This window comes from Cannabis sativa, chromosome 1 (assembly GCF_029168945.1).
Source record: "Cannabis sativa cultivar Pink pepper isolate KNU-18-1 chromosome 1, ASM2916894v1, whole genome shotgun sequence".
In the NCBI taxonomy this organism is placed as follows: Eukaryota; Viridiplantae; Streptophyta; class Magnoliopsida; order Rosales; family Cannabaceae; genus Cannabis; species Cannabis sativa.
In genome coordinates, this window is record NC_083601.1 from 50,317,224 (window position 1) to 50,389,312 (window position 72,089).

General features: G+C 36.1%; 6 protein-coding genes, 3 long non-coding RNA genes and 1 other non-coding gene across 11 annotated transcripts; 8 read left to right on the plus strand and 2 right to left on the minus strand.

The window, feature by feature from the left end:
• Nucleotides 1–13,669: 13,669 nt before the first annotated feature.
• Nucleotides 13,670–17,224, plus strand: LOC115705857 (ATP-dependent Clp protease proteolytic subunit 3, chloroplastic). The gene is made up of 5 exons (XM_030633302.2): nucleotides 13,670–14,152; nucleotides 14,589–14,703; nucleotides 15,462–15,637; nucleotides 16,622–16,717; nucleotides 16,792–17,224. The coding sequence occupies exons 1-5, from the start codon at nucleotides 13,805–13,807 to the stop codon at nucleotides 17,056–17,058; spliced, it is 1,002 nt and encodes a 333-aa protein (XP_030489162.1). The 5' UTR covers nucleotides 13,670–13,804; the 3' UTR covers nucleotides 17,059–17,224.
• A 1,393-nt stretch (nucleotides 17,225–18,617) lies between these two features.
• LOC133035000 (protein ALTERED XYLOGLUCAN 9-like) lies at nucleotides 18,618–22,989 on the minus strand. Its single transcript, XM_061110620.1, has 2 exons — nucleotides 22,608–22,989; nucleotides 18,618–18,815 (listed from the first exon to the last, which is right to left on the minus strand). Exons 1-2 carry the CDS (start codon nucleotides 22,899–22,901, stop codon nucleotides 18,618–18,620), a joined length of 492 nt encoding a protein of 163 aa, XP_060966603.1. The 5' UTR covers nucleotides 22,902–22,989.
• A 3,265-nt stretch (nucleotides 22,990–26,254) lies between these two features.
• On the plus strand, nucleotides 26,255–27,930 carry LOC115711206 (uncharacterized). The gene is made up of 5 exons (XR_009685723.1): nucleotides 26,255–26,425; nucleotides 26,506–26,550; nucleotides 26,653–26,715; nucleotides 26,815–26,891; nucleotides 27,557–27,930. It is a non-coding gene; the product is annotated as an uncharacterized LOC115711206 (long non-coding RNA).
• Nucleotides 27,931–28,880: 950 nt separating this feature from the next.
• LOC115703895 (uncharacterized) lies at nucleotides 28,881–30,359 on the plus strand. Its single transcript, XM_061110624.1, has 2 exons — nucleotides 28,881–29,907; nucleotides 29,985–30,359. Exons 1-2 carry the CDS (start codon nucleotides 29,440–29,442, stop codon nucleotides 30,357–30,359), a joined length of 843 nt encoding a protein of 280 aa, XP_060966607.1. The 5' UTR covers nucleotides 28,881–29,439.
• Nucleotides 30,360–31,352: 993 nt separating this feature from the next.
• Nucleotides 31,353–34,385, plus strand: LOC115703894 (uncharacterized). Its single transcript, XM_061108483.1, has 5 exons — nucleotides 31,353–31,442; nucleotides 32,304–32,399; nucleotides 32,486–32,638; nucleotides 32,766–32,960; nucleotides 33,065–34,385. The coding sequence occupies exons 1-5, from the start codon at nucleotides 31,425–31,427 to the stop codon at nucleotides 33,383–33,385; spliced, it is 783 nt and encodes a 260-aa protein (XP_060964466.1). The 5' UTR covers nucleotides 31,353–31,424; the 3' UTR covers nucleotides 33,386–34,385.
• A 7,468-nt stretch (nucleotides 34,386–41,853) lies between these two features.
• Nucleotides 41,854–41,960, plus strand: LOC133033804 (small nucleolar RNA R71). The gene has a single exon (XR_009685867.1). It is a non-coding gene; the product is annotated as a small nucleolar RNA R71 (small nucleolar RNA).
• A 2,400-nt stretch (nucleotides 41,961–44,360) lies between these two features.
• Nucleotides 44,361–45,016, minus strand: LOC133029308 (uncharacterized). Its single transcript, XR_009683453.1, has 2 exons — nucleotides 44,775–45,016; nucleotides 44,361–44,656 (listed from the first exon to the last, which is right to left on the minus strand). It is a non-coding gene; the product is annotated as an uncharacterized LOC133029308 (long non-coding RNA).
• A 5,897-nt stretch (nucleotides 45,017–50,913) lies between these two features.
• Nucleotides 50,914–53,218, plus strand: LOC133033581 (uncharacterized). Of its 2 annotated transcripts, XR_009685725.1 has the most exons (3): nucleotides 50,914–51,582; nucleotides 52,451–52,513; nucleotides 52,990–53,218. It is a non-coding gene; the product is annotated as an uncharacterized LOC133033581 (long non-coding RNA). The 2 variants fall into 2 exon arrangements; XR_009685724.1 differs by having other exon boundaries at nucleotides 50,914–52,513.
• Nucleotides 53,219–57,586: 4,368 nt separating this feature from the next.
• Nucleotides 57,587–59,176, plus strand: LOC133035003 (protein FAR1-RELATED SEQUENCE 5-like). The gene has a single exon (XM_061110630.1). It carries the CDS (start codon nucleotides 57,587–57,589, stop codon nucleotides 59,174–59,176), a length of 1,590 nt encoding a protein of 529 aa, XP_060966613.1.
• A 5,044-nt stretch (nucleotides 59,177–64,220) lies between these two features.
• Nucleotides 64,221–66,077, plus strand: LOC115708244 (allene oxide synthase 3). The gene has a single exon (XM_030636464.2). The coding sequence runs from the start codon at nucleotides 64,458–64,460 to the stop codon at nucleotides 65,907–65,909; it is 1,452 nt and encodes a 483-aa protein (XP_030492324.2). The 5' UTR covers nucleotides 64,221–64,457; the 3' UTR covers nucleotides 65,910–66,077.
• Nucleotides 66,078–72,089: the final 6,012 nt, after the last annotated feature.

The following is a 72,089-nucleotide window of genomic DNA, read 5'->3' on the forward strand; positions in this document are numbered from 1 at the left end:
CAATTTTTATATTTTTGTTAGTCATTTCTTTGTAAATGGTTATATTTCTTTGAAATTTATTTATTCTCTTATAATTTATTTTTCTTGGGAAATTATTATTGGGCTATATTGTAAAATGTGAAAAGTGGTGAGTGGGAATTATTTATTTGATTTTTTTTCCTAAAAAAAAAAAAGGAAATTTGAGGTATGAATACTGGGACTAAATTAATGAAGAAGATGACGTGTCAAGAATAAAGATTTCTCATTGAGGGGACAGTCACAACCAGAAGATGACGTCATTTTGACGACGATGACGTGTCAAGAATAATACCACGTGGCACAAAAATACTGGGACTAAATTAATGAAGAAGGAGCGAAGTCATGACTGTTGAGATGCCCCCTTAATATGGGTGTTTGTTTTTCTCCCCCCCAAAAGAAAACTTGCGTTTAAGGGGGGGACCCCCCCCAACTTGGGTTTAAGGGGGTACACCCCCCCCCCCAACTTAGATTTAAGGGGGGGGACTCCCCCCCCCCCCCCCCCAACTTGGATTTAAGGGGGGGACCCCCCTCTCTCTCTCAAGTTGGATCATGGGGGAGTCACCTAACTATGATAGTGGTCATCCCCCCTCAGCGAGAGTCTCGAGGGTGTTACCCCCAAGTATGGGCTTAATCCTCAAAGGTGGTTGACGACCATGTCAAACCCATAAGGGACCCTTGTCATCAGTGACTCCTTCAAATGTTCAAATCCCCCGAAAGGCTCAAAGACACTTGTCAACCCACGAAAATAGCGGGATATTTTCCTAAATATCAGACTCCAACCGCCTCCGAAAATCATGGAGACGGTTGAGATGGCTCCGCGTTGGTCGCGTCTCCTGAAGCGAGAAGCACCGACCCCCCTCCCCTATATAAGGGGTCACCCATGACCTGGGAAGGGGATCCGCAATCTGAAACACTTAGAAAATTAAAGATTTCTCATTCTTTGTAATCAAGAGCCTGTTCTTGACTATTGCAACTCAGATCAATAAAACTCAAGGGGAGTAGGCTATCACCGACATCCGGGGCCGAACCTCTTTAAATTCCGGTGTCTTTTATTTACATTTATTACGAATTCCGGCGTTATTAATTGCATTTATTATTGTGATTTTGGTTAAAATCTCATTTATTACGACTCCGCGTCGGTTGGCTAAAAATCCAGTCAACATTTTGGTGCTTTCATTGAGAGCTTTAGCCAAAATCTTCAAGTTTTTCCCCGGAAAAAATGGTGTGAACCCGAAGATCTCAAGAGCGACCTGACGAAGAGATGGAAAGTGCCCACCAAGTTCAATCAGCGAGCAACCTTGCCGGAAACAATGGAGAACGACCCCCACGTCCGGGAAACGGCGGCACTACCACCACCGCTCAAACCACAGGCCATGGAGCAACTGGTCGAACTACAGTCACTGGACAGACAACTGCTGGGTGTACCACCAATGCCACTGCCGCAGGAGGCGGCACTGTTGATGGCGCCACCGGAAGAGGTAATCCTAGAAATTTCGTCCCACCTACTGATGGGGCGGGCCAAGCTCAGACTGGCCGCGGCCCTGGCATCTTTACGCCGCAGAATGAACCCCATGTTGACATCGAGGGAATTGACCCCGAGATGGATCAAATGCGAGACGCGATAGGCCAGATGCAAGGCCAGTTTCAAACTGTGCACCAAGAGCAAAATCAAACTCGAGAGGCCCTGACTGAAAGTCTTGCTAATCAAAGGAGAGAATTCCAATCTTGGCTCGAAGATCATGCTCGTGAGATGAGGAGGCGCCAAGACGACCAAGATCGTCGCACCCAAGAGGCTGCTGACTTAATACGTAGCTACTTCAACCAAAACACTCAAGGGATGGGTACTGATGCCAACAATCAATAGGTACCTCAAACCTACCCTCGGGAGGTCCCTACCCCAAGGAACCATAGGGAGAGGGTGGTCTATGGACCCCTGAAGAGCGCCCAAGGAACCAAGAAAGGACTAGAAGTCACCCCTCCAACAGGGTTCCCCGCAATAATAATCGACCACCCCCGATTGATGAGCAAGTCTTACCCGGCCATCATATGGGACGCGATGACTCCCACAATGTCCGTCTAAGGCGGAGTGGTGGAGGAAACTCTAGAAACAATAATGGTGATCGTAGCAGAAATAGTGGAAGGACTCCCCAGCGTAGGGAATGGCAGCCCCGTGATCAACGTGGCCAACCACGAGATGGCGATGATCGCCCAAGAAATAGTAGGTCCAGAGGGAGAAGAGAAGACCCTGAGGTCAACAGTGACTACCATCCAGACTACCCTGATGGTCATGGAGATGATGAAGCTGAAAGTCGGGCTAACAACCAACCAAATCATGACATGGGGGGTTATCAAGCTAGAGGGTCGTATGCCCCTAATAGGCAACATCAACCTGAAAATCCACCCCAAAGGGGTAGGAATGACCAAGTACCACCCCCAGCTGATGGAAGGGCTGATAGTCAGAACGCTGGAGGAAGGCCAAGAACTGGGTCAGTTTTTGAACGGGTAGGCCCCCGAAGGGGTAGAGACCTGCGAGACGCCCTCAACAGAAATAGAGACAATCGCGGTTCCAACATAGTGAACCCACCTGAGCCAGACCGAGGGGACCAAGCAAATGTTGGTGCCAATATTGCTCAACCTCAACCAGCCACAGATCCGGTGATCCAGGCTCGGTTGGACGAGTTAACTCGATTGGTCAAGGACCTTACCGCACCAAAACCCACTGATTTGGACCTCGAAAGGAGGAGAGGGTCTGCCTTCTCCCAAATGATTACTGACCTCCCTATTCCAGCCAAGTTCAAGATGCCCACTTGCAAGTACACGGGCAGTGAAGACCCATTAACTCATGTGGAGAACTTCAAAATCCAAATGGACCTTCAAGGAATAAGGGATGACCTTAGGTGTCGAATTTTCCCTGCAACCCTCACGGACACGGCGCAACAATGGTTTACTAAACTACCCCCAGGAAGAATTACTTCTTGGGATGAGTTTGATGGGTTATTTTACACCCAATTCTCTTCAGCCCGACAGATACCAGCAGAGTTGGGTGACTTAGTCGCCATCAAGCAGAAGCCCGATGAGCCACTAAAAGACTACATTCAACGTTTTATGCAAGAGGCAACCAAAGTAAAAAATCTAAGCGATGATGGCAAGCGGGCCGCCATCATCGGAGGCATGCTGGTCAAGTCTAAGAAAGCCCAAGGGCACATCGAAGACTTAAAAGAATGCTTTGAGATCCTAAGACAATACCGAATGAAGCTCAATCCTCTTAAGTGTTCTTTCGGAGTAAGCTCGGGAAAGTTCCTTGGATTCATAGTGAACTCTAGGGGCATTGAGGCTAACGCAGAAAAGATAAAGGCATTGATTGACATGAAGTCCCCAACTAAAGTTAAAGACGTCCAAAGCTTAACAGGCCGAATCGCCGCCTTGAGTAGATTCGTCTCCAAGTCAACCGACAAATGTGTCCCTTTCTTCAACATCCTAAGGGGTAACAAAAAATTCGAATGGACTGAGGAATGCAAAAATGCCTTTCGAGCTTTAAAGCAACAATTATCCCAGCCTCCGGTTCTTTCAAAACCCCTAGATGGTGATGGGTTAAGCTTATGCCTAGCAGTAACAGAACATGCAGTTAGTGCAGTCTTGGTAAGGGGGGAAGATAGAGCACAACACCCAGTCTACTATGTGAGCAAAAGGCTGATTGGGGCAGAGTGTAGATACCCCCTCATAGAAAAGCTTGCTTACTGCCTTATCTTAGCATCCAAGAAGCTTCGACCCTACTTTCAGGCTCATCCCATTGTGGTACTCACTGACCAACCCTTACGCCAGGTGCTACAAAAACCCGATACGTCGGGGCGCCTCCTTAAGTGGGCAATAGAGTAAGGGCAATATGACATAACGTATCAGCCAAGATTGGCTATTAAAGGGCAGGCCCTGGCTGACTTTGTAGCCGAGTGTACCGGAACGCAAGAGGGCGACCAACCAACAATAACCAGTGACGTCCAAAGGCCTGACCTGAGCGATTCACCTGAACCACACGTCCATAACTCCGAGAAAAACCAAGACTACCCCGGTGAAACCTGGAAGCTACAAGTTGATGGTTCTTCTACCGACCAGTCATCAGGAGCGGGGATCACCCTAACAACACCGGAGGGACAACGAATTCACACGGCCATTCGCTTTGGTTTCCCTGCCTCAAACAATGAAGTCGAGTATGAAGCGTTAATTGTCGGTCTAAAACTAGCGAAAGAGGTGAAGGCCAGACACTTAGACATTTACAGCGACTCCTAGCTGGTTGTAAATCAAGTTTTGGGAGAGTACATGGCTAGAGGAGAAAAAATGATGGCCTACCTTAGCAAAATACAAGACTTGCTTGCCCAACTGGAAGGGTACACCATTCAACAAATACCACGAGAAGAGAATGCTACCGCTGATGCCTTGGCAAGGTTGGCAACAAGTGAAAAGATAGATAAAGCCAGCCTTGTGCCAATAGAATACTTACCCGAGCCAAGCATCCGCACTAAAGAAGAAGTACTCCTACTCGATACGACTCAATCGTGGATGACCCCCATAGCCGCTTACTTAGAACAAGGGACACTGCCCACCAACAAAAACGAAGCAAAGAAAATGAGAAGAAAGGCCACCCGGTACCTAATCATTGATGGTGTCATGTATCGGCGAGGGTACTCAATGCCCCTACTACGATGTGTACATCAAGACCAAGCCCAACATCTAATGGAAGAAGTCCATGAAGGTTTTTGCGGTAATCACGCTGGGGGGCAAAGCTTATCCAAGAAGGTACTGAGGCAAGGATTCTTCTGGCCAACCATGATAGAAGACTCCATGGAGTATGTTCGAAGGTGTGAAAAATGTCAAAAGTTTGCAAAAATACCAAGAGCTCCACCCAACGAGCTAACGCAAATGCAGAGTCCATGGCCCTTCGCTATTTGGGGTATAGACTTGATCGGTCAGTTGCCTAAGGGCAAAGGAGGAGTGCAATATGCGGTAGTAGCAGTCGATTACTTCACAAAGTGGACAGAAGTTGAACCCCTAGCAACTATAACATCCAAGAAGGTGCTTGACTTTGTGGTCAAGAACATTATATGTAGGTTTGGATTACCCCATAAATTGGTATCTGACAACGGTACCCAGTTTGACAGTGTCCTGTTCACAAATTTTTGCATTAAGCATGGCATAGTAAAGAGCTTCTCGGCGGTCTCGCACCCCCAGTCAAACGGGCAGGTAGAGGCGGTAAATAAGACCTTAAAAGACACCTTAAAGAAAAGACTCGAAGAAGCGAAAGGAAGCTGGCCAGAGCAATTACCCGAAGTTTTGTGGTCATATAGGACGACAGAAAGAACAGCTACTGGTGATACCCCCTTTGCCCTTGCTTATGGGTATGATGCGATGATACCGGTCGAGCTAGACCCACCCTCCCACCGACGAGTGACATACGACCAAGTCAGTAATCACCAGATGATGAATGAATCGTTGGACCTATTGGAAAATCGTAGGGAAGCCTCACAAATACGGTTAGCAGCATACCAACAAAAAGTAGCCAGATACTTTAATTCCAAAGTTAAGGAAAGAAGCTTCAAGGTAGGAGATCTAGTACTACGCAGAGTCTTGGCCAACACTAAAGACCCAACAGCAGGAGTATTGGGGCCAAATGGGAAGGTCCATGCGAGGTTACAGAAGTTGTACCCCCCGGCACGTACAGGCTCGGCCGGTATGACTCTAACATGAACCTTATACCAGTACCCCGATATTAGAACGAGCAACACCTCCGCAAATATTATCAATAACAATTGCTTTTCAGCAACAATTCATGCTAAGGGTGTGCCCGTAAGCAACTTAGAATCTTTATTAGTATTTAGTCTTTTCTTTTAGATTTGCTTTAGTTTTAATCACATACTACTACGTAGTGATGTAATAAGGCGTTGTCGCCAATTTCATTTATCAATAAAATTGCAAGTTATTTTCATATAATGACGCAGCTTGTATGATTGTTATTGAATCAAATTGCAAGCCTCACAATGGTCATAGATATATGGGTAATAGTGAGCAACCAAGACTTAAAGGTAACACCCCGGTCATAAGATAAGTGACCAAGAGGTAAACCTACATAGTCACTTGGGGGGCAACCACACCCATATATGGACTAGTAAGCAAAAATGCACCCTCGCTTAAGTAGATATTAAAATTTTTAGAGTGTCGGTGCAATACTCAATGTTTTGAGCAACTTGTGTGTGGTGAATGGTTGACTATAAATATATACCCACGCTACGTGGCTCACGCTAAACAAAAGTCAACATTTAAAACCATATATAAAGATAAAGGCCCCGATGGCCAAGTAAAAAGATTAAAGACACAAATGTCTCAAAAGTAAAGTTACGGGATTAAAGACTGCCCGAACAGTCATGAATCTCTGAAGAGTACTAGTGGGCATAAAATCTGTAAAAGTAAAAATACATCAATAGGAACCATCAAGTAAGTCATTGAGGGGACAGTCATCTGTTGCCTCAACCCCAAAGTTGAGGTATGAATCGGCCTGAATGCAAGCTGTCTGCGCCTTCTCCCTACTTTCTGCCTCCTCACGATTGCGACAATAACTTTACTTTACTTTCTGCCTACTCTTCAGAGATTTATAGTCAACCATTCACCACACACAAGTTGCTCAAAACATTGAGTATTGCACCGACACTCTAAAAATTTTAATATCTACTTAAGCGAGGGTGCATGTTTGCTTACTAGTCCATATATGGGTGTGGTTGCCCCCCAAGTGACTATGTAGGTTTACCTCTTGGTCACTTATCTTATGACCGGGGTGTTACCTTTAAGTCTTGGTTGCTCACTATTACCCATATATCTATGACCATTGTGAGGCTTGCAATTTGATTCAATAACAATCATAAAGCTGCGTCATTATATGAAAATAACTTGCAATTTTATTGATAAATGAAATTGGCGACAACGCCTTATTACATCACTACGTAGTAGTATGTGATTAAAACTAAAGCAAATCTAAAAGAAAAGACTAAATACTAATAAAGATTCTAAGTTGCTTACGGGCACACCCTTAGCATGAATTGTTGCTGAAAAGCAATTGTTATTGATAATATTTGCGGAGGTGTTGCTCGTTCTAATATCGGGGTACTGGTATAAGGTTCATGTTAGAGTCATACCGGCCGAGCCTGTACGTGCCGGGGGGTACAACTTCTGTAACCTCGCATGGACCTTCCCATTTGGCCCCAATACTCCTGCTGTTGGGTCTTTAGTGTTGGCCAAGACTCTGCGTAGTACTAGATCTCCTACCTTGAAGCTTCTTTCCTTAACTTTGGAATTAAAGTATCTGGCTACTTTTTGTTGGTATGCTGCTAACCGTATTTGTGAGGCTTCCCTACAATTTTCCAATAGGTCCAACGATTCATTCATCATCTGGTGATTACTGACTTGGTCGTATGTCACTCGTCGGTGGGAGGGTGGGTCTAGCTCGACCGGTATCATCGCATCATACCCATAAGCAAGGGCAAAGGGGGTATCACCAGTAACTGTTCTTTCTGTCGTCCTATATGACCACAAAACTTCGGGTAATTGCTTTGGCCAGCTTCCTTTCGCTTCTTCGAGTCTTTTCTTTAAGGTGTCTTTTAAGGTCTTATTTACCGCCTCTACCTGCCCGTTTGACTGGGGGTGCGAGACCGCCGAGAAGCTCTTTACTATGCCATGCTTAATGCGAAAATTTGTGAACAGGACACTGTCAAACTGGGTACCGTTGTCAGATACCAATTTATGGGGTAATCCAAACCTACATATAATGTTCTTGACCACAAAGTCAAGCACCTTCTTGGATGTTATAGTTGCTAGGGGTTCGGCTTCTGTCCACTTTGTGAAGTAATCGACTGCTACTACCGCATATTGCACTCCTCCTTTGCCCTTAGGCAACTGACCGATCAAGTCTATACCCCAAATAGCGAAGGGCCATGGACTCTGCATTTGCGTTAGCTCGTTGGGTGGAGCTCTTGGTATTTTTGCAAACTTTTGACATTTTTCACACCTTCGAACATACTCCATGGAGTCTTCTATCATGGTTGGCCAGAAGAATCCTTGCCTCAGTACCTTCTTGGATAAGCTTTGCCCCCCAGCGTGATTACCGCAAAAACCTTCATGGACTTCTTCCATTAGATGTTGGGCTTGGTCTTGATGTACACATCGTAGTAGGGGCATTGAGTACCCTCGCCGATACATGACACCATCAATGATTAGGTACCGGGTGGCCTTCCTTCTCATTTTCTTTGCTTCATTTTTGTTGGTGGGCAGTGTCCCTTGTTCTAAGTAAGCGGCTATGGGGGTCATCCACGATTGAGTCGTATCGAGTAGGAGTACTTCTTCTTTAGTGTGGATGCTTGGCTCGGGTAAGTATTCTATTGGCACAAGGCTGGCTTTATCTATCTTTTCACTTGTTGCCAACCAACACATCGTTACCCAGTTGATGTCGCAGAGACCGAGCGTACTTCTCTCGGGACTTTCCGGAGTTCCCCGCAAGGTGAGGTCCTCCAGATATAATGTCCAAACGGCCCGCAACGGGGGGAGGTAACAATTGTTGGTCATCTCCAACTGTTTGTTGTTGTTGTTGTCGTTGGGGCCGGTCATTGTCCCGTCGTACATATCTTTTCAAGTTGGGGTTGTTTTGTCTCATGAGAAACTCTATTTCCTCCTTCAGATTATTGCACTCATCGGTGTCATGACCGTAGTCATTGTGGAATCGACAAAACTTGTTCATGTCGCGTTTGCTAATGTCCTTTCTCATGGGATAAGGTTTGCGGTACGGTACCACTGAGTGAGTTGCATTGTAGATATTTTCTCTTGTGTCCAGGAGTAGGCTATAGGTGGTGAACCTTGGAATTGGATCTCGCCTGGCTGGCTCGGGGGTATTCTTTAGTCTTTTGTTATCATTGTTGTTACCGCCATTACTGTTATTCCCTCTCTTACCATTGTTGGAGCCATTCCTAGCGTTACCCCCTTGAGAGCTTTGACTATTTGAGCTTGTTCCGTTTTTTTTATTCTTAGTGTGGTTGAAGTTTTGAGCGTTTCGCTCGGCTTCTTCCAATTTAATAAACTCATCTGCTCTGTCAAGAAAGTCTCTCATAGTATGGGTTGGTTTCCGCCTTGTATCTTTCCATAGCCGACTTCCCACAAGGATGCCTCCCATGATGGCGGCCCGCTTGCCATCATCGCTTAGATTTTTTACTTTGGTTGCCTCTTGCATAAAACGTTGAATGTAGTCTTTTAGTGGCTCATCGGGCTTCTGCTTGATGGCGACTAAGTCACCCAACTCTGCTGGTATCTGTCGGGCTGAAGAGAATTGGGTGTAAAATAACCCATCAAACTCATCCCAAGAAGTAATTCTTCCTGGGGGTAGTTTAGTAAACCATTGTTGCGCCGTGTCCGTGAGGGTTGCAGGGAAAATTCGACACCTAAGGTCATCCCTGATTCCTTGAAGGTCCATTTGGATTTTGAAGTTCTCCACATGAGTTAATGGGTCTTCACTACCCGTGTACTTGCAAGTGGGCATCTTGAACTTGGCTGGAATAGGGAGGTCATTAATCATTTGGGAGAAGGCAGACCCTCTCCTCCTTTCGAGGTCCAAATCAGTGGGTTTTGGTGCGGTAAGGTCCTTGACCAATCGAGTTAACTCGTCCAACCGAGCCTGGATCACCGGATCTGTGGCTGGTTGAGGTTGAGCAATATTGGCACCAACATTCGCTTGGTCCCCTTGGTCTGGCTCAAGTGGGTTCACTATATTGGAACCGCGATTGTCTCTATTTCTGTTGAGGGCGTCTGGCAGGTCTCTACCCCTTCGGGGGCCTACCCGTTCAAAAACTGACCCAGTTCTTGGCCTCCCTCCAGCGTTCTGACTATCAGCCCTTCCATCAGCCGGGGGTGGTACTTGGTCATTCCTACCCCTTTGGGGTGGATTTTCAGGTTGATGTTGCCTATTAGGGGCATACGGCCCTCTAGCTTGATAACCCCCCATCTCATGATTTGGTTGGTTGTTAGCCCGACTTTCAGCTTCATCATCTCCATGACCATCAGGGTAGTCTGGATGGTAGTCACTGTTGACCTCAGGGTCTTCTCTTCTCCCTCTGGACCTACTATTTCTTGGGCGATCATTGCCATCTCGTGGTTGGCCACGTTGATCACGGGGTTGCCATTCCCTACGCTAGGGAGTCCTTCCACTATTTCTGCTACGATCACCATTATTGTTTCTAGAGTTTCCTCCACCACTCCGCCTTAGACGGACATTGTGGGAGTCATCGCGTCCCATATGATGGCCGGGTAAGACTTGCTCATCAACCGGGGGTGGTCGATTATTATTGCGGGGAACCCTGTTGGAGGGGTGACTTCTAGTCCTTTCTTGGTTCCTTGGGCGCTCTTCAGGTCCATAGACCACCCTCTCCCTATGGTTCCTTGGGGTAGGGACCTCCCGAGGGTAGGTTTGAGGTACCTGTTGATTGTTGGCATCAGTACCCATCCCTTGAGTGTTTTGGTTGAAGTAGCTACGTATTAAGTCAGCAGCCTCTTGGGTGCGACGATCTTGGTCGTCTTGGCGCCTCCTCATCTCACGAGCATGATCTTCGAGCCAAGATTGGAATTCTCTCCTTTGATTAGCAAGACTTTCAGTCAGGGCCTCTCGAGTTTGATTTTGCTCTTGGTGCACAGTTTGAAACTGGCCTTGCATCTGGCCTATCGCGTCTCGCATTTGATCCATCTCGGGGTCAATTCCCTCGATGTCAACATGGGGTTCATTCCGCGGCGTAAAGATGCCAGGGCCGCGGCCAGTCTGAGCTTGGCCCGCCCCGTCAGTAGGTGGGACAAAATTTCTAGGATTACCTCTTCTGGTGGCGCCATCAGCAGCGCCGCCTCCTGCGGCAGTGGCATTGGTGGTACGCCCAGCAGTTGTCTGTCCAGTGACTGTAGTTCGACCAGTTGCTCCATGGCCTGCGGTTTGAGCGGTGGTGGTAGTGCCGCCGTTTCCCGGACGTGGGGGTCGTTCTCCATTGTTTCCGGCAAGGTTGCTCGCTAATGGAATTTGGTGGGCACTTTCCATCTCTTCGTCAGGTCGCTCTTGAGATCTTCGGGTTAACACAATTTTTTCTGGGGAAAAACTTGAAGATTTTGGCTAAAGCTCTCAATGAAAGCACCAAAATGTTGACTAGATTTTTAGCCAACCGACGCGGAGTCGTAATAAATGAGATTTAAACTAAAATCACAATAATAAATGCAATTAATAATGCCGGAATTCGTAATAAATGTAAATAAAAGACAACGGAATTTAAAGAGGTTCGGCCCCAGATGTTGGTAATAGCCTACTCCCCTTGAGTTTTATTGATCTGAGTTGCAATAGTCAAGAACAGGCTCTTGATTGCAAGGAATGAGAAATCTTTAATTTTCTAAGTGTTTCAGATTGTGGATCCCCTTCCCAGGTCATGGGTGACCCCTTATATAAGGGAGGGGGGTCGGTGCTTCTCGCTTCAGGAGACGCGACCAACGCGGAGCCATCTCAAACGTCTCCATGATTTTCGGAGGCGGTTGGAGTCTGATATTTAGGAAAATATCCCGCTATTTTCGTGGGTTGACAACTGTCTTTGAGCCTTTCGCGGGATTTGAACATTTGAAGGAGTCACTGATGACAAGGGTCCCTTATGGGTGTGACATGGTCGTCAACCACCTTTGAGGATTAAGCCCATACTTGGGGGTAACACCCTCGAGACTCTCGCTGAGGGGGGATGACCACTATCATAGTTAGGTGACTCCCCCATGATCCAACTTGAGAGAGAGAGGGGGGGTCCCCCCCCTTAAACCCAAGTTGGGGGGGGGGGGGGTCCCCCCCTTAAACCCAAGTTGGGGGGGGGGTCCCCCCCTTAAACCCAAGTTTTCTTTTGGGGGGGGAGAAGAACAAACACCCATATTAAGGGGGCATCTCAACAGTCATGACTTGGCTCCTTCTTCATTAATTTAGTCCCAGTATTTTTGTGCCACGTGGTATTATTCTTGACACGTCATCGTCGTCAAAATTTGGGTAAACAATAAGTATATACGTATAAAAATGTATATATATAATATGAATGTATATACGAACCGAAAATGAATATATAATATATATATATGAACACCGTATATACGTATATATATATGAAACTCAAACAAAATCAAGGTAGAGATAAAAACCGCTCTGATATCAACGGTTAGACATTTATTTGTATAGACTAAAACATACATGATTATGAATAAAGTGCGGAATTAATAAATCATATATGCACTATAATTTAAGGATCGAAATACCTCCAGCCATTGAATCTTTGAGCTTTAGTCCCACATAAGCATGATCTGCAAAAGAAACTGATTGATGTGGGTAATCGGGCTTCCTCGCTCTCTCAACTCTCTTTAGATGGAATTTGCTGTTATGAATAGAATGAGTGAGAAGCTCGGGGACCGAGACCCTATATTTATAGGTGAGATACAACATCAGTATCTGCGCCACATTAATTGTCAGAATATTTTCACAATTAATTCAGGAAATCAAATCAGGTAATGAATATAGAAATCTGACGATATATAGAATATTACATAATTGATTTTGTCAAGATTCAATGAATATAAAATATTCATTTATCACAAAATCAATTATTTATTTATTTCCTTAAATAGAAATATATTTCCCAATATAGAAATATTCTTATAGGTAAGGGTTTTGGAGACGTTGGCCACGTCAACATCTTGCAAAATATCACTCTATAGACGGTTACACTTTTTTTCTGACACAAAATCAAATCTTGTCCCCTATGCCAGATCGTGGTATTGCGCGTACGCACCCTCGAGTATACTTTTTGCCTAACAACCTGGTTAGAGATTATTTTTGCAAAGGAGAGACCTTTGTGCAACATGTGTCCAGGGTCGTACAAAAGTCCTCACCAGCTGCTGTGCACCGCATGATGCAGAAGGTTCCTACCAGCTAATAGTCAGATCATCCTCTCGCAGTACATGCCTTAGTAGTGTGTAGAAGACGAAACCCTAGGTAGGTAAAATGTATGCCCTTTACCTCATGTGTGCCTATAAATAGTCTTATTTTTCTTGATGAATGGGAGAATAATTTTTTGCTTGCAGTCACTCTGCAAAAATTCCAAGAAAGCTTTCACACAAGAGAAACAAAGAGATCAATGTTGTAACACTTTTTAATCCAAAATGCTTACCCAAAGAGGTCAATAATATAGACTCGTGGACTAAGGATCGTTAACGCATGAACCACATAAACATCTTTGTGTCTCTCATAAATATACTTAACCTATAATTCATTCTCATCAATCTAGTGAGTGAGTGTGGCCCAAAGATCTGTGTCCAGATTTTTGCATCAATAGAGAGAGAGTAATTGGAACCCCTTAATTACCTTTAATCATTCAATTACAGTATAATTATAAACAAATATGCCAAATTGTATACTTACCTCTAATTACACTATAACTTTCTAGAAGCACTTTAATTTTTTTGTAAAATTACTAACTATTTTACTAAACAAAATACTAAAAATTCATAAATAATTGTCAACTATATTATTTTGTGTAATTACTAATTATTACTTTAAAGCACTTAAAAAAAAGGAGAGAAAAATGAAAACATTAAGGTGAAACGACATCATTTGGAGGAGTTTCAGCCTTTCTGAACCCAAAAGTGAACCTATTTTCCGTGCCATTTTCTCAGTCCAACAAGTCAGTTAATATCTCAAAAGCCTAAAAAAATGGAGATGAGCTTGGCCTACGCAGGCTCACCTTCGAGCTCTCTCTGCCCCAACCATGGCGTCTTGCGAACCCTTTTACCCATTTCAACCTTGGAAAAAAGCTTCGGCCCCAGTAGTAGCTGTAACCTCGGCAGTCTTACAAGTGGTCATACAGAAAGAAGAAGAGGCGCTCCGGCGATTAGGGCCTTGAAATCGGCGCCGTCTTCAAGACGAACTCTGTCGAGTAATTGGGATATTAGTCAAGATTGCTTTTCTGCAACTTCAGCTCCTTCGTGGATGCCTAGATTGGAAGAGCTCGACACCACTAACATGCTTCTTCGTCAGAGAATTATCTTCTTGGGTTCTCAGGTGATTAGCTGAATTATGACTTGAATTATTTTTGGTTTGTTTGTGCGGTGAAGAAATGAACTATGCGAGATGAGTTTTAGCCACTTGTTGTTAATTGTATAGGCCTCGGTATCAATTTTTTGATTTTAATGTATGACATGAAAAATTTTCAATCTTTATCAATGATTTGAGTAACTGCTATGGTTAGAAAATGAGTTCTTTTTTTCCCTAGTTATCAGATATTTAAGGTAATTTAGTGCAATTTTAATTTTTATTATTAGGCCTTGCTGAACTCTACATTCGATTTTGTATAATTTGAATGTTAAATTGACCCTTGGTCACGAGTACTCGACCTAAACTTTCATATGCAAATGCAAGTATAGTATATTAGTTGGAAATTGAGAATTATTATCTTCATAAAATTTTTAGCCATTTTGCTTATTAATATGATTTGCAGGTTGATGATGTGACAGCAGATTTTATCATAAGCCAACTTTTGTTTCTGGATGCTGAAGATTCTACCAAAGATATAACGTTGTTTATCAATTCTCCTGGTGGTTCTGTTACTGCTGGTATGTTTTATAACAAGTCAATTAACTTTGGATATGGTGATTTGTTTTCTTCACTTGTTGTGGTTATGCCATGTTGGTGTACTTGGAAATTACAATGCACTCAATGATTCTGTTTCAACAACACACTCAATGAATTGTGTGTTAAAAAAACGTAAATATGTGAAAAAGGGAAATACTTTCTCTTCTTTGTCTTCTTGTTTTGGCTGATTATTGATTAGTAAACACAGCCTAAAGCACTTGTTCAGACACCATAAGCTCATAAACTACATTGAGAACTCATCTTGATATGTTTGTAATTAGTCTACATTCAATTCATTTGGGTTAGGATTAAAGACGTGTTTCATGCAGAACTTATAATTGCTTAAATGCATTTCATGTTAGGAAGGAATTAAAGTCCAGCATTGTACATTGAAACCTTTCTGTGGTGAATAGTTATATTTTTGTCCAATAGTATTCCTTAAATTATCTTTGTTAAAGTCCCCTTCAATTTCAAATGGTTGGTAAGTACAGAACAAAAATCTACATGCATATATTTTTTCTGAAAATGGATTCGTGAAAGTGTGACTTAATTTAATAAGATTTTTGACCATGAATGGACTAATGGAGTTCCTTAGATGGTCCCTTGGGAATGAAATGATAAATGTGATATGCATGGGTAAAGTAATTGAGTGTATATCATTGTCAATCTATTAATCTTAAAAGTTTTCTTGATCCATTTTGTTTGTTATTCTTCATCCGTCATTTCTACTGATGTGTAGGAATGGGGATATATGATGCAATGAAACTGTGCAAAGCAGATGTTTCAACTGTTTGCCTAGGGCTTGCAGCATCAATGGGTGCATTTCTCCTTGCTTCTGGTACCAAAGGAAAGAGGTTTTGTATGCCCAATTCTAGAGTGATGATCCATCAACCACTTGGAACAGCTGGAGGCAAAGTAAGTAGTGGTTTTCTGCCTGTTCTTTAAGATTTCAGTTAAGGTTCTTTGCTTTGTGATTCCATTGTTAATTCCGATATAGTACGGAAACATTGGTGTGGAAGAACTGTGGAAGTTAGTATAACTTTGCATTCCATTTTTAATATGAGATATAATGCTACTTCAGTGCTAGGTCCTCAAAGAAAACAGAAAAAGATAAAGAATTGTCAGAGGTTGTAAACAATAAACTGCAATGCAAGAAGTGAAACTATTGAAAATATGCCAGCATAAATTTGGGCATCTATACATTTGCATTTGTCATGGTTAGACTTTTGAATTTTGATGGGTGTGAATTTCATTTGCATTTGTCATGTCGATCTCATTGCATTATTTCATGAACCGCTCTCATCCTGTCTGAGATTTTTACTCGGCTTTTAATTTTACATAGCTCAACGGTTTATTAGATTGTTTTTGTTACAATATGTGCTATGCATAAATTTATGTGTAGCTTGGTCACATACTTGATAATCAGCAGGACAGTTCCAAGCACATCCACTCAAGGAATTATTTTATTTTATTTTTTGGAAGCACACTCAAGGAATTATTATTATTATTACATTAATCGTTGAAAATAGTATATTTTATATTGTCGTGACTTTCTATTAATAATTTTTTTGCACAACGACATCGGTCTAGAATCCAGAAAGGATGTTGAGAATTTTCAACAAGTTGTCTAGAATTCTTAACAGGTGTCCGGGGTGTCTAAAAGGCCATTTTGCACAAAATAATCGAAACAAGACCATTGTGCAGGGTGTCTGGAAGGCCATTTTGCACAAAATTATCAAAACAAGACTATTGTGCGGAGTGACTATAACTTGAATGCTATTTTACTAAACACTATATCATATTTAAGCTGCTCTTATTATTTTCAGTTTGATACATGTGCTGGTGGGATTGAAGATTAAATTTTTTCTTAGTTTGACTTGCAACTACATATGCTTTCAGGCATCAGAAATGGGTATACGGATTAGGGAAATGGTGTATCACAAGATTAAGCTGAACAAAATATTTTCAAGAATCACAGGGAAGCCGGAATCACAGGTGGGACATAATCCTCCTCCTAACTCATTTACTTTATGATGCCCAATTAATTTTTTTTATTTTGTCATTTGTAGATTGAACAGGATACAGATCGTGACAATTTCATGAATGCCTGGGAAGCCAAGGAATATGGGTTAATCGATGAAGTTATTGATGATGGGAAACCAGGATTAGTTGCGCCACTTTCAGATGCTGCTCCTCCACCGAAAACCCGCGTTTGGGATATGTGGAAAGTTGAAGGAAGCAGAAAAGCTAAGAAGAATTTGCCATCAGAGGATAAAATGTTGCAGAATGGAAATAATGGCGGTCCATCCGAAAAGGAAACACCTGCTTCTGTATGATTAGTCATGTAATAACTCTTCATCCCCACTGTTAATGTACTTCTTAATGCTCATCTTTTAAAGATGTCTTATTATATGATATCTGAAGGCTTTATCAATTAAAAGATAGATTTTTCAAGGTTGTTTCCTCAAGTAGAAATAATAAAAAGAGTTTTACATGACTTAAGAATGGCGCCTACCTATGAGTGTTTGTATTTGGAATTAAGAACTTGTGTAGATTAAGTTCTTGTACCATTTTGACAGCGTATATGCCTTTCACCAAATTTCGGGATCACCCTACTAGTAATGTACTAGCCTTAATTATAGGCTGTTGAGAGCATCTTTAATGGTAGTATTTTTTAAAGGTGTTAAAAATTTGAAATTCTATACATAATAAACCCTAATATTATTTTCCTAAACTTAAATGTTTTACCATAGCCCATATATGACTACATTTCCTTTATCCCCATAATATCACTCACATTTGAACTGCTTCTCTCTCTCGCCCAAACGCACGGCATCAACCATTCTCTCTCTCTCTCTCTCTCTCTCTCTCTCTCTCTCTCTCTCTCTCTCTCTCTCTCTCGTCCAAATGCACGGCCTCAACACCTCCACGACCATCGAGGACCACCCACAACCTCCGACGAAGGACTCAGCCCCCCACGCACGGCGTTCACCACCCACGCCCATCCATCTACACCCATCTCGACCGAACCACGCACGACGAACCACGAAAACCGGCCGCACACCACTGGAGACCCACAGCTGCACCATCTCGATCCCGCACCATCTCGACCGAACCGACTTGCGAGTTGGGAAAAAAAATTGGGTTGGGGCCGACGGGTCCGATGGGGACCGATTGGGGGGTCCGACGGGGCCGATAGGTCCGATGGGGGGGTCTGACAGGTCCGACCGTCCGATGCTTGCAAGCTGGAGGTCCGACGGGTCCGATGGGGCCCGATTGGGGGGTCCGATGCATGTGCGGGTTGGGAAAAAATGGGGTTGAGTTATGTGGGTTATTTTTGGGTTTTTGATAAAAGTGTCATATATTTTTTAGTTTGAAATGTATTGGTTTAAGAATAAAATATTAGGGTTTTTAAAGTATAGTTTTTCAAATTTCCCATATTTATACATCATTCAAATATATAATATTATATTTTATCTGTCTTCTATATTATTTTTGTCACTTTTATTTTTTAAAAAAACTCTAATGGTATAACACCTTTTAAAAATGCTATAATTATGATCTTACAATGTTATTTTTTTTAAGAAAATGTTTATAGATAAAAATAAAAGGAATATTGGCGGCTAAACCACCTAAATTTTACGGTTTGTAACACTTAACCACAAAAACCGAAATTTTGGCGGCTAAATTATAGTTCCCGGTGGACTGTCCACGTGTACACACTTGTACACGTAGCAAGTTTTTAGTAGTCCACGTGATATTAATTTTTTAAAAAATAATTATAAATATTATAAAAAATTAAAAAAAATCAGAAAAAAAAAATTAATTTTTTTACTTTTTTTTTTCTTTTTCTTCTTCTTTCGTCTTTCTTCTTCTTTTTCCTTTTTAAAATTCCCTAGAAGATTGTGTTTTTCACGGACTCAACAGCTTGGGGTTTCAATACCAAACCCAGAAGCGATAGGGTGACGAATCGTGACTGTGAGTCACCGGTGACGGCGACCCACGACTCGTTTAGGAGATCTGAAGCATCAGATCGAGTGAGTTTCTGAAAGTCACAGGCCGAAACGTCATCGTGGGAGGACCAAGCCCAGGACTTTTGTGTTGGAAATTATTTTACCAGGATCTTAGATCTACTCACAAGTATGTTGATTAACACCCTAAATATGAACTTTCTAAAATGATGAAATAAACACATATAAAGTTTAGTAAACCTTACATTGGGAGCAGCGGAATAATATGACTCCTTCCGTTCAGATCTCTAACCCTTGTATCCTTTCTGTCGCAGAGTATTATCAAGATCTGAACCTGGATCTCTTTCTCTGATTCTTTAGTGCTGAAACTCCTTCTTGCTGAAAGTCTTTCTTCACGATCTTCCTCACTATGATTGAGGTATCACTTGCTGTGTGTGGGCACTACTCCAATCACTAGGTGTTTCGAAATCTTAAGGAAGAAGAGAGAGAGAGAGTGGTTGGCCAAGGTAGAGAGAGAGAGGCTCAGGTTTTTCTGAATGAAAAGTGTAATTTCCTGAAGCCTTCACTATCTATTTATAGCATGTTGTTGGAAATTATTTTACCAGGATCTTAGATCTACTCACAAGTATGTTTATTAACACCCTAAATATGAACTTTCTAAAACGATGAAATAAACACATATAAAGTTAAAGAAACCTTACATTGGGTGCAGCGGAATATAATGACTCCTTCCGTTCAGATATCTAGCCCTTGATTCCTTTCTGTAGCAGAGCATTATCAATATCTGAACCTGGATCTCTTTCTTTGAATCTTTGATGCTGAAACTCCTTCTTGCTGAAAGTCTTTCTTCACGATCTTCCTCACTATGATTGAGGTATCACTTGCTGTGTGTGGGCACTACTCATACACTAAGGATTTCGAAATTCAAGAGGAAGAGAGAGAGAGTGGGTTCGGCCAAAGATAGGGAGAGAGAAGGCTCAGGTTTTTCTGATTCAGAAAGTGTCAGAAAAAAGTGTGTAATGTTCCTGAAGCCTTCACTATCTATTTATAGCATTCCACTAGGGTTAGGTTTGAATTATTTGGCATTAAAATAATGAAAATATCAGAGGGAAAAACCCTACAAAAGTGGCCGGCCCTACATAGTGGATTTGGGCCTCACTTTTTGCAATTTTGCAGTTTTATCTTTTCTGCATCTGATTTTCTCAAAAACGCCAATTTTCTAATTCAACCATTTAAATGCCAATTCTAACTATTTAATAACTATAAATAATTATTAAATAATATTGTCATTTATCATATTTATTAATTGAACCATACAAAGTATCATAATTAACAAATATGCCCCTAAAACTCTTTCTTTACAATTTCGCCCTTACTTAGTGAAAAAATTCACAAATAGACATAGTCTAATTTGAGAATTATAATTGATTAATCAAAACCAATTACATGAGTCTTACAAGCAATATTATCTCAACTAGTGCGGGGACCATGGGTCTATATAACCGAGCTTCCAATAAGTAGATCAAGAATTTAGCACTAAAATTCACTAACTTATTAATTCTTCGTTGAATCCACGCATAGAACTTAGAATTGCACTCTCAGTTATATAGAATGCTCTATATGTTCCACCATATAGACACATCATTAGTTATCCATTGTTATAATCCTAATGTGATCAATGATCCTCTATATGAATGATCTACACTGTAAAGGGATTAGATTACCGTTACACCCTACAATGTATTTTATCCTTAAAACACTTGACCCCGTATAAATGATATTTCAGCTTATGTGAAATGAGTACTCAACCATTTATGTTCGTTTGGTCAAGCTCGAAGGAAATCATCCTTTGCTTACTATTCGCCAGATAGAAGCTATATATTCCATGTTTATGATAGCGCTCCCACTCAATTGCACTACCGTGTTCCCAAAATGTACGTATCACCCTGACCTAAAAGTAGGCTTAACTAACAAATCAAAGAACACGAATAGCCTTTCAAGATTGAGCCTAATCATAACAGGATTAAGAACATTTGATCTAGGATCAACTAGGCGATATTGACTTGAATAGATATTTCGGTAAGTTTAATAAATCTAAGTCAAAGTTCAATATCGGTCCCTTCCGATGCATACTCCATGCATCCAACCTGAGCTTTACTTTAACCAATGTTCTGGAAAGAACATAACACTTCTCCAAATGCAAGTAAACTCTGTTGTAAATTATCATATCAGTAAAACCCTATGTGTGATAAATCTAGGAAACTTTATTCACATAGTCATGTTTACTTTCCAATGTGTTGACGGCACAATAAACAGGATCAAATATGTGAAAAGGGTTTCAGATGAATTTATACATTATGTACATATAATCATGAAATAAGTCATGTGAACCATGCAACATTAAATGTTATTTCTGATCTATATTAATAAGTAAATCTGATTATATTGAAATGAGTTTTATTTAGGTCATAAAACCCAACATCCACTAGGGTTAGGTTTAAATTATTTGGCATTAAAATAATAAAAATATCATAGGATAATTCCTATAAAAGTGGCCGGCCATGGCAGTATGGATTTGGGCCTCACTTTTTGCAATTTTGAAGTTTTATCACTTTTGCATCTGATTTTCTCAAAAATGCCAATTTTCTAATTCAACCATTTAACTGTCAATTCTAACTATTTAATAACTATAAATAATTATTAAATAATATTGTCATTTATCATATTTATTAATTGAACCATACAAAGTATCATAATTAACAAATATGCCCCTAAAACTCTTTCTTTACAATTTCGCCCTTACTTAGTGAAAAATTCACAAATAGACATAGTCTAATTTGAGAATTATAATTGATTAATCAAAACCAATTATATGAGTCTTACAAGCAATATTATCTCAACTAGTAGGGGGACCATGGGTCTATATAACCGAGCTTCCAATAAGTAGATCAAGAATTTATTACTTAAATTCACTAACTTATTAATTCTTCGTTGAATCCACGCATAGAACTTAGAATTGCACTCTCAGTATATAGAATGCTCTATATGTTCCACTATATAGACACATCATTAGTTATCCATTGTTATAATCCTAATTTGATCAATGATCCTCTATATGAATGATCTACACTGTAAATGGATTAGATTACCTTTACAACCTACTATGTATTTTATCCTTAAAACACTTGACCCCGTATAAATGATATTTCAGCTTATGTGAAATGAGTACTCCACCATTTATTTTCGTTTGGTCAAGCTCGAAGGAGATCATCCTTTGCTTACTAATTGCCAGATAGAAGCTATAGATTCCATGTTTATGTTAGCGCTCCCACTCAATTGCACTACCGTGTTCCCAAAATGTACGTATCACCCTGACCTAAAAGTAGGCTTAACTAACAAATCAAAGAACACGAATAGCCTCCTGAGATTGAGCCTAATCATAACAGGATTAAGATCATTTGATCTAGGATCAACTAGGCGATATTGACTTGAATAGATTTTACGGTAAGTTTAATAAATCTAAGTCAAAGTTCAATATTGGTCCCTTCCGATGCATACTCCATGCATCCAACCTGAGCTTTACTTTAACCAATGTTCTGGAAAGAACATAGCATTTCTCCAAATGCAAGTAAACTCTTGTTAGAGATTATCATATCAGTAAAACCCTGTGTCTGATAAATCTAGGAAACTTTATTCACATAGTCATGTTTACTTTGCAATGTGTTGACGGCACAATAAACAGGATCAAGTATGTGAAAAGGGTTTCAAATGAATTTATGAATCAAATAGACAAGCAATTGATAAGGTGAACCAAAGCATACACAAATGAATGAAAAATACTTCTGTTTCTTTATTGATGTTGAATAAAATAGATTACATTGAAATGGAGTTTTATTTAGGGCATAAAACCCAACATTTTGGTATTGGGAAGTGTTGGGATGAGTGTGGGTGATATTCCAAAGGACGTCGTGGAGAAGAGAGAGACATGAGTGTCGGGTGTCGAAGATGACGACGGAAGAGACGGAGGAGACGAAGTCGGTGACGGAAGGGAAGTAAGGAGTAAGGTGAACACCAATGGCGAGAGTTATGAAGAGGGCTCCACTGAAGAAGAGCATCTTGTTACGGCTGAGATGCCATCTGACCATGCCCATGGGAACCAGAACTACCACGAAGGCAGTCATGATATCCAATTGCAAAGCTCCCAACATTTTTGGTGAAATGGGAAGTGAATGAATGTATCAAAGAGATGAAATCAATCAGGATCTCTTCTTCCTTCCACCCAACAATCTTTTCCTTTGATTTTCTTATTTTTTATTTTTTGCAAAAAAATAAAATAAAGTTCACTCTAGATTTAGATTGTGTTTTTCACTTATTATTTTTTTTTTGGAAAATTTTTGGTAATATTTTAAAAGAAGAAGAAGAAAGAAGAAGAAAAAGAAAAAAAAAAGAGTAAAAATATATATATATTTTTTTTTTCAGATTTTTTTATTTTTTTTTAATATTTATAATTATTTTTTAAAAATTAATATTACTTGGACTACTAAAAACTTGTCATGTGTACAAGTGTGTACACGTGGACAGTCCACTGTGGCACTTAACTGTGATTTTTGGACGGAGGTGTGCAAAGCAAAACGGAACGAGGGTTTAGGTTGTTTAGCCGCCAAAATTTCAATTTTTGTGGTTAGCTGTTACAAACCGTAAAGTTAAGGTGGTTTAGCCGCCAATATCCCAAAATAAAATTAGACCTTATGGTCGTTACAAAATATGTTCTCTGGAATAATTGATAGGTCAATCGTGTCAGTTACATTTTTGGTGAAAGCCCACTTAGCCACATTATGGGCTGTAAAGTTACAAACTTTGGGAATGAACTAAAATTACAACTTAAAAATAATCTAGAGAGCTTATTACAATGGTGCACATAGTTACCAATACTCTAATTGGAACATGTTCCATTTAGCGCCTTGATAACTGTCCCCGAGTCACTCTCAATTAACACAAAAGGGTGTTTCAAAAGCACGACCTTCTCCATGGCTAACTGACAAGCCACAACTTCTCCAATAAGGGAATCAGAGAAGTTTAGCTTGTTAGTTGCCACCCACAAAATAGAACCCATGTCATCCTTAAAGTCACTCCGTACATGGATTTGCAACCAACTTTCATATCACAATTGATTTTGATCCAGTCTTCCGGAGGAGGGGACCAACCATGAGTTATAGCAGCTTTTAGCGAGGAGAACAAACAAGACCCATAATCTGCGTAACAAAAAGTGATAGAGTCAATATAATGCTTAATGTTACTCAGAGTATTGTTGTGTACCTTATCATTATGGGCCTTCCTATTCATATCCACCACAACCGAAGCATAAAGAAATAATTTTTCTACTTCAACCCCTCTCGACTTCAGACTGCCAAGAAATTTGACCCAATCTCAAATTCGCGCATTGGAGTCCATAAATGGCATAACCCCCCAAGGGGAGGATCGCCACAAGTGGAACACAAGTTACAATAAAGAAAAAGGTGTTCCATTATTTCCTCACCCTCCCCACAAAGAGGGCAAGAGACCTCTTTAATGAGAATTCTGTTCGCTAGGAGAGCATGGACAGGAAGAGCATTAGAAAGAATACTTCACAAAAGAATCTTGTGTCGCTCCAACACTTTATAGTTCCAAAGTCTATTCCATAAGGTGGGGGAAACAGATTACAAAGGAGCACGATCTAAAGCTTGAACAAGTAGTCAAACTTAATTGAGAATAATCCATTCGACTCTTTAGTCCAGACCCATCTATCCCTACCCTGACCATAGGGTTTATCTCCTTTTAAAATGTTACGAATTGTATCTTGGTCGAAAAGAGAATGAAGCATAGGGATATCCCAATCCCCATTGTCCAAGAGAAGGTCTGCAACCCTCTCCAACCCCACAGGTTGAGAAGTTATAAGAGTAGAAATCTTTGCCATGAATTACCTAAGGATCAACCCAGATGTTTGTCTCTTTCCCATCAGAAATCAGCTTGCAAGCACCCTTCTTAAGGATTTCTTTAAATTTCACCACGTTCTTCCAGAAACAAGAATTTGAGTTTTTAAAGGAGCAATTCAAGAAGGAACTGCCTCTCAAGTACTTTGCACTTTAGACCTTACAACACAATGATTGATTCTCATTAAGGAGGGACCAACCCCCATTTAGCCAATAATGTCTGGTTCATTTCCATAAACTTCCAAAAGCTAAGCCCACTATGGGATTTGAGAAGATGCAGATGATCCCATGCCTTTAAATATATACCCTGGTTGCCTTGTTCACAACCCCACCAATAATCTCTAGCCATACCATCAATTTTGGATGCGAGTTTCTCGGATAGCTTCGTAGTTTGCATGGTATAAACTAGTAAGAAAAGTCCAACTTATTTGATTAAAGTAGCCCGACTAGCCTTAGACAACATTTTTAACTTCCACCCATGGAATTTTGACACTAAATTATCCAAAATAAAGTTGAATCTACATCCTTTCTGCGAGACCTAACAAAGGGAGCCCCAAGTAATTAATGCTCCCAGTGACACTATTGATCCCAAGTTCTTGTTTAATGCCTCTTTTCATACCCTCACTAGTATTGCTGCTAAAGAAAATAGAGGTTTTAAGTTTATTAATCTGTTGGTCGAACCAGGCACATAATTTCTCCAGACACTGCCAAAGACCTCTAACTTTCGCTAAATTTGCTCTCCCCACAAGGATTAGGTCATCTGTAAAGAAGAGACGAGAAAGACAAGGCTCGATCTTACTCAACTTGATACCTTTAATGGTTCCCTTATCAAGAACGTCCTCCAGGATGCATAAAAAAATTTCCACAACCTAGATAAAAAGATAAGGGGAAAGGGGTCTCCTGTCTGATGCCACACTCAAGAACAATTTTACTAACAGTGCCTCCATTGAGGCAAATAGATAATAAAATTTTTTATATGTTAATTAATTTTGATAAGTAATGAACAAGATTCCTTATCATTTAAATGTCAGGGTTTATAATTTACAAAAAATTCTTCACTTTATTATGAAATAATAATATATCATCAAAACTTGAATTGTGTGATAGGTAAATAATACTTAATAAACTAGTAATAAAGTATATATATATAGGGGGTGTCTGTTGTCACACATGGGCTTTTTGAGTGACTAGTGTTGCACACCTTTAATAGCCATTAGATTGTATTGATTTTGATCTAAAGGCTGATATTACACACTTCATATATCATTTCTATATAATATTATATTTGATAAATAAAGGGGTATTTGACTTGAAAATGGGAAGTACAACCGGTTGTAACCAGTTGCAAACATCTTGGTTTTCGCGCCCATTTAGTAAAGTGAAGGAACCTTTTCAGCTGTAAACATCTTTACTTTCACAAACAAAAACTTAGTTTCAGCTAAAAAAACTCCTTCATTGTTTCATTGTTTGATTGTTTGAAGGTTCCAAACAGGCCACAAATCACTTTTCAGTTCTCTTTTATTGTTTGAAGATCATCACCAAGGTATTTTTAGTGCTTTTATTATCATTTTTCTTGTTCTTATTAGTTGTTTTTAGGATTCTTAAACTCCTTTGCTACATCACAGAGGGTATCGCCACCGGAGAAGCTCGCGAAGAAGATTTCACCTCTGTGACAAACCTCCTCGCCGACCCAAGATCAAGGGCTTGATTTTATATCAAAAGGACTAGATACACTGAAAAATTTGGCCCATGATATGAGCGAGGTTTGTCATGGTGCACAAGTATTTTGTTTCTTCAATTTGGAAGTATTTAGAGACTAAAAGATTTGTTTGAATGTGATTAGGAACTGGACAACCAAGTGCCATTAGTCGATGAAATAGATACAAAGGTAGAAGTTGATTTGTTTAGTCATGCACATACATATTCATTTCTGTCTGTAATCTCCCCAAAGAGAAATAATTTCTGTGCCTTTTATTTTCCGCTTTAATAGGTAGACAAGGCAACATCTGATATTAAAAATATCAATGTTAGGCTAAAGCAAACTCTTAATCAGGTACGTGATCATAGTTACTTAATCCCTACCAAAATTTAATGCCTGTTGACATGTGATTAGACTGGATGATTCAACTGAATAACTTGTGTGGTGTTTCAGGTGAGATCCAGTCATAATTTCTGTATTGACATCATTCTCCTATGTATAATTCTGGGAATCGTTTCTTACTTGTACAAGTAAGTCAATGTTCTTCTTCTCTCTCTCTCCCTCTCCATTAATATATATTTATTATGGTTGTGTGTGTGAGCTTATGTAGTGGTGTTAGTGCATGTATATATATTATTATTGCTGGCATTGATTTTATTTTCTATGTTATGCATCGTGGTATAAGGATTTGTTCAGAATTATTGCATGTAAGTTAAGTTCAACAGAAATTTAGGGGTCAGATATTCAATCTAGCTCTTAATATTACTAGTGTAAGACAAGGGATTTAAATGTCTTTTGGCACAACAGAAAAACAGAAGAATACAGTGTAACGAAACAGAGCGCATTGAATTCTGGTACACAATATTATAGAGGTCAAGGCAGAACAATGCCACTTAATGGTGCTAAGTATTTCTTTAAGGTGATAAAAGTGCATTGCACGAACTTCAGTTAAATTAAACTTAATTTAAAATACCTTTTCCAGGTTTTAGTCACAAATTTAGTGCAGTGTCTTAACTCTCTTGCTCTTTTTGGGCATCGATAGTTTTGTTTCAACATGTAGAAGCTTTGACTTAATCCCTTACCCTGACTTATTCACTGATTTATCATAATAGCATAGAAGGTTGGCAGTGTTTCCTTGAGATATTTACATATGTTCATACTTGAAATATACTGATCAAATGTTCCACTCTTGCAGTATACTGAGATGATTCTAATATGATCTTTCCTCAACTGCAAATAATCGTCATGTTCATGGTAATATTTTCCTTTATTGATTTAGGGCTTGCTTTCCTTATACCATTTTAAGATCTTCATATTAACATCTATAATCAATTGTCCTCTGGAGGGAAAACTAGATCAGCCATTTTAGGTTGGCTGTTGAATAACATCTCAAGTAATGTGTCTCTTTGTTATAAAGTATAATCTGGGGCTGCACAACTACTTCTGAAATATTCTTTGCAATATTAAGTTATTTGTCCTTTCATATTGGTACCAAAAAAAAATCTTGTATTTGTGACTTAAATAGTGTGTGGTGTACTATTTAATTAAGCTATTACTTATTGATGCTCTTTTCATTACTGTAATTCTTTTCTTGGTTTAGATGTCAATATGAAAATCTTTAATAGAAATTGGAGGGACTTGTAATTTCAGTTGAAAGAAAACTAATATTCTTTATGATAAACACCATCAAATATGTAATTGGACTACACATAATTCTTGTTTATACAATATTGCATTACGAAGGAAAACTATTATTATCTCAAACATGTTCTTTTTGTGGCCTATGTTGTACATGAGCCTCGAAAGCCTACCATGAGATTTACTTACAGGAAACTTGTAACAAATCTACAATCTTACAAGCAGGTAATGCTTTATATAGCAGTACATACATAATATCATCTCTACATTACGGGATAGGAAATTCAACCTTTGTTTTGCTAGACTTTTACTTCATTGCTGCTAGTATATACCAGTTAAGGCCAATTCATTAGCTAAGTTAACATTGTACATATCATCTTGAGACTGGTTCTGGATGTAACTCCAAATATCAGTCTCAGCCATTTTGTTAAGACTTAAATCAGGGTCTATTGTCTTGTTATCTACATATTCCCTGTCTTTTTCCTCAGAGGTTTCTCCATTTTGTATGTTGAAACTATTTTCCATAGATGAAACTGTAAGACCATTTACTCCATTGGAACCATTTTCAGAAAAGGGACTCAAGTTGTTTCCATCACTACTATTGTTGCTTCCTGTAAATCCAACTCTTGGAATGGTCTCCATGGGAGTTACAGATTGACCGGCGAGTATCCAAGCTAATAGTATGCAGTCTTTGTATATATAATCGGTGATCATCTGGTCACGGTTTGCAGTTGCACTTCCTACATGGTTTTAATTCAACCAAAAATTAAAGAAAAGGGTTCCTCCCAAATAGAAATAAATAATCCAACATATTTTCTTAAACAAAATAATAAACCAATACAGATCTACAACAATAAGAATGATGGGCTTGAAATCTTTGTTGATATTTAGTTTTATTGATTTAAATGTTTGTTGTAGATGTCATCGGGAAAGCGCAATGTCGATGAAGATGACAAGTCAGTTGCTAAGCGCACAAAGGCCTCCGACAAAGGGAAAAAAGTAGTTACCAATGAGGTAAATTTAACATGTATACGTAAATGTGTGTTGTCACATAATTATTATTATTGTATTGTATTGCTAGATATACTTGATCTATGTGTAAAAGGTATAAATAATTTGATCTTTTACATTATTGCAGGAACAAAGTATAAACAACTCACTTGAACGTGCACTGCAACGTCTACTAGAAAAAAAAAAGCATCAATAATTGCAGGGAAGATCACTGCAAAAGAAAAGATTAAGGAGCCAATAGTAGAGAGTGACAATGACGAAGATCGTTGTAGGGTCCAATGTAGATGCAGTCCAGAACGATTAAGAGAAATTGTGATCGGTTTGAACGAAGCACAAAAGAAAGTTATTTCAGATAAAGGCTTCGGGTCCCTCCTTAATCCTGAAATTCCGTCAGTGCGTAGTTCTCTCATATGGTACTTGTACAACCATATGGATCTTGAAAAATTTGAACTAGTCCAACATGGGGTAATTTATCCTTTCACTATTCAATCGTTTAAGGAAATTATGAAAATCGAAGATGGTGGTGAGGACATCAACTTTGAAGATTATGTTGACATTGACAACAAAGTTCGAAATGAAGTGTGCAACCTTGAAAAATCCATTAAGTGCACTGACTTGGTGGAGCTTATAACCAACTCTGAAGAAGCTGATGTTTTGTTCGTTGCACGTTTTATGTTGGTAGCATTGGGATCCTTCTTGGTTCCCACATCTGGAACGTACGTAAGAAAGGAGTACATAAATGCACTCTTAGATGTTGGGCGAATAAAGAAGTTGAACTGGGCTTCGTTCATCTTTAAGTTTTTACACGAGAATCTGAAAGCACATCAAAAACGACTCAATAATTCGAAAGATAAGGGCAAGGTTCATTATCTCCCGGGTTGTACTATTTACCTTCAAGTAAGGATTAAACCATCTTTTAATTAATTATGCATCCCTTTCACTGTAGTTTTAATTGCAAATAATTTTTTTTGCAGATATATTATTGGAGCCATATAAAAAGGAAGTTGTACACTTCTCCTCGCCTCGGCCTTCCCATGGCTTACTGGAATGAGGACCGAGTGAAAGGAATATCCTCGTTCATCTCCAAGAGTGGGGGATTTGTGAATGGGAAGGTACATTTTTGGTTTACAACTCTTCAAAGTTACTTGTTATTAGGAATAGGCCAATACAATTTTGTTAATTGCTACTTTTTTTTTTGTAAAGTGATCTTGAAATTTTTCTCATTTTGGGACAGATTATTCTACACCCGCCTATGTTCAGGAAGACATATGGCCATACAGAAGATACTTCCATTCCATTATCCAACCAGGGAGGAACCTCATCCTCTACATGCTGCAACTGCATCTTAAGAGATGAAATGAAGGAGAGGGATAAAAAGTTAGACACTACTTGTCAAGAACTACTAAGATTATTTGACTCTTTCAAAGCCGACATCTCTAAGGACATCGGAAAGGGCTTCGTCACTATGAAGCAATCTATCATTGACGAGGTTAAGGAATCTTTTATTCCAGAGCTTCGTGAAGCTATATTACCTGAGGTGAGAAAATCTGTGACAGCCGAGTTGCATCAAACAGTGATGAAAGAGTTGAGGCAGTCCGTGTTAATGGAGTTGAGGCAATCTCTACTAAAAGAACTGATGGAAGTTATTGATAAGGACGGGGAGAGAAATGATGAGGAGGCCGACAAAGAAATGATGGAAGTTAGTGATAAGGACGGGGAGAGAGATGATGAGGAGGCCGACAAAGAAACTAGCTCGATGAGCACTTCAAATGAGGATCAGTTTGAAAATGAAAACACGAGAAATTTGGAGTTTGACAACCCGCCTACCAACAATCAATATGAGGTTGGCCCTGTGGATTTGACAATGGTAGAAGACATCGGTCATGAAGGTCAATGCACCTCGGCCATCAAAGTTCTCCTTGCTTCAAACGCGTATCAAAAGACCGAAAAAAGATTCCACTCAAGCAAGGAATTGTATGTGGACACTTTCCAGTTGAAGGAGCCAGCAAGCGAGATTGAATTTAAGCTGGCAATGTTCGTTTTCGGAAAAAATTTTGATAAAGGGTAAGTCTTTAATTAGTAGATTGGTAGTTGAGTAAGACTGTGTATTAGTATTACCATATATTGTACCTAATTCCATTGTCTCATTGGCAGGTACCCTTTTGTGAAATTTCAAAAACTTGAACTTTTTCGGCAACAACTACTGTGCTTGAAGCCTGGAATGGAAATAACTGATTCAATAAATGTCTTCATTAATATTTATCTGTTCTAAGCATTATTAGAAGAAAAAAAATACTACGAAGAGATTATGCTTAGTGGCATGTTGATTTGTGCAGGTTATTAGTTGCTACGCACACTTATTGACGCTGAAAGAACGTGAAGCAGCCCCAGATGGAGTACCGAAATATTGGTTTATGCCTTGTCGGGTCTCTGTAAGTCTCATTAGTATTAATATGAGCACGTGTATTTATATTTTCTATTCAAACTGTGTGATTTGTTTTATAAACTTTATTTTATTTATTAGATAAATATTTTTCAAGTTTAACTGTCACATCTACATAGTTCCTTACTCTTTATCCCTTGAATAATATAATAGTAATGATAATAGAGCCAAAACCTTTTCTCCCAAGCTGGGGATCCAACACAACTAATCACTGTATATGCTTAACTTTTGCATCTTATTACATGGTTTTAATTCAACCAAAAATTAAAGAAAAGGGTTCCTCTCAAATAGAAATAAATAATCCAACATATTTTCTTAAACAGAATAATAAACCAATACAGATCTACAACAATAAGAATTATTTAATCTATAGAATCAAATGAATAATTAATTATTACATGTTTTCTCTGTTGATGGTTGTAGTTTTATTCCCAAATATTGGATTGGTTTCAGCTATTGATGCATGGAAAGAAGTTCAAACTTTCTAGAAATTAAATCCCATAATTTTTACCCTAGTTCCAAGTTTTAATAGAACTCTAGTATGAAACTAAGCTAAGGGGGTTTTGTGTTGTTGATCATTTATGTTTATACAATTCTACATTAGTTTTTATTTATACCTTTTACTTATTTATGTCTAAAACACTTAAGGAATGCTTTTTTCCTGCATTTGTTTTATATACCAAAGTGTTTTATTATTTTTTTACCAAAATATGTTATCTTTTGATATAGAATAAAACAAAAGAAATCTGCTTCTTCTCGGAGTTTTTCACTACTCTGCATTCTAAGCTCTTGAATATTCCATTACTTGATATCTGCATAACAATAATGGTTATGATTTTTGTTTAAATAGCATGAAAATCTTGGGTTGTCATGCTCTGTTAGCACTTGGGCAAGACAACAAAATTGGAGGGATCTATTTTACGGCAAGTTGGCAAAAACTGAACATGTAATGACCCTTTAGTTTTTTTTAATCATTTAGTTAATTATAATGATGTTATGGTAATAATAAATTTCTGTCCCTTTCATATGCAGATGTGTGTCCCGGTCATATGCAAAACTAAAACTCCCCACTGGTTCATGTGTGACATAGACATGTTGGCGAGTAAGGCATTCATTTGGGACAGCCTGAAAACACCACGCGGGAAGGATCTGAAAGATTTCCGTGTACGAGCTGCTTCTGAAATGGTACTTACTTTCGATTGTTTCATTTCACATTCTAGGTTCCAAGTTTTTTTTAGATGAAAACTAGAATCCAAGTTGAATAACGAAATTATTAAGTAATTTAAAGATCTTCATCTCTTATACCTTGCAGTTAAGAACACTTGATGATCTTCTCCAAGTGGATATGGCTCTGGAATTAGGAGAGAAATTTAACTTTGCATCACTTCCCCTAGATTACGCAAGACGAGTGCCGCAGCAAGATAATGGGGTAGATTGTGGAGTATATGTAATGAAATTCATGGAACATTTCTTCAATAGAGGCAATGTTGCTGAAATTGATGTTGAGGTATTTTTTCAAGTACAAGTGATTGAAATTAGACTTAAATTGAAAATTTCATATAGTGGATAAGCAATAATTAACTAATATTTGTTTTGTCTTCTAACTTTCAGCATGTAACCAGTCAAGACAGGTTTAATATCATGATGAATCTAATTCAGCATCCAAAAAATGAGTGTAGGGCTACTGTTTTGGCAGATGTTGCTGAGATGTATTCAGTTAACAATGTCTTAGATGTTCCCCCATCTACTCCTGTACATACTGACAAGGAATTGGTTATCAAGTCTCCTGAGAAATCCCCTGTTGATCCAAGGTTTAAAAGTAAGAAGTCGCGAGCGAAAAACATGGTGCCTTCGTCGTCAACTAAGTCCAGGAAGAGAATGTCCAGCGGCAGTAATCTGACTATGAGAGACTTGGTCGGAGACAATGAGTAGCATTTGAGTACTTTTTAATTGGAAGAATACTTGGTTATTTTGTCTGTAGATGTTTATTATGGAACTATTTGCATGAGATGTTTATGCCTTGATATGCCTTTTAGAATATGCATTGTTAAGCAATTATATAATTTGTATATGTAACTACCTTGTGGGTCTTGTATATGCAAGACATTAACCAAATGTAACCAAATATTGTGTTACAATATATGATATGCATGTTTAGTTATGATCTTAGATATTATCTTTATGAGTTAGAAATAATTTTTCTTATTGAAATAAATATTTATTGTGTGATTCTTACCTCAACTTAAGATGTTTATTATGGAACTATTTGCATTAGATGTTTATGCCTTGATATGCCTTTTAGAATATGCATTGTTAAGCAATTATATAATTTGTATATGTAACTACCTTATGGGTCTTGTATATGCAAGACTTTAACCAATTGTAACCAAATATTGTGTTACAATATATGATATGCATGTTTAGTTATGATCTTAAATATTATCTGTATAAGTTAGAAATAATTTTTCTTATTTAAATAAATATTTAGGGTTTAGTTCTTACCTCAACTTAAGATTTTTTACACAATACAACTTGCTATTTTGCAACTATACAAAAATTGTTTGCTTGTAATAATTTAATTTTATTCACATTTTCAAAAACTATATTATAAATATGCATAGTAAAAAATTTTATATTAATTAAAAAGAAAAAGTTTAACTCATTGTCCTTTCAACTCTTCATGATAAATATTACTAAAAAAGATAAAATAAACTTTTACAAGAAAACTAAAACCAACTTTGTTTAATATTTTGAAATAACAGCCATTAAGAAAAAAAGCCAACTAGATATAAAGAAATCACAACTAAATAACTATCAAATTTAAGTTCTTTTTTTTCTTCCCCTTCGAACATACTTCATCAAGTCGCATCTCCAAACGCTTTGTGTATTGGCTCACAGCTTCACGTTTGAGGGTGATAAACTTAACATCCAGTGCAGCAAGTTCTAGGGCTGAACATTTTGAGCGGGTTTGACCCGAACCCGAGCAACCCGCCCGAACCCGAACTAGTGAACCCGCAAAAAAAAAAATTTTAAAAAGTTTCGGGCGGGTTGGGTTCAACCCGGTACCCTTCGGGTGGGTTGGCGGGTTGAGATTTTAGGGGTACCGGGTTTCGGGTTGAACCCGCGAACCCGCCCGCCAACCCGGTTTATAAATATATTATATATATTTCTTTTATTACTCTTTTTATTTATATATATATATAATATGCACTTTAGATTTTTATGGACTATGGATATTGGATATGGATGTATTTTGAAATATTTTAGTTTTCACTTTTATCATGATTCATGAACATGAATATGAAGTTTGATTTGAATCTTTGATAAATAGGTTGTTTGTTTGTTGGTTGGATTGATTATGTATTTTTTTCTTCAATAATAGATACTATGAACAAATTGTTATATTATATATGCTTAATTTAATAAATAAAAAAATAAAAAAATAATTATTTGAATAAAAAATTAATTTTTTTTAAAGAGTTGACCGAGTTGACTGAGTTGACCGGGCCAACCCGCCAACCCGCCAAACCCGACCAACCGAAACCCGCCAACCCGTGACCCGCCAACCCGCCAACCCGCCAACCCATGCCCTATTCGGGTCCGGGTTCGGTTTCAATTTTTTGAACCCGAAACCCGTGAACCCGAAACCCGCCAACCCGAAACCCGGTAAACCCGCCCGATGTTCAGCCCTAGCAAGTTCCATGTCCCAAGCCTTCTCTTTTAGCAACCATTCTTCATTAATTTTGCAACATTTGGCTTCGGTATCCATAGCTCTTCTTTCCAGCTCAATGATTTTTTTCCTCAAAGTATCCATCTCTTCTTTAACTTCTCGGAGCTCACTTGATTTTCTCAACAGTTCTAAATCATTGTCAAAATACTTAACCTCAAGACCATTGAGATACTTTAGGGCATCTTCAGGAAGTCGGGAATGAACTTTGGGTGTATATACATCTCTAAGAATAATATCATCAATACTATTATTTTGTTTAAGCATGGGATTGAAAGTATCATTAGAGGATGAAGCTTCACTCACCATTTTTTTTTTTTTTTGTGTGTTGAAGGAGTTCTATTCAAGCTAGTGGATGAAGAAAAATGTGGCTTTCTTAAAGTAAAATACACCTATTTATATTAATCTCTTTCAAACTTTTTTACCATTAGATAAGACTATTATACATTAGTCATTGTCTTGGTATCAAAACCCAAAGTAAAGCAATTAACTCTTACATGCACGTCACTTTGCTTTTGTTGTGTTTAAAGTAAAACAAAATGATATATAGTACATAAAGTTGTAGGTTATATTTGCTAAAATTAGGATATAGTACCATTGATAAGACTACACACTAATTATTGTGTTGCTCAATGATAAACTTAACCAGGGTACACCAAATAGTAATAACTCATAGGCCCCCTAGCTCATAACTCATATATTATATCAGATTTGTAGTTTATTTCAGTTTTTTTTTTAAGTAATATTATATCAGATAATGTAATATTTGCTAAGATATAGACTATATTTGTCTAATAATATCTATATTACTTATTCATAATATATATTCACTCACTGACGTGAGTATATTAATTATGTATAAAAAGTATGTGATGCATGACCCAGTGTTTACTATGCATGACAAATTTTTAGTTTATTTTTTATTTATATTTTAATGTCATTCAAAGGCTATTCAATTCTTGCATGCATCACTTTGTTCTTATTGTGTTTAAAGTAAAACAAAAAATTATATAGTACATAAAGTTGTAGGTGTTGTGAAAATTATATACGCAAGTATACGCAGTCAAACAAGTAATAAAGTGATAAGTAAGATCGTCTCCACAGGGATTGCAAACAAAGTTTGATGTAAAATCAACTAATTACAACTTAAAATAAAAAGAAATAATATGTAAATGGTTGAGTAATGATTCAAAATTAAAATTGACAAGAATTAAACTTGCTAAAATTAAAACTACTGCTGCTAGAAAAATTGTTTGCAAGATAAAAAATATAATATGGCAAAAATGGCTTGAATAACTAATTCCTTCTAGTCAGGTTTTTTACAGTCAGTACAGCATTGGTTCAGCATTACTTTAGCATTCTGCACAGAGATAACAACAAATTCCTCTAGGCTTGTGAGAATTTTCCAACACTCACAACTTTAATCCTACCATTAAGCTCAATATATTCCTATATCAAACCAGCAAGCAGGACACCATTCAAGCATTCATTTGGTAAGTTATGCAAGGTAAATGAAATATTCCTATCCACTTACAAAGAAAAGCCTAAATCTAGGTTTTCACTTGCTTCATTCAAGTTGAACTACTAGATCTAGCCCTTCCAGTACAAGATCTAGCTTAGCAAATTGTTATTAATGGCCAAAAAACAACAATCAATTAAAATGAAACTCACTTGAATGAACAAAGGCAAACAAATACTAAAGTAAGCTTAAAATTTAATCATACCCAACTTAGAAGTTCATAGTCATTCAAGCCTCAAAAGCTTAGCTCATATTCAAATAAAAAGATAAAATCCAAGCTAAAAATACTTCATCCATGGCTGCTGCCCAAATTTACAATCTCAAGAAGTTTTGAATACTAAGTACAAACAACAATAACAAAGAGAAAAATAAAGAAGACTATCAAGAAAGGGTAAAAGAAAATTCAAACACTAGGCTTGGTCCCCTCTTCTTTCTTCTTTGTTGTACTTCCTGCTGCAATTAAAGCTCCTCCATAGAAAAAATGGCAGCTGCCCCGTACTGTACATACAAGATGATGAAGATGATGATGGTGTACTTCCCTTTCCTTCTCTTTTTGTTGTTGGGTTTTTAGGGTACCAACCTCCTCACCCAAAATAGAAGCCCAAACTTTTCCACTTTGGCCCACTAGGGTGAGACCCCTTTCTTCCATGTCAGCTAGCTGATGTAATTTGAGTGATTGGACCGAAGTTGCTGAGGTGGATAAGTGAAATTCGTGTTTCCACGTCACTGCCAGGATGCTGAATTCACTCAGCATTGCTTCAGCAATTAACCCAGTTCCAGCTTGTATTCATTTTCTTCCTTGCTTCTTTCTCTTTTACCTATAAATTTAATTCCTCCTTTTTCAACAAAATAAGCACCGTTAATTGGAAAACACACCCAACAATATCAATATTTACAAAACTTAAAGGTTAGATTACTAAATAGACAATAACACTAAAACTAATTAAAAATAAGCAAAATAAACACATTTTCATTACTCTCCTCACAATACTTTAGTTTAAAAGCATAAAAATTAACTCTATAACATAGAGTTATCACACCCCAAACTTAGAGTATTGCTCGTCCTCGAGTAATGAAAAACACAAAGAACTAAACAATAAGAACAGAAAATGACAGCGACACTAACACGCTTGCAGTAGAGAAAATCTTGCTCTTTCACACTTGGTCTAGGGACGAAATTTGCTCTCAGAATTAGATGAAATGGAAGTGTAATTGGCAGTAGTGAATATGCCTCGAACTTGTGTGTTTCAACAGAATTTTGCATACTATTTATGTCCTTAAAACTTATCAAGAGTAATTCGATCAAATAAGTGTGCAAATACTTCCCACCAACAACTTGAATTTCTATAACAACCACCTTTGATCCTCAAGTTTAAAGGTTTGCTTCCATAAGTTGAATTAGTGCAATCCTCTCCACTAATGTAGCTTAGCTTTACAACTTAGATCAAAAGGACTTGACTAGGCTTGAATGTTAGGCTTGGGTTATGGTATGGTATAGGATGTATTTAAGCTAGCTCAACACCTAACCACTTCACTTGTCAAAAACCGAGTCTCTTCCTTAAAAAATTTTTTTCTCTTGACCCTCTTCCCTAATTCAATACTCACAAGTACTTGATATTAAAATTGACTTCTCTTGCTATGTTTATTCTCTCCCTTTTTTTTTTTGAACTAAAATGGGTGGAACACCCCAAACTTAGTTGCAAGCATATGTATTTTTTTGTTTTGTTTTTTTTTTTCATTGCTGATTTTTTTTTTCATATATTAGAAAGACATTTATTACTATATTATACTTATATAATAAATAGCAAGAGAAGGTTAATTGAAAGTTCATACTCATATACTTTGTGAGCTAATTCCCCCACCCCAAACTTACAACCCAACATTGTCCCCAATGTGGCTAAAAGTATAACCTTGAATTAGCTCGCCACAAGTTACACTCACCGCACTCACCCCAAACTTAATGTGAAACTTGGCTCTTGACAAGTGAGTAATTAAGTTAGGACATATGTGGAAATGCAAATTAAGATTGGCGTTAGATGTAGGATTGGGTTGCACAACAATAATAGGCTAAATGGCTCAAACTTGGGTGACTAGGGAAAAATTGAATTCATAGGGAAGGTTAGAAAGGCTCAAACGTCCAAAGATGGCCTAAATCATTTCTAAGTTATAAAGCTCGCTAGGATTTCGCCTCAAGGATTACACTAGCTAATTCTAGATGCTTAAACTCTCTCAAAGCGTTGGCTATTCTAAAAACTCAAAGTATGGTGGGATAACACAAGCACACAATTGTTGAAAGCATTCCTCATAGGCTAGCATGTAGACAAAAATAACACTTAAAATTAGCATTTTCAACACACAAACCAAGGCACTCCACAAATGGAGGAAAATGGATATGTTTCATCATCGAGCGCTACCCTAAACCAAGCTGAAAACACAAGCAGTATTTTTCTCATTTGCAAGCTAAAACATAACATCACAAACATGACAAAACAACATGATTAATACACATCTAATCCACATAATATTTATTACTCACACAACTAAAGACGACAATAAAAGTAAACTAAGTAAACAATCAAACACAACCAGCAATAACAATTTAACTAAGGAGAAAAAGAAAACTCCCTCAAGATTTGAACTCTTCCCCACTAGAGTCTCTGCTTCAAAATGCTGAAGCGATGCTGATCCAATGCTGTACTGGGACCTACTGCTTCAACATACAAATTTGCTCACACCATATTGCAAGAAATTTCCTTTTTTCTGTCATTCCTTGCTTTGCACCAGCAATAAAGATCACCACACTACAGCGAAATCATTAGTAAATGTAGGAAATTAAAAGTTATATATATATGTAATTATATAAGTATGTATATACTAATTTTTTTTTCCTTTTTCTTCTTTTCCTCTTTTTTTTTTCTTTTTCTTTTTTTCTTTTTTTTGTCTTTCTTTTTTTTTCAAGGGGTGGCACACCCCAAACTTATTACATAGCATATATATAACTAAATATAATCCTGTTCCTCCGCTCTTGGGTTGCCCAAATGTGATTCACTAAAGCCATGACAACCCGAGACCCTTCTTCCTCAAGCCTCTTCCAATGTGATGGAGGTCTTTGCTCGATCAACCTCACCGCTCCCAAACTTCACTCCTTGGCCTTTCACCAAAAATTTTCTTCTTGAAAGTGCATCACGTAGTTCTACCACCCCATCGGGGTACACTCTCACCACCAAGAAAGATCCATCACACCTTGAATCTAGTCGTCCATGAGTAGCCTTCATTAAAGAGTTAGCAAAAATCACTTGTTGCCCAACTTCAAACATTTGAGACCAAAATTTTCTACTAAACTTCTTTTTCTTTCTCTTCTTTTTGGGTGGTTTTTTAGGGTCAAATGATGTTTTGTCTTTGCTTTCTTGCGGCTCGTGATCCTTAGAAATTTCTTTAAGGGGAATCTTCTTTCTCACCTTCTTACTATTTTTGAATTTGGACTCCTCAACCATGTTAGGATCCATATCTCCAATTGCTAAGCATTCTCCTATTGCATCCGGAGCACGCATAGGATGAAAGACCTTGAATGTGGCTTGCTCATCTTGAGCTCTCATGGTAAGCTCTCCCTTTTCAACATCTATCAAAGTTCTTCCCGTGGCAAGAAATGGCCTCCCTAAAATGATTGGAACTTCCCTATCTTCCTCATAGTCAAGAATAATGAAATCGGCCGGAAAAATGAACTTATCCACTTGTACCAACACATCTTCAATTTTCCCTTCCGGATGAGCCATGGAACGATCCGCTAATTGCAAAGTGACGGTGGTTGGCCTTGCTTCTCCAATTCCCAACTTCCTAAAAATAGACATAGGCATGAGATTAATACTAGCTCCCAAGTCACAAAGAGCTCTTCCAACATCTCGACCCCCTATAGAAATAGGAATTGTAAAGCTGCCCGGATCTTTCAATTTGGGTGGAATTTTACTTTTCAACATAGCACTACATCCCTCCGTCAAAGCGACCGTTTCAAACTCGCCAAGCCTCCTTTTCTTTGTCAAAATATCCTTCAAAAACTTCACATAAGTTGGCATTTGCTCCAAAGCTTCCACTAAAGGTATATTGATGTGGAGCTGCTTTAGAACATCAAGAAATCTCCGGAATTGACCATCGTCTTGTTGCTTCTTGAACCGTTGAGGAAATGGTAGCGGTGGCTTTTGCAAAGACTTTTCTGCAGTAGAATGCTGACTGGATGCTGTAACTACTGGGGGAATTTCAGCAGCTGAAGTTGCTGGTTTTTTCTTCATTTCCCCCTCTTTTTGGATTGAAGAGGGCTCTTTACTGCCTGCTGCAGCCACATTTGACTCAATTATTTTTCCACTTCTCAAGGTTACCGCTTTGCAATGTTCTTTGCAATCTCTTCTTGGGTTTTCGGTGTCACTAGGCAAAGTGCCTTGTGGTCTATTCTTCAAATCATTGGCCAATTGCCCCAATTGAACTTCAAGATTCCGAAGAGATGCTGCTTGGCTTTGAATTACAGCGTCATTCTTGGCCATATAATCTCTCATTAAGCTCTCCAAAGAACTAGTTTGAGAGCCTTGAGGTTGGTGAGGTTGTTGAGGTCTTGGTTGTTGAGAAAAACCCGGTGGAAATGATTGCTTTCCTTGTGCTTGTTGTGCTCCACTTGAACTTGCCCCTTGACCTCCCCATGAAAAGTTCGGATGATGCTTCCATGCCGGATTGTAGGAGTTTGAGTATGGATTGTTGTTGCGGTTGAAGTTTTGATTACCCACATAGCAAACCGAAGCTGGATTTGAAGGGCAATTTTCAAAAGTATGCCCATCACCACAATACACACAAGAGATTTCTGCCCTTTGAATGGCAGCGGCTGGTTGTACACTTCCTCCCATATTCATATTCTTCAAAATGTTGGTCATTGAGGCCATTTGAGCGGTTAGAGCGGTCAAAGCATCTACTTCAAGGACACCCGCTACTTTTCGACTTGTCGGAGCTCTATTAGTTGACCATTGATAGTTGTTGCTAGCTATCCTTTCCAAAATCTCAAAAGCTTCATTGTAAGACTTGGAAAGAATGGCTCCATTAGCCGAAGCGTCCAACACCATCCTAGAAGCCGCATTGAGACCATTGTAAAATGTCTCAAGTTGGATACAATGGGGAATACCATGGTGTGGGCACTTCCTCAACAACTCCTTGAACCTTTCCCATGCATCACTAGTAGTCTCATCTTCCAATTGTTGAAAGGACATGATCTCGCTTCGAAACTTTGCATTTCTTGTTGGAGGAAAGTACTTTCTCAAAAATTTTTCAGCCAAGTCATTCCAATTAGTCACCGAATCGGGAGGAAGAGTATTAAGCCATGCTCTAGCCCGATCCCTCAAAGAAAATGGGAACAACTTCAATCTTAAAGCCTCTTCACTTACTCCTTGTAGCTTGAAAGAATCACTCACCTCCAAAAATGAGCGAATATGGAGGTGAGGATCTTCCGTTGGCGACCCACCAAATTGACCAACCGTTTGGAGCATTTGAAACATCACGGGCTTGAGCTCAAAGTGAGGTGCTTGAATTTCGGGTCTCACAATACCCGGATTTAGCTCATTGAACATAGGGGCTGCATACTCTCTTATTGCTCGGGCTCTATCATCGGCCAAAGCAATAGGATTGGCTTCGTTATGAGCACCTCCAATTTCAAACCCATCGGCCATATTGCAACGTTTTCTAGCCTTTTGTTCCTTCCTCCTTTGTCTGAAAGTGCGTTCAATTTCGGGGTCAATAGGAGCAAGTTCAAGGTCTTCTTCTTGCTCGTTCATACACTAGTTTACACCTGAAAAATAAAAATTCAGCGCACCAAATAGGATTAAAACCTTAAACCAGAAAATAAATTGCAAAATAGTTGATAATACACAATTTTTAGTTTCAATCCCCGGCAACGGCGCCAAAAACTTGTTGTGAAAATTATATACGCAAGTATACGCAGTCAAACAAGTAATAAAGTGATAAGTAAGATCGTCTCCACAGGGATTGCAAACAAAGTTTGATGTAAAATCAACTAATTACAACTTAAAATAAAAAGAAATAATATGTAAATGGTTGAGTAATGATTCAAAATTAAAATTGACAAGAATTAAACTTGCTAAAATTAAAACTACTGCTGCTAGAAAAATTGTTTGCAAGATAAAAAATATAATATGGCAAAAATGGCTTGAATAACTAATTCCTTCTAGTCAGGTTTTTTACAGTCAGTACAGCATTGGTTCAGCATTACTTTAGCATTCTGCACAGAGATAACAACAAATTCCTCTAGGCTTGTGAGAATTTTCCAACACTCACAACTTTAATCCTACCATTAAGCTCAATATATTCCTATATCAAACCAGCAAGCAGGACACCATTCAAGCATTCATTTGGTAAGTTATGCAAGGTAAATGAAATATTCCTATCCACTTACAAAGAAAAGCCTAAATCTAGGTTTTCACTTGCTTCATTCAAGTTGAACTACTAGATCTAGCCCTTCCAGTACAAGATCTAGCTTAGCAAATTGTTATTAATGGCCAAAAAACAACAATCAATTAAAATGAAACTCACTTGAATGAACAAAGGCAAACAAATACTAAAGTAAGCTTAAAATTTAATCATACCCAACTTAGAATTTCATAGTCATTCAAGCCTCAAAAGCTTAGCTCATATTCAAATAAAAAGATAAAATCCAAGCTAAAAATACTTCATCCATGGCTGCTGCCCAAATTTACAATCTCAAGAAGTTTTGAATACTAAGTACAAACAACAATAACAAAGAGAAAAATAAAGAAGACTATCAAGAAAGGGTAAAAGAAAATTCAAACACTAGGCTTGGTCCCCTCTTCTTTCTTCTTTGTTGTACTTCCTGCTGCAATTAAAGCTCCTCCATAGAAAAAATGGCAGCTGCCCCGTACTGTACATACAAGATGATGAAGATGATGATGGTGTACTTCCCTTTCCTTCTCTTTTTGTTGTTGGGTTTTTAGGGTACCAACCTCCTCACCCAAAATAGAAGCCCAAACTTTTCCACTTTGGCCCACTAGGGTGAGACCCCTTTCTTCAATGTCAGCTAGCTGATGTAATTTGAGTGATTGGACCGAAGTTGCTGAGGTGGATAAGTGAAATTCGTGTTTCCACGTCACTGCCAGGATGCTGAATTCACTCAGCATTGCTTTAGCATTGCTTCAGCAATTAACCCAGTTCCAGCTTGTATTCATTTTCTTCCTTGCTTCTTTCTCTTTTACCTATAAATTTAATTCCTCCTTTTTCAACAAAATAAGCACCGTTAATTGGAAAACACACCCAACAATATCAATATTTACAAAACTTAAAGGTTAGATTACTAAATAGACAATAACACTAAAACTAATTAAAAATAAGCAAAATAAACACATTTTCATTACTCTCCTCACAATACTTTAGTTTAAAAGCATAAAAATTAACTCTATAACATAGAGTTATCAGTAGGTTATATTAACTAAAATGAGAATATATAGTACTCTTGATAAGACCACACACTAGTGATCCATTAGGTGAAACATACTAAACTAATATAATAATAATTATAATAAATATAATAATAATAAGGATAATAATAATAATAATTTATGACATTTTTTTTTTGTAACCAACAACATAACACATTAATATTATAATAAGAATCCATGATATTAATTATACATTACAACATATTAACTCAAACTACTGATTACATAAGTTTAATAAGAAAAACACTCATATCATGGATTAGTTATACATTTTCAATACAACAATAATTTTATTAGTTCAACACAAATTAGGAATAACACAAATTTCTTAAGTAACTTGATCTCTTTACTTTGGTCCTCAATTTTTCTTTCCAACCTCTGCAATACTACATTACTCCAACCAGAACATCTGGATCCACCCACTCGAAAAAATGACATACCTTACAAGAATCTCGATCCTAAAATAAAAAATTTAGAAAAACAAAAACATGATGATAACCCATAGCTTAAACTTGTCAAGAAAATCTATTTTATATATATATTTTTTTTAAAAAAATAAGTGTAAGGAAAACTTACATAGTTTCCACACCCCCAAAATCTTCTACCAGGGTTCTCTTCACTCCTTGAAGTTCGGCACACCGAATCTGTGCCACAATGGCACTTTGGACGAGTATTGATAGAAGTCACAAGAGAGGAAGACATAGTTAACTTAAAGAGTTTTTATATGCAAGTGCAATATAATAGTAAGTGGTATTCTAAGCATTCTCTATTTAGGGGTATTTATATAAGACATATCACTATACCAAATGTGTTTTAAAAATATATTATTATAAGTGTCCTTTTGACATTATGTGGTATATTATTTTATACAGTTAACTAGATGCTTTTTGATTTTTTTTATTATTATTTGTAAGGTTTTTTTCAAAGGCAAATAAATATTAAGAAATAATTGTTAATGTATATTAAAATAGATGACAACTCAAAATACATTAGACATAGAAATACGAAAATAATACATTCAAAACATGAATATGGTAGTAACTACTTAAATCAAACATTGTTCACACTACATAATTCAACATCACTAACACCTCATCATAGTAAATTAGAGTTGACTAGGGACCTGCTGTTTTTTCAGATCCACTGTCACCACCAATCATCATTTCAAGGTTTCTTTTGTATTGAGTACATGCTTCGTGCTTCATATGTGCCAAGGCCCTTTTTAGTCTATCAACATCATTCGCATCCCTGGAAGATATTTGTCGACGGATTTTTAAATCATGCTGTAGATCTGAGATTTTTGTTTTGTAATAAGAAACTTGTGATACCAAAAGCTTTTTCTGTTCATCGGCTAGCAATATTTTTTGCTCGGCATCCCATAGCCTCTTCTCAATGTGATTAAGATAGCGTAAAGGAGATGGAGGTAGTGACAAATGGTGCACGAATCCAGAATCGCTATTTTCATGAGAAGATTTATTAAGTGAACCCGTAGAGGGTATTGCTTCATGATTTTCCATTCGCAATAAGTATGCAAGTTATGGTGAACTAGTAGAGGGTATTGAAAAAATAAGGATTGAGTTAAAGTTAGGAGGTGAGATAAGTTTGGTAAATGGTAATCTTTGTTTATTGAGTAGTGAGATATATATATATATATATATATATATATATGGAGATGGATGATTATTATATACCTAACTCTTTTGTCTTTTTTTGTTTTGTCTTTATTTATTTATTTTTTTTTTCTTATTTGATTATTAATAAGGATGTAGTACCATTGATAAGACTACACACTTGTCATTGTGTTGCTCAATGACAAATGTTAGACTAAATATTAATATCTACGGGTGTACATCGATCAGTTTGGTCGGGATATAGTATATTTTTACCAACCCAATATAAATGTCGGGTTGCAAATATCTAATTGAAACCCGCCCAACGAAAAAAAAATAAAAAAGTGTAACCCGCCCAATGACTTTTTTCGGTTTGGTCGGGTTAACTCGTTTAAACCAATCTTAATTTTTTAATTTTTTATTGTTGTTAGTTTTGGGTTTTCAAATAAATAATTTTAAAAAATAAATGTATAGCATATGTCTTTCAAAGTTACTCGTTGCTTGCAAATCATCACTAGTAGTGAATCAATCATCATTGAAAGTCTGTTTCCATAATGACTGGGGGCGTTTTAGGAAGGCATGTACAATCCGTTATGCATTCCTCAATCATCCCGGCGTGACTACTAGTGGATTCACTATAGTTGACTAGAATCGATCTTGGTCAAAGTTACTCGTTGCTTGCAAATCATCACTAGTAGTGAATCAATCATCATTGAAAGTCTGTTTCCATAATGACTGGGGGCGTTTTAGGAAGGCATGTACAATCCGTTATGCATTCCTCAATCATCCCGGCGTGACTACTAGTGGATTCACTATAGTTGACTAGAACCGATCTTGGTCAAAGTTACTCGTTGCTTGCAAATCATCACTAGTAGTGAATAATTCATCATTGAAAGTATGTTTCCATAATGACTGGGGGCGTTTTAGGAAGTCATGTACAATCCGTTATGCATTCCTCAATCATCCCGGCGTGACTACTAGTGGATTCACTATAGTTGACTAGAACCGATCTTGGTCAAAGTTACTCGTTGCTTGCAAATCATCACTATTTGGTATCAATCGTCATTGAATCCGTTTCCATAATGACTAGGGGCGTTTTAGGAAGGCACATGCAATCCGTTATTAAACCCGGATCATCCCAGCAAGACTATTAGTGGATTCACTATAGTTAACTGGAAACGATCTTGGTCAAAGTTACTCGTTGCTTGCAAATCATCACTAGTAGTGAATCAATCATCATTGAACGTCCGTTTCAATAATGACTGCTAGCGTTTTAGGAAGGCATGTACGATCTGTTATGCATTCCTCGATCATCCCACCGTGACTACTAGTGGATTCACTATAGTTGACTAGAACCGATCTTGGTCAAAGTTACTCGTTGCTTGCAAATCATCACTATCAGGTATCAATCGTCATTGAAAGTCTGTTTCTATAATGACTGGGGGCGTTTTAGGAAGGCAAGTGCGATCCGTTATTAAACCCCGATCATCCCAGCAAGACTATTAGTGGATTCACTATAGTTAACTAGAAACGATCTTGGTCAAAGTTACTCGTTGCTTGCAAATCATCACTAGTAGTGAATCAATCGCCATTGAAAGTCTGTTTCCATAATGACTGGGGGCATTTTAGGAAGGCATGTACAATCCGTTATGCATTCCTCCATCATCCCAGCGTGACTACTAGTGGATTCACTATAGTTGACTAGAACCGATCTTGGTCAAAGTTACTCGTTGCTTGCAAATCATCACTATCAGGTATCAATCATCATTGAAAGTCCGTTTTCATAATGACTGCTGGCGTTTTAGGAAGGCATGTACGATCTGTTATGCATTCCCCGATCATCCCAGCGTGACTACTAGTGGATTCACTATAGTTGACTAGAACCGATCTTGGTCAAAGTTACTCGTTGCTTGCAAATCATCACTATCAGGTATCAATCATCATTGAAAGTGCGTTTCCATAATGACTGGGGGCATTTTAGGAAGGCATGTACAATCCGTTATGCATTCCTCGATCATCCCAGCGTGACTACTAGTGGGTTCACTATAGTTGACTAGAACCGATCTTGGTCAAAGTTACTCGTTGCTTGCAAATCATCACTATCAGGTATCAATCATCATTGAAAGTCCGTTTTCATAATGACTGGGGCCGTTTTAGGAAGGCATGTACAATCCGTTATGCATTCCTCAATCATCCCGGCGTGACTACTAGTGGATTCACTATAGTTGACTAGAACCGATCTTGGTCAAAGTTACTCGTTGCTTGCAAATCATCACTAGTAGTGAATCAATCATCATTGAAAGTCTGTTTCCATAATGACTGGGGGCGTTTTAGGAAGGCATGTACGATCCGTTATGCATTCCTCAATCATCCCAGCGTGACTACTAGTGGATTCACTATAGTTGACTAGAACCGATCTTGGTCAAAGTTACTCGTTGCTTGCAAATCATCACTATCAGGTATCAATCGTCATTGAAAGTCCATTTCCATAATGACAGGGGGCATTTTAGGAAGGCACGTGCGATCCGTTGTTAAACCCCGATCATCCCAACAAGACTATTAGTGGATTCACTATAGTTAACTAGAAACGATCTTGGTCAAAATTACTCGTTGCTTGCAAATCATCACTAGTAGTGAATCAATCGCCATTGAAAGTCTGTTTCCATAATGATTGGGGGCATTTTAGGAAGGCATGTACAATCCGTTATGCATTCCTCGATCATCCCAGCGTGACTACTAGTGGATTCACTATAGTTGACTAGAACCGATCTTGGTCAAAGTTACTCGTTGCTTGCAAATCATCACTATCAGGTATCAATCATCATTGAAAGTCCGTTTCCATAATGACTAGGGGCATTTTAGGAAGGCATGTACAATCCGTTATGCATTCCTCGATCATCCCAGCGTGACTACTAGTGGATTCACTGTAGTTGACTAGAACCGATCTTGGTCAAAGTTACTCGTTGCTTGCAAATCATCACTATCAGGTATCAATCATCATTGAAAGTCCGTTTTCATAATGACTGGGGGCGTTTTAGGAAGGCATGTACAATCCGTTATGCATTCCTCAATCATCCCGGCGTGACTACTAGTGGATTCACTATAGTTGACTAGAACCGATCTTGGTCAAAGTTACTCGTTGCTTGCAAATCATCACTAGTAGTGAATCAATCATCATTGAAAGTCTGTTTCCATAATGACTGGGGCGTTTTAGGAAGGCATGTACGATCTGTTATGCATTCCTCAATCATCCCAGCGTGACTACTAGTGGATTCACTATAGTTAACTAGAACCGATCTTGGTCAAAGTTACTCGTTGCTTGCAAATCATCACTATCAGGTATTAATCGTCATTGAAAGTCCATTTCCATAATGACTGGGGGCATTTTAGGAAGGCACGTGCGATCCGTTGTTAAACCCCGATCATCCCAACAAGACTATTAGTGGATTCACTATAGTTAACTAGAAACGATCTTGGTCAAAATTACTCGTTGCTTGCAAATCATCACTAGTAGTGAATCAATCGCCATTGAAAGTCTGTTTCCATAATGATTGGGGGCATTTTAGGAAGGCATGTACAATCCGTTATGCATTCCTCGATCATCCCAGCGTGACTACTAGTGGATTCACTATAGTTGACTAGAGCCGATCTTGGTCAAAGTTACTCGTTGCTTGCAAATCATCACTATCAGGTATCAAACGTCATTGAAAGTCCGTTTCCATAATGACTGGAGGCGTTTTAGGAAGGCACGTACGATCCGTTATTAAACTCCAATCATCCCAGCAAGACTATTAGTGGATTCACTATAGTTGACTAGAACCGATCTTGGACAAAGTGGGATTTAATATTAAATTAAACTAATAAAGATACTTCATAAGAGTACTAGGCAATAGAAGCAACGACAAAAAAGGACTTTAGGAATCATTTACCTGGCTCGCAATTTTCTATAAATTAAACTTTTATACATAAAATTTATACTTGTTTATTTATATCCTTACATATTTTTATTTCTATTCCTATAAATTTTATAATTTTCATATTATACCACGTAATAATTTTACTTATTTCTCTATATTTTTTTTTCATCATATTTTCAAATAATTTTATTTTATCACTATAAAAATATATATATTTCACTAATATTCTTTCAATTAAAAAAAAAAAATCCCCCACTAAAAATTGTGGCTTGCTCATTTCTAAAACAGTAATCACCTTTGTCATTTTCATAAATTTAAGACAAATCAAATTATTAAATTACTACTATTACTAATCAAAGCACTAAATTTACTTATTGGTTACAAATTAGTCATTGAATATATATATATGTATACTTTGAAATTTCTTGCTGTGATAGTATATAATTTCTAGAAAAATTATTGTAAAAGTAATTTTTTTTTTATCAAGTCTTATTGTGTTTGAGGCGTTGAGGGTTTTGTCATGTATTGCTTTGCATTTATTTATTTTGTTTTTCTTTTTTTTAGAATTCTCTTTGCATGCATTTACATTATTCATATTAATGATTATTATTTCTTATAAATGGTTTGAAGTACACCCATGGTATTTGGTGTAGCTTGGTAAACTTTCCAATTTTATGATAGTGACCATTTTTTTTTTTATTTTGTAATATATTTTAATTTCCTTCAAACCAAGAAATCAATTTTTGCATGCATATTATTGTTTATTTGTGTATAAAGTAAAAAAAGAGATATATTTATAATAACATTGTCTCCAACTAAGAGCCAACGTCCTCTTTTTTTTTATTATTTATATTTTAATTTTCTTATTGTGTTTAAAGTAATATTATATCAGATAATAGGGATCCATGATATTAATTATACATTACAACATATTAACTCATACTGATTACATAAGTTTAATAAAAAAATACTAATATCATGGATTAGTTATACATTTTAAATAGTACAATAATTTTATTAGTTCAACACAAATTAGGAATAACACAAATTTCTTAAGTAACTTGAGTCCATTTTTATATATATTATTTTTGTATTTTAATTTTTTTATTGTGTTTAAAGTAAAGCAAAGTACCTACTAATATGTAGTACTATTGATGAAGACTACACATTTATTGTTGTGATAAGACTACACATGTAATACCCGGAATTAAGAAATGGATTAGCAAAACCCTAACTAGATAATTATGTATAATTGAGGAAATTATATTATTATATAATTTAATATATGTGAAATTATATGAATTTTATTATGTTAAGACCCCGTTGGTGAGCCAGGGGCATTTTAGTAATTATGACCCGAGAAGGGTAAAATTATGAAATTAATTTGATTACGTGCTTAATGGAACTATATTATTATATAGTATACCTGTGTTGTCTTTTCAGGTGTGTTCTGACAGGTTAGCGCGGTATAGTCACAACCGGGAATTTCGGGCCGAACCGGGTTCGGGCCCGAAATGTAAATTGGATTGATAATTTGGCATTTTATTTGATGAATGATAATCTGAAATTTATTTGAAATTAATTGAGTATTGAAATGACTTATTTACCCTTGTGAGGGTGTAGGTGTGAATAATAAGCCATGAGGGCATTTTGGTCATTTCACCCCTAATTATTATGTTTGATTAAAATTGATTTTTGATGAAATGAAAAGCAATTTTCTGGTTTTGCTTTCACTCTTGGCCGACCCCCTCTCTCTCCCAAACCCTCTTATTATTTCAAAAGTTGAATTTGAAGAAAAGCTTGGTTCTTAGCTTGTTTTGGAGCTTTGAAGTTGTGAATTCTTGGTTTGAGTTTGAGGTAGTTTTCTATGACTTTAATCTTGATTTTTACTTCTGAATTTGAGTGTTGTAAAAGCATAAGTTTGTGCTAATGTTCTTGAGATTGCATGTGTAAAGGAATTGAAGTTAGTTTTGTTGAATTTGAGTATGTGATGCTTGAATCCTTGCTTGGGTGTTTGATTGAGCTCTAGATAAATTTTTAGGGTTATTTTCATGTCTTGAATTCAGATTTTTGAAAGTGTTTGCAGCTGGAAAATTGATTGAGTTGGTTGAGTTGAAGCTCAAGTTTAGAGCTTGAAGTTTTGGAGTTTGAACATAATTTTAAGTTGATTTTTACAATCTGAAATTATGGGATTTATTGTTGGATTTTGATGCATAAATATGTGTTTTAGACCCTATAATATTTCCTAGCTGCTCTAAGTGGATTAATTGTGATTTTGGTTGTGAAAAGCAAGCTTGAGTTCATGGAACTCAAGCTTTGTGCTTTAATGGCACTTTTTGATTTTTAGTGCAATTGTTGGGTTTAAGTTGTGGAATATGTTTATTATGACATATATTGATGCTCTGGAAAGTTTGGGAATGTTTGGGAATGATTTGAGTGAGTTTTGGGGGTTTAAAGATTGAGAAATTTCGTGTTCTCTGCCCAGACAACCGGAATTCCGGTTGGTTCATCCGGAATTCCGGTTGGAGTTCATCGGGAAATGCTGAAATTTGTTTTGGCCATAACTTTTGACTCGGGACTCCGTTTGGGACGTTCTTTATACCGTTGGAAAGCTCTTTTCGAGCTCTATGTGATTATCTGTATTTGAAATGCCATGAATTTATTTTATGAATGTGAAATCAGGGGTTAACCCTATTTGTGAAAATCCCGGATTGTGTGTGACTAGGATTACCGGCACCTGGTCAGGAGCACCCGGGGATTTGGAATCTCTACTATTGCGGGACAACAGGTAAGACAGTGATTAGCACGTAGAGTATGCGCAGTGGCGCTTATATTGAGAATGATATGCATGAATGTTTAGTAACCGAGATTAGGGTTATTACCCTAATAGGAACGGTCTAATAGCCTAGGGTTATTACCCTAGGGATATATGTGTATAAATGCCATGCCATGTTAATTGAAATGAGATTTAGGGATTATGCGCTCAAGGCATAATCAGGTTGGACTCGGTACTCATAACCGAGATGAACCACTTCTAAGGCCTTAATGTATTTAGACGTGTGAGAGTAACACGTGGGTCTACGTCATGTAGATTTAATTAGATGTGTGAGCGCAACACATAGGTCTACGCCACGTAGACATAAATGGGCATGATGAAATAATGATCAGGTCTGTGCTATACAGACATATGTGAATGAGCATAATATATTTGTTATGATTTATACTGTCTTGCTGGGCTTGGCTCACGGGTGCTCTACTGTGCAGGAAAGGGTAAGGCATTAGCTGATCAGCCATGAGTTTCAGGAGCAGGGCGAAGAATGTACATGTTCATGCCACTTCAGACCAAGCGGGTTATGGGTCTAACAGTGTTGACTTTTGTATTCTGTTTTGCCGCTTAGGTCGGCTAGTAAGAAAGAACTTGTAATAAGTTTGTAAATGTTTTTGGGATCCCAACTATTTTGAAAAGTTTAAATATATTACAAGTTTATTTTCAGTCTGTTTAATATAAAAGTTTAAATTCTGCGCTATTTTAATTAGTAATCCCGGTTAGGGGATTAGGGCTTCATAAGTATTTTGGGTAGCGTGCCTAATTATTTAGGGCGTTACAACACATTTGTTCTCTTCAATGACAAACTTAAAATTAATAATATATTAATTTTGTTTCTTCATTTGTTTTGTCTTTTATTACTTTTCATTTGTTTTGTCTTTTATTACTTTGCATGGTTTGAAGTACACGCATGGTTTTATTATTGTTTTCGTAAGCTTTCTTATTTTGTGTTAGTGATAAATACAAGCTTTTGTCCAGAGGTAACCTATACAATAACTATATAATATGACCTACTTTTTTTTTTTTGCTAGATCACCATTATTATATTATAATTTATTTGTATTTTAATCACTTCATGCATGTAATTTTATTTTTATTCCTTTTAAAATTAGGCAAAGGAAGAATAGTACATAAAGTTGTAGGTTGAATTTGCTAAATAAAGATATAAAACTATTGGGTATTAAGGGTTTTTCTTAAAATCACAATGGGTCTTCCATTGTCTATACAATTGTTTTGCTCGACAATTGAGAGTGACATTGTGTGTGTGTATATAAATATAGATATTTATCATTTGTAATTGCCTCACCACTAAATCAAATTTATAAGCCCATAACTACAGTATTTGTTTTATCACCAAAAAATGACTAAGACCAAATCCATTTCCAAAAAACCTATTCCCTACCACTAACTCTTGTTACGGCTCAGCTAAGAATTACAGCTCGGACGCCCATGTATGTCCAATGAACTTAGGGACTCCTTCATCAATTTGCAAGAAATCTCCTCCATCTTCCTCTCGGTCAAGGAGATACCGGTCTCAGGCGACAGAACCTTGCTCCAATTGTGTCATGTTGCAGAGCACTCTTAACTCAGTGAATGCTTCAAAAAACAAATGTGCTGACCTGTTAGATGAGGCTCGAAAGAGGATTATCGAGCTTGCTTCGACCATGTACCAACAAAACAAGCTCCAGGGTCAAGGAAGTGACCAAGTGAAGACGGTGGAAGCATTTTTGGAAGCTGCCAATGACTACCTCAGAGGTGAAGCGAGAGTCCCTGAGGTGATTCATCTCGATTGAGGTCTTGGGAACTCGCCTTTTGTGCACCATTCACTGGCCCCATCCTCTCCAAACCTATGAATGGTCTTACATTTCTCCAAATTATGTTATGATATTTTGTTGTGTTTTCTTATTATGGTATGCTTTATATTGTTTTTCTAAGAGTATCTTCTGTTTTAGTTTGTGTTCACGTGTTTATTAGTAACTTTAGTTAGTATTGAGTCATGTCCTCCACAGTACTCTTAAAAGCATGCATGCATGCATGTTGTAAAAGGGTATTCTCTATTAGGGGTGTTCACAAAGTATCCGATCCAATCCAATCCGCACGATCCAATCCAATCCAATCCGCAAAATGCGGATATCCGCACTTGTGCGGATTGGATTGGATTGAAAAATCTAAAATCCGCACTTGTGCGGATTGGATGTTGTTTGACCTTAAAAAGTAACCGATCCAATCCAATCCGCACTTAATTATATATTTTAAAAAAAATTATAATATGTAATACATATTAATTAAAAAAAGACACAAACTTTCAATTTCTTAATCTCTTATAGTAATATATTGAGTTAGTGCATTTTATTTATTTTGTAATAAAAAATACAAGAAAAATAATTCTTATTCACATAGACACGTACACATAAAGTTTAAATATATCTATACTAGCTTATTTATTTTAGTAATTAGATACATATATATTTTAGTGTAAATCTAAAGATAAGTATATATATATATATATATTGATATATATGTATATTGGTTTAATTTGTATATAAATAGAGATGGAAATAGATTATTATTAGAGATTAAGAAACAATAGTCTTTTTTTATTTTTTTTCTATGAAATATTAAATAATTTATTATTAAAAAAATAACCGATCCAAAATAACCGATCCAATCCGCACTATTGCGGATTGGATTGGATTGGATTTAAACTTTTATGCGGATCGGATTGGATCCAAAATATGAAATCCGCACTTAGTGCGGATTGGATGTTGTTTGACCAAAAAAGTGCGGATTGGATCGGATGAACACCCCTATTCTCTATCCCTAGTATCATGTAATCTCTTTTTTTATTAATATTATTAATGATGATCTTATATATATATCTAAGTGCAATTTAAAACTTTAGAGATTAATCTATCAATTATGTTGAAGAAATGTATTGTGCTCTTTCTTTTTTAAATCACTATGCTTTTGAACTACTGTATTATTATCTTTTCTTCAATATACTTTTTTTATTTTTTTTTAAAAAAAAAAGTAATATTACACATCAGATCATTTAATTTGGAGACTATATAGACTATATTTATCCAATAATATCTATATTACTTATTCATGGTGTATATTCACTCTCTAACGTGAGTATATTACTTTTGCATGAAAAATATGTGAGATTACACTATATACATTCATGGGTATGGAAAATGACATTATTTCTGATTCAAAAGGGAAAAGGGAAAATGACATTATTATTATTATTATTATTATAATTATTATTATTATTATTATTATTATTATTATTATTATTATTATTATTATTATTATTATTTTGGAAGGGAATTAATACAATGACGTACGGGACTAAATCATCTTTATCTGGAGATTTCTTATGTGGTAATAAAATCTGGGCGATCATAAAAAATATATGCTCTCAAAATGAAAAAAGAGAAGAAAATTAAACATTAATTATTCCTGTGATTAATTGTGTTGTTTCCAAAAAAAAAAAAACCTATAATACTAAAAAAAAATTGACAACATCACAAGATTAAAAAATTTACATTATTTATCTAATTACCATAACAATATTTATTTATCTAAAATCTTTATGACTAATAAGATATGATACTATGTTTGAGTTCACTAAATACTATTACAAAACTATGTTTGATTTATGGTAAACATAAATGTTGCTTTAAAAGAAAACAATAAATCTTGATATTGGGCCTAGATACATAGTTAGATTATGGCCCAAAATAGGCCAAGCAATTGACTAGCCTATATACATTTATATTTAACTACAGCCTATATATTAAATTAAATTCTTGTGTTAGTTTCATAAATAACTACACCAACCACACCACCTACAAGTGTACAAATATGAGGACCTCACAATGGCAAAATTAAACAACTAAAAGTAAGTACTTATAAAAAGTTATTGATCTCACTCTCATTCAACTTCTTTCTATAGTGTCATTTGGTAGAGTTTTGGTGGATGAATCAATCTCACTCTCACTCACTTGGATAGTCTTGTAAGTCTCCTATTACAATTATAAAGGTATGTCTTATTAACACAATATCTTATTTTGACAGCATGTGCTTATCTTTTACTTACCATATAAATAGAGTCTAATATTGAGTCATGGATTCAAAGCATGTTCATTCTATGGTTATTACATATGATACAATAACATAGATAAGTATATATTATCCAAGAGACAATCTTCATAACAAAAGAAGTGTTAAACTAAAAGAAGTGATTGTGTTGTTTCTAAAAAAAAAAAAACTATAATACTAAAAAAAAATGATAACATCACAAGATTAAAAGATTGCATTATTTATCTAATTTATGAAAATAGATAGAATATTTACTGATGAATATTTAATTACCGTCACAATAGTTGAACGTGTTAACTAATATAAAATTTATTTTTCATAAAATCTTTATGACCAATAAGATGTGATACTATGTTTGAGTTCACTAGAGACTATTACAAAACCATGTTTCATTTATGTAAACATAGATGTTGCTGTAAAAGAGAACAATAAATCTTGGTATTGGGCCTTGATATTGGGCCTTGAAAACAATAAATCTTTTACTTACCACATAAATGGAGTCCAACTATATTGAGTCATGGATTCAAAGCATGTTCATTCTATGGTTATTACATAATATATATTTTTATAAATGTAGGATTTTTTTTAGGTAAGAGCATTATTTATTTTTTTTTTGTACATATGAGAGTATTTTTTTAATATTTCAATTGGTTAATTAATGAAAGTGCATGAAATTACAATAGAACGTATATGAAAATAGTATGTTTTTTTAGGTAAATTTGTTCTTCACTGTTTGCAATACCATTGACTATGAGAGTTAGTACAACAATAAAGATTACTGTTAGTAGTCAAAACAGAAAAGCTTAAATTATGTGTCAAATATTTAAGGAAAGTCATCAACTTCATTAACTTTAATATGTAAGTTAATGTGTTTTCATCATACACTTGAATGACTAATATTCATTTTATTGAATTATTAGGAAAAGTATGACGGACGTAGATATTGCCTCCAACTCTCACTGGCAAGAAATTTTGGACACACTTCAACTATCCAAATCAGTTGCAGAAATAGATACTCATGATATTGAAGGGAAAGAGATGGTAAGTCTAAAAATGTGGGAGGCATTCTATTATACTTATGCAAGATGGAAAGGTTTCAGTCCTAGAATTGACGATACAAAATCCAGGAAAAGTGATGGAGAAATATACATTCGACGATGGGTTTGTAACAAAGAAGGTTTTCGGAAGGAGAAATTTTTGAACATGCCAGACAGGAAGAAGCGACCAAAAGAAATAACACGTTGTGGGTGTCAAGCTGTGTTACGAATTCTTCGGTTACAAAAAACAAATCTTTGGCGGTGTCAAGAATTTGTACCATTTCATAATCATGATTTGGTAATACCATCACAAATGCAATTCACTCGGGCAAACCGCGAGGTTCCTGAAGCAGTAGCTGCACAAGTAATTAGCATGAATAGATGTGGTATCAAAACTTCTTCCGTTGTAGCACATATTGCCCTACAATCTGGAGGGTATGACAATCTTCCTTTCCAACTAAGAGATGTGTACAACAAAGTGGCTAGTTTAAGAAAGCAAGAGAACATATCAAGTGATGCAGAAGGTACATTGGGTTTCTTAGACGGCTTATCATCAATGGATCCTGAATTTTACGTCGAGTACAAGATTGATGACGAAAATCGATTAGCATTCCTTTTTTGGGCTGATGGTATGAGTAGAAGAGACTACATGTTATTCGGGGAAGCTATTGCTTTTGATACAACATACCGCACCAATAAGTATAATAAGCCATTGACTGTAGTTGTTGGCGTCAATCACCATTTTGAAACTTGTGTGTTCGGTTGCGCAGTTTTACTTGATGAGACGGAAGACGCTTATATTTGGTTCTTGAGGGTGTTCCTTGATTGCATGGGCAACAAAAACCCAAAAGTAGTCCTCACTGATAATGATGAAAGGATGGGATTCGCAATCAGACATTTGTTACGAGACTCTACCCATCGACTTTGTGCATGGCATCTAGGGAACAATGCCACAAAGAATATTAAGATTCCAGATTTCAACAAAGGCTTCTTTGACTTAATATACAACTACTACACAGTGGAAGAGTTTGAAGAAAAATGGGCCGCTTTGTTGGCACAGTTCGGCCTTGAAGAAAATTCTTGGTGTCGTACTAAATACAACACATGTGGTCAATGGGCAGAGACGTTCTTAAGAGGGGTTTTCTATGGAGGCATGCGAACAACCCAAAGATGTGAGTCTATGAACAATGTACTCAAGAGATTCTTACTTGCTAATTACAGTTTACGAGAGTTTGTTTCACAAATTACCCATGCTATTGGCACAATGCGCCATAATGAAGCCGCTAAAGATTTCAAAAGCATGCATACCGTCCCTCATATTCCCGCTGGTAAGACAGATTTCTTGCAAACATATTACAAACAGGCCGCCGCAATTTTCACCAGAAACATATATTATAAAGTAAAAAGAACGTTGAGGAACAGCAACCCTATTCAATTTCTCATCGGGAAGATCAAGGGGATTCATACCTCTTCTCTTTAGCTAGATTCCAATACGGTACGATAAGACACCGAGTCTTATATAACAAAGAGAAGAATGAGTTAAATTGTTCGTGTTTGTTGTTTGAGTCCGATGGTATTCCATGCAAGCATATATGGTGTGTAATGAAAAGTCTTGACATTCGAGTTATACCAGAATCCTTAATATTAACTCGTTGGCGAAAGGATGTCAAGACTTCTTCCTCTACACAAGTTGGTGAACACTCATCCGAGCATCAAAAGATGACCCAATTGTCAAGGTAAATTAAAATTAAATTAGCAAATAAAATTCTTTTATTCTTATTCTATTAGTGTTTTAATTATGATTCATATGATTGTTCAGGTTTGGAGCGCTCAATGCTTATTCAAACTCAATGAATTTCTTTGCATCACACTCAGAAGCAACATTCCAAATGGCAAAGATGGAGTTGGAAAAACTTAATACCATCTTTAGGGCGTCTTACGAGGAGGGACAGAATAGCCAAAACTCACAACCAACCACAACATATCGTGATAATCCAAACATAATCCAAGATCCTGTAAGAGTGAGGACGAAGGGCATGGCCTCAACGAATTCTAGAAAAGGAACAAATGATGGAGTACAAGGAGGTAGGCAATGCACACTTTGTGGAGGTCGAGATCATAATAAACGAACTTGTATGAGAAGAACAGGGGTCTAAAACTCATACAAGACCATGATCATCTTCCACCCATGCATGTTGAATACATTCCACGTTCAAAAAGACTAGTCCCCATTCTTAAGCCTTCAATGAAACATCTAATTCTTATTTTATATTGTTATTGTCATTTAATTATGTGAGACCATTAGTTGTCATTTCACCAACTTATATGTAAGACTACTTCAATTCAACATATATGTCATGGTATTGTGGCTTTATTATAGTGAATAGTTTGAGATAGCTAGATTACTTATGCATAAAACCTAATGTTAAATTACACGTGTTTATCATACCCATTTAATTATGAATGAAGTATAAAATTGAATAAATCATACCATTAACGTTATAGTTTAGTTTATGACATATATTTTCCATATATATTTTAGCAATAGTTTTATTAGTTTTAGTTATATTTAAAAAAAATAATTTTAGAGAAACTAAAGAAAATATTATAACTAAGCATAATTTAAAAAATAAAAAATTTATTAAGTTTAATTATTTTAAATTTTTAATAATATGCCAATTAATATTATTCTTTTTTCAAAAAAAAAAAAAAAGAAATCACCCAGTTTAATTACCATATTACTTGTACTCCTAAAGAAAATTCTAATAAACTAATATTTTTCATACATGGTCTATATTTACCCAGTAACATCTATATTATTTAGGTGTGGTTGATATTCACTCAAAAACGTAATAGATTACTTATGCATGAAAACTTAATGTGAAATTACACTTATATCCCTACCTAGCACATATAAAATATTTGTGTCAACTCAACAGGTTAGTATAACCGGTTATATTAGGTTAATATTGTCCTTTATCTATTATTTATTGGCTTAAAATAATAGTTGTCAGAAAAAGAAAAAAATTAAAGGAACACATGTCACTTTTTTAGATTGTACTATGTTTGTTCATATAATATATATATATTATTTTTGTGAGTCACTAGTCACGCAATTAATACAATGCGTGACCACATCCAAAGTTCTATATATATATATATATATATATATATATTTATATATATAAAGCCTTCACAGATATATAAAAAATTAATGTAAACACTAGTACAATCTGTATATTGAAATAAAAAGTTATAGATTATATACAAATGTAAATATTCTTTCAAAAACGTAAAACTGAATAAAAAATTTCTTATGGGGTACAAATAAAAACAACCCTTTAAAAAATCACATTTATTTTATGTTTTTGAATAAATAGAGTCACAAAAGTTACTTATCAATGCACCTCACTATTTAGTTGAACTCAGGACCCCCTTTCTCTATGAGAAGTATGATTTTACTAGACGATGTTTATTACTAATAATAATTTAGACTTTAAATTTTGCAAAATAAAACATAATGATCCCTGGGTTTATTAATTTTGTCAAACTTTTTTTGAGTTAGGATTATAGAAATTAAGTAATAAGATAAAGTTAGGATGAGAAAGTTTTAGAGTTAAAAATATATTTTTTAAAAAAAATTGGACTCAAAGTGTTATTAGATATATATATTTAAAATTATGAGAATCAAATTATTATTTAACAAAATAGATAGAATAACAGGCTAAACACAAAATTGAAAATTATATTTTCTATTAGATATTTCCTAGTTATGTAATAGTAGTAACCAAATTGGAGTTTGTTTGTTTAATGAGAAAGCCACCAAAACACGCATTGTTATTTTTTTTTTCTTTCTTTCTTCTTCTTAATATATATACATACATCATGTTACACGATTATTTTGTTTAATTAGTTTGACTAATTCAATAGCTCCTATTTGTGCCTACGTATTGACACGATTTTATTATTTCATTATTTAAGTTTTGGTAGATGGATCATTATTGTTCATGTTTATATTGAGTATTGGTAATATATATATAAAAGTACATTATATTTTGATCAGACAATCACAATGTATCAATGTTTTACTATAATAATATATATGAAGATAATCAACTACTAGCATATCTAATATTATATATTATATAGTTTATTTGCTTGGCTAATTAATTTGATTGATGATCTACATGTGAGACGTTGGGTGTATATATATAATGAATTATTGCCAAAACAAATGCCTAGCATGTTATAGTTATAATACTCCTGCTTATTAAAACTCAAATATTCACAAATCCCATAAACAATCTTAGTAGGGCTAACGAAGAAAACTCAATTATATGTAATTACACCGACAGAAAATTAGTAGGTATTTTTATTGGATCACATTTAATATTTTTATTAAGTCTATTCAGATCCCATACAATTATATATTAGATCTAATGAATGTTGGATTAGATCGGTTCTATTCATTAAATGTATTTAGTGTATATCTTTTGGTTTAATTTGAGTTTATCTAATATTTTTTAGACTTAATATTTATTGGATTGGATGAGACCCATTCAATATTTTATTGGAGAATTTTTATACATATGAAAATTAAAGGTATAGTTTACTTTTTTTATGGCATAAATAAATAATACAAAAAAAATATAAGATTAAAAAATAATTCAAGTTTAAAATATGAGAAAAAAAAAATAATAAATAAATTTAATAAAACTTATAATAATAATAAGTTCCCCGAAAAAGTCACCAAAAAAGTTATAGTACTGCTGAGAAAGTCACCAGAAAAGTCACCGTTGTCGAAAAAGTCACTGGAAAAATCACTGTTTCCAAAAAAGTCACAAGAAAAGTCACCTGAAGTAAATATCTCAGATATAACTAAAAATAGGACTTGTTTTATAACATAATGAATGAAAACAAATAGCTCAAACCAGTTATAATTGAAATATAACAAGTTCTGTAACATAATGAATAAAAGCAAATAATACAAAATAACTCAAATCAGCCATAATTAAAATAGAAATGATTCTATATCAGTGTTATAATGAATAAAACACTGAAGTTCCAAAATTATAACTTAGATATTATTATCGCCAAAAATTAAACTTAGGTATTTATTTACAATTGGGAGTTAAACTTAAGTATTTATGCCGCAAATTACTCAAATAAATAACATGAAATAACTCAAACCGATTAAAACTAACATAGAACTGGTTATATAACATAATGAATACATGACAAGTAACACGCTACGATTAAAAAACAAAGAGGAAATGAGTTCCTAAAACACTAAAACATAATTTAAAAACAAAACTAGTTCTAAAACAAAATACCTCATAACACATAATACCTCATAAACCGATTATAATTTTTTTTAAAAAAAAATAGGGATCAAAGAATAACATACAATAATTTAAATATAATATAAAGAAACTGATTATATTTATCAACTAGTTAAAAATTTGAGACAAAAAAACTGGTTCCGTAAAACAACTAATTAAGATAAAAACTCACACACAAAAACTAGTTAAATAAAATAACTCAAACAAAAACATCCATTATTCAACATGCTCTAACCCACTAAATAATTATACACATACCATATTTACCTCAAAAATACGCATTCATTATGTTATATAACCGGTTCTATTTTAGTTATAACCGGTTCGAGTTATTTTGTGCTATTTAGTTTTATTCATTATAATACTGTAATAGAAGCGGTTCTATTTTAATTATAACTTGCTTGAGTTATTTTGTGTTATTTGTTTTTATTCATTATGTTACATGGTTATATTTCAAGTATAACTGGTTTGAGTTATTTTGTGTTATTTATTTTTATTCATTATGTAATAGAATTGGTTCTATTTTTGTTTATATCTGAGCCATTTATTTCTAGTGACTTTTCCAGGCGACGGTGATTTTTCCAGTAATTTTTCCGGCGACGGTGATTTTTCTAGCAACTTTTCTGACGATAATGACTTTTTCGGCGACACTAATTTTTCTGGCATCAACGACACTTTTTCGGTGAATTTTTCGACGTCGATGACTTTTCCAGCAGAACTTATTATTGTTTTACAAATATGAGATTTCTATCTTTTTTTAATAAAAATATGGCATAAAAAATCCCATATAAATATAAAAAAATATAAAAAAAAAAACCATATAAAATATAACCCCATAGTATTATTATTGTTGCCATATAAAACTAAACTCTTATAATTTTCTCATATATTGTATAATTTCTACTATTTTAAATTCAATATCTATTGGATTGAATTGGCTTATCCAATAAAAAAAATTTAATATTAATTTTCATATATACATATATTTTTTTTATGTATAACAACATAAAATCTAAATACTCATTCAAATTAAAAGAAAATATTCATTAGTTTGATTGGATGTTGGATATATTAAATTTTTAGACATCCCATTCAACATTAGAACCGATTAGATATTCAAATATAACATCTAATCCAATCCAATCACAATTAGATACCCAATATTTAACAGTCTGTTGTAATTAAATCAATCTATTATTATTGCATTGCACACCCTACTTACAATATATATATTTGAGGGTTTGGTATGATTATTTAGGGTATTGTAATACAAAATGATGAAGATGATGAAGAAAATGCAACTGGTCAATTATTAGAACAATATGACCATTATTAGCATTAATTGTCTATAAATATATATACGATACTGACACTAATGCTATAGTTGAACAAACCACTCCATTATCATCATAAACAAACATGGCTTCACCAACCTCAGACGAGAATAATTCCCGACCACTGAAACCCATCCCCGGTAGCTACGGCCTTCCATTCTTCGGAGCTCTAAAAGACCGCCACGACTACTTCTACAACCAAGGTCAGGACGAGTTCTTCCTTAGCCGGATCAACAAATATGGCTCAACAGTCTTCCGTACCAACATGCCTCCTGGTCCATTCATCTCCTCAAATCCCAAAGTCATTGCCGTCCTTGACGCCGTCAGCTTTTCCGTCCTACTCGACAACTCAAAAATCGAAAAACGTAACGTCCTTGACGGCACGTTCATGCCCTCCACCTCCTTTACCGGCGGCCACCGCGTGTGCGCTTATCTTGACCCTTCTGAGCCCAAACACGCAGCAATCAAAGGCTTCATACTCTCTACTCTCGCCTCCAAACACGACCCTTTCATCCCTCTCTTTCGTGCTTGCTTATCCGAACTTTTCGCTAATATTGAAGACAACATAAGAGATAACAACGTTGCCAACTTCAATGACTTAAGTGATAACATGTCTTTTAACTTCGTCTTTAACCTCTTTTGCGATGGTAACCCAACTGAACATGGGCTTGGACCAAAAGCAAACATAGATTTCGACAAGTGGCTCTTCTTTCAACTCCATCCACTGATAACCTTAGGACTTTCGAAGTTCCTTAATTTGTTCGAAGATTTGGTTCTACACACGTTTCCTTTACCTTCGTTTCTGGTTAAATCCGGATACGACAAGCTTTACAATGCTTTTTACTCGTCTGCAAGTGTAATCCTCGACGAAGCAGAGAATCGTTTCAATATCAAAAGAGATGAAGCTTGTCACAACTTGGTTTTCGTTGCTGGTTTCAATGCTTACGGTGGCATGAAAGCTTTGTTTCCAAGTTTAATCAAGTGGGTCGCATTAGGAGGAGAGAGTTTGCATCGACAATTGGCTGATGAAATCAGAACCGTTGTTAAGGAACAAGGTGGGGTTACCATAACAGCTTTGAATAAAATGAGTTTGACTAAGTCAGTAATCTATGAGGCATTGAGAATTGACCCTCCAGTTCCGTTTCAATATGGTAAGGCTAAAGAGGATATGATAGTCAACAGCCATGACGTGGCATTTCAGATTAAGAAAGGAGAAATGATCTTTGGATATCAGCCGTTGGCTACAAAAGATCCAAGGATTTTTGATAACCCAGAAGAATTTGTTAGTGATAGATTTGTTGGAGAAGAGGGAGAGAAGTTATTGCAATATGTTTATTGGTCAAATGGGAGGGAGACTCAGAATCCAACGGTTGATAACAAACAGTGTCCTGGAAAAGATCTGGTGGTGCTTATGTGTAGGGTACTTTTGGTGGAACTCTTCTTAAGATATGATACGTTTACTATTAAGGCTTCTAAGTTGTTGTTGGGTTCATCGGTGAAATTCTTGTCCTTGACAAAGGCCACAACCACAATTTGATTGGGTAATTTTGTTGTGTTGTATTTTGTGATTACTTTTTTCTTGAATGATTGTTTCATTTCATGATTTCTACAGCATTGTTTTTTTTTTTTTACTTTTAAGTTTGTTCTTGAATAAATTATTATATATTTCAATATAATGTTTAATTAGGGAGTGAATTTTATATTATTTTGCAGTGATAATATAATTTAAGATTATTTGCCGTATAGTACGTAATTTTTTCGAATTTGTATTATTTGTCTTGTCCTACTCGACATATTAAATTTCTATTACTAATATGTTTAGTACTGGTTGGAATTGTTAGAATGCCACGTGTTATGTTTTTATAAGTTCATTCCATATAAATTTTAAAACATAATTAAAGCCCTATTTAAAAATTTAAAAATAATTAATAATACATTTTATAAATGACAAATTATGTAATTCTTCACTTCTTTATGAGGTGTGGCGTCCTTCAACACATTACTAGGCATTGGATTGATTTTAGGGAAATTTGAATTTATATCCATCTTTTATACCTAAATTAATTTTTTAAACTAATAATTATAACTATTGAAAAAATATGATCACTTTTCCCTAAACCCTAAAATACCCCTCTCATTATTCTCAACCATCTCTCTCTTCCTCCTTTCTCTCTCAAAGCAAATCCAAAACAAAACTAAAGCACCACCCAAATCCAACCGAACCATGGCGTTCCACCCAAAACGTCGATCGAGCACCACCCACGGTTAACCACCGAACCCACCCACGCTAGACCGCACCCACACTAGACCGCACCCACCCACCGACGCTAGACCGCACCCACCCACTCTTGACCGCCCCCACCCATTCTTGACCGACCGAACCCGTTGTGACCACCACGGAGATCCACGAAGGGATCTCGATCTCCACCGAACCAGGAAAACCATCGGGCCCATCGGACCCACGGACAAATTTGCCCAATCAAGAGCATCGGGTCGTACCATCGGGCCCAACTATCGGGCATCGGACCCATGAACAGATTTTGCCCAATTAAGGGCATCGGGCCCTACCATGGGGCCATACCATCGGGCCCGACTATCGGGCCCATCGGACCCACGAATAGATTTTTGCCCAATTAAGGGCATCGGGCCACACCATCGGGCCCGACCATCGAACCCATCGGACCACATGGAATTTTCACCGTTTTGGCACATCATCCACTACCATCGGGCCCCATCGGGCCTTCATCTTCTTTGATGAAAATACACTAAATCACACCCTAAAAATCACACAAAAAATCACAGAACCTAAATCTATCAAGAAAAAGCATTTTCACCCTAAATCAACAATTAAAAAAATGAAAAATACCATGAAAAATGAAAAATAGTGTGGGTGCGGAGTGTGGGTGCGGTCTAGCGTGGGTGGGTGCAGTGGTTAACTGTGGGTGGTGCTCGATCGGCGTTTTGGGTGGAACGCCGGTGGTTCGGTTGGATTTGGGTGGTGCTTTCTAGGGCTGTACAAAAAAATTTGTAAACCGCCTAAACCGAATAACCCGCCCAAACCGAACCGAAAAAACCGATAAAAATTACAAACCGAAATAACCCGAAAAAATTACAAACCGCCCAATCTGTTAATTGGGCGGGTTGAAAATAGGTCCAACCCGCCCAATTAAACCGACCAACCCGGCCAACCCGATTTTGCACTTATATTTTTTTTTTAAAACTTTTTAGTTTTTATTATATATAATATAAATAATTAATAAATATATAATAATATAAAGTTATATACTTAATTATTAGTTTTAAAGTTGGTATTGTACTTTGGTGGAATGTGGAATGTGATATTTTTAATTTATTTTTAAAATTTTTGTTAATTTTGACTTTAAAACTAAAAAAAAAAAAAAATTGGCCGGTTTGGGCGGGTTAACCCGACCAAACCGCCCAAACCGTTGGTCGGTTCATAGAATTTTTTTTTTAAATTGGGCGGGTTGCACTTAAATTTTAGCAAACCGACCGATGTACAGCCCTAGTGCTTTCTTAGTTTGGTTTTGGGTTTCCTTTGAGAGAGAAAGGAGGAAGAGAGAGATGGTTGAGAATAATGAGAGGGGTATTTTAGGGTTTAGTGAAAAGTGATCATATTTTTTTAATAGTTATAATTATTAGTTTAAAAAATTAATTTAGGTATAAAAGATGGATATAAATTCAAATTTCCCTTTTTAAAGTCAAACATTTATATTCTATGGCTAAAATGAATTGAAGGGTAAAATTTTAATAGAAATAGGCAACCGGGTGTTTTTTTTTGGGAAATTTTATTTACACTCTAAAATTTTCTAAAGGCAGCCCATTTTAATAATTTTAATTTAATATAAAATTTATATCTTTAGTTATACTAAATTTTTAAAATTTTTTCTTCCATTTCATAAACTTAAAAAATATACTTATCAAATAAAATTAAATTATATTTTAAATATTATGACAAAAAATTTAACATAAAATTTTTTATGAAATTTTCTTAGTAAAAAATAAAAATAAAAATATATATACAAGAGTTAGAAAAAATTATGAAAATAAAATTAAAATAAGTATTAAAATTAACGCAAAATAATGTGAGAAAAAAATTTTAAAAAAATATCAAGAGTAATTTTTAAAAATTATTTAAGTTTATATTTTTTTTTTAATAATGGAGTGTATTTATAATTTGGTGGGGTGCAAATAAAAGTCCTTTTTTTTTGTTTTTGTTTAATAAAGCTCTATTAAATTGTACTATTTTATTTTTCAAAAAATAAAAAATTGTACTATTTTATAATATTTTAATACTAAATCATTTGTGAAGTATGCTATGCTCTTTATCTTTTTCGGAAATTTGATTATATATGCATACTAATGGGGGAAATGTTGGAAATTTATTTTACCAGGATCTAGATTTACTAACAAGTATGTTGGATTAACAACCTAATATGAATTCTAAAACAATGAAAATAAACACATATAAAGTTAGAAAACCTTACAGTGGGTGCAGCGGAATAATATGACTCCTTCCGTTCAGATCTCTAGCCCTTGATTCCTTTCTGTAGCAGAGCATCACCAAGATCTGAACCTGGATCTTCTTTTCTCCTTCTTTGATGCAGAAATTCCATAGTCTTACATACTATGATTGAGATACCACTTGATGTGTGTGGGCACTACTCATTCACTCAAAGTTTCAAAATTTAGAGAGAAGAAAAGAGAGAGAGGCGTGTGAGGCTTTTTCTGAGAGAAACAAAGTGATCAAAGATGTGTGTGTATTTCCTCAAGCCAACACTTTCTATTTATAGAATTCCCTCTAGGTTTAGGTTAGAATTGCATGGCATTAAAATAATGGAAACTACAAATGAAATTTCCTATGCATAGGGCCGGTCATACAAAGGGTATTGGGCCTCACTTTGCAACTTTCCCATTTTGTTATTTTCCATTCTCATTTTCTCAAAAATACCAATTTTTCCAATTTAACCTTTTAAATGTCAATTCTAATTACTTAATAACTTGGAAATAATTATCAAATAATATTGCCATTTAATATATTTATTAATTTAGACATATAAAGTCTCTTAATCAATAAATAAACCTAAAATATCTTTTCTTTACAATTTCACCCTTGCTTAGTGAAAATTCATAAAGTAGACATAGTCTAACTTTTAGAATTATAATTGATTAATTAAAATCAATTAACTGAGTCTTACAAGCAGTATGGTCTCAACTAGTATGGGGACCATGGGTCTATATAACCGAGCTTCCAAAAAGTCGAACCGAATTTACCAAGTAAATTCTCTAACTTATTAATTCCTCATTGAATCCACACTTAGAACTTGGAATTGCACTCTCAGTCATATAGAAACGCTCTATATGTTCCACGATATAGACACGTCATTAGTTATCCATTGTTATAACCCTAATGTGATCAATGACCCTCTATATAGATGATTTACACTGTAAAGGGATTAAATTACCGTAACACCCTACAATGTATTTTATCCTTAAAACACTTAACCCTGTATAAATGATATTTCACCTAAGTGAAATGAGATCTCCATCATTTATCTTCGTTTGGTTAAGCTCGAAAAAAATCATCCTTTACTTCTATTTGCCAAATAGAAGCTATAGATTCCATATTTATGTTAGCGCTCCCACTCAATTGCATTACCGTGTTCCCAAAATGTACGTATCACCCTGACACAAAACTAGGCTTAACTAACAAATCAAAGAACACGAATAACACTCTTGAGATTGAACCTAACCATATCAAGATTGAGATCATTTGATCTAGGATCAACATGTGATATTGAATTGAATAGATATTACGGTAAGTTTTAATATATCTAATCAAAGTTCAATATCGGTCCCTTCCGATGTATACTCCATACATCCGATACTGGTAAACTTTGCCAATGTCCTGGAAAGGACATAACACTTTTCCAAGGTGTAAGAATACCTATCGCTGATTATACCATGTCAGTCTAAAATCCAGTGTTCTGACAAATCAGGGAATAAACTTTTGAACATATGATTAAGATTATATTCCACTGTGCTGACAACACTATAATCTTTAACCAACTCATATGTTCTGGACTTAAAAAGAATTCATACATTATATACATATAATCATGAAATAAATCATGTGAACCATGCAACATAAAATGTTATTTCTGATCTTTATTAATAAGTAAATCTGATTATATAAAATGAGTTTTATTTAGGGCATAAAACCCAACAGGAAATTATTTCCCTAAACTTATGCATTTGAAAATTAAAAAAATATGACCACTTTACATTAAACTCCAAAATACCCCTCTCATTTTTCAAACTTCAACTCTCTCTCTTCCTGTATCTCTCTCATTGTTCTCTCATCATCTCACCCTCACCAAATCACCACCACCGAGCACCAAATCACCGCCTACCCAGACCACCGACACCGTTCCGATAGTATCACAGGAAAATTAAGGAAGACAAAGGCCCGATGGGTCCGATGGTTGGCCCGATGGGGCCCGATTCCTGTGTAAAAAGATAGAATTTGATATGACCCGATGAACCCGATAGTGGGCCCGATGGTGGGTTCGATGGTGGGCCCAATGGGGCCCGTGTTGGAAATTATTTTACCAGGATCTTAGATCTACTCACAAGTATGTTTATGAACACCCTAAATATGAACTTTCTAAAACGATGAATTAAACACGTATAAAGTTTAGTAAACCTTACATTGAGTGCAGCGGAATATAATGACTCCTTCCGTTCAGATATCTAGCCCTTGATTCCTTTCTGTAGCAGAGCATTATCAATATCTGAACCTGGATCTCTTTCTCTGAATCTTTGATGCTGAAACTCCTTCTTGCTGAAAGTCTTTCTTCACGATCTTCCTCACTATGATTGAGGTATCACTTGCTGTGTGTGGGCACTATTCTCACACTAAGAATTTCGAAATATTGAAGAAGAAAAGAAGAGGGAAGTGGCGGCTAAAGATAGGGAGAGAGAGAGGCTCAGTTTTTTCTGAATCAGAAGTGTCAAATTTTGTGTAAATTTCCTGAAGCCTTCACTATCTATTTATAGCATTCCACTAAGGTTAGGTTTGAATTATTTGGCATTAAAATAATGAAAATATCAGTTTAAATTCCCTACAAAAGTGGCTGGCCATACATAGTGGATTTGGGCCTCACTTTTACAATTTTGCAGTTTTATCTTTTCTGCATCTGATTTTCTCAAAAACGCCAATTTTCTAATTCAACCATTTAAATGCCAATTCTAACTATTTAATAACTATAAATAATTATTAAATAATATTGTCATTTATCATATTTATTAATTGAACCATACAAAGTATCATAATTAACAAATATGCCCCTAATAACTCTTTCTTTACAATTTCGCCCTTACTTAGTGAAAATTTCACAAATAGACATAGTCTAATTTGAGAAATATAATTGATTAATCAAAACCAATTATATGAGTCTTACAAGAAATATTATCTCAACTAGTCCGGGGACCATGGGTCTATATAACCGAGCTTCCAATAAGTAGATCAAGAATTTATTACTAAGATTCACTAACTTATTAATTCTTCGTTGAATCCACACATAGAACTTAGAATTGCACTCTCAGTTATATAGAATGCTCTATATGTTCCACCATATAGACACATCATTAGTTATCCATTGTTATAATCCTAATTTGATCAATGATCCTCTATATG

Bases quoted from the DNA above. Each gene is read 5' to 3' on its own strand.
- LOC115705857 (XM_030633302.2), top strand. From the start codon at position 13,805: ATGGAGATGAGCTTGGCCTACGCAGGCTCACCTTCGAGCTCTCTCTGC. The intron at 14,153-14,588 runs GTGATTAGCTGA...TATGATTTGCAG, and splicing joins TTATCTTCTTGGGTTCTCAG to GTTGATGATGTGACAGCAGA. The intron at 16,718-16,791 runs GTGGGACATAAT...TGTCATTTGTAG, and splicing joins CAGGGAAGCCGGAATCACAG to ATTGAACAGGATACAGATCG.
- LOC133035000 (XM_061110620.1), bottom strand. From the start codon at position 22,901: ATGTTGGGAGCTTTGCAATTGGATATCATGACTGCCTTCGTGGTAGTT. The intron at 18,816-22,607 runs GTTGGGTTTTAT...CCAACACAAAAG, and splicing joins ACACTTCCCAATACCAAAAT to TCCTGGGCTTGGTCCTCCCA.
- LOC115703895 (XM_061110624.1), top strand. From the start codon at position 29,440: ATGGATCTTGAAAAATTTGAACTAGTCCAACATGGGGTAATTTATCCT. The intron at 29,908-29,984 runs GTAAGGATTAAA...TTTTTTTTGCAG, and splicing joins GTTGTACTATTTACCTTCAA to ATATATTATTGGAGCCATAT.
- LOC115703894 (XM_061108483.1), top strand. The intron at 32,400-32,485 runs GTAATGACCCTT...TTTCATATGCAG, and splicing joins AGTTGGCAAAAACTGAACAT to ATGTGTGTCCCGGTCATATG. The intron at 32,961-33,064 runs GTATTTTTTCAA...TCTAACTTTCAG, and splicing joins TTGCTGAAATTGATGTTGAG to CATGTAACCAGTCAAGACAG.
- LOC133035003 (XM_061110630.1), top strand. From the start codon at position 57,587: ATGACGGACGTAGATATTGCCTCCAACTCTCACTGGCAAGAAATTTTG.
- LOC115708244 (XM_030636464.2), top strand. From the start codon at position 64,458: ATGGCTTCACCAACCTCAGACGAGAATAATTCCCGACCACTGAAACCC.